We start from the raw sequence: 72089 nt of genomic DNA, 5'->3' as shown, positions 1-72089 counted from the left end.
CCTCATAAGTTCTCTCATCACTCAACATTTCTTTCACTTTCTCCTCATACTCTTTAGTGTCCATCACCACTATAGCTTTGCCCTTGTCTGCCGACACTATGGTGATCTCCTTATTTTTGGCCAGATTTTTCAATGCTAAACTCTCACCTTTCATAATATTCAGCCGATGAGGGGCTTTGCAGAGTGTAGCAAACCTGCCACCTTGGCACGGAGTTGGTGGGCTTCATCATCTGAGAGGTGTTTACATGCCTGCTCAGTGGCTACGATATACTCGTCCTTTGGAACCCGTTCTGGAGGGACAGCAAAATTCAAACCCCTACTTAAAACATTAATTTCATCTTTAGTCACTTTGTACTTAGAGATGTTCACCACCCATTTTTTCAATTGCTCATCTGAGAGTTCAATACTATCCCCTGAAAGGCTCTGTTTCTTTTTGATTAATCTGTTCAACTTGTCCTGTTGCTGCCATTTTGATTGTTTATATTCCCATTCTCGTTATTTCTCAATAAGGGCAATCACATCAAATCCAGCATCAAAAATTCCAAGTTTTCTTCAGCAATCTCACACTTAGATTTTAATTGTTTAACCTTCTGACTTAGTGTGCAAATTCTTTCTTTCACAAGAGCCCTTTCTGCTTGTTGAATTACTTTTCTTGCATTGTCCATTTTTATCGGGCAGCGGAGTTTCAGACTGGGAGGGGTGATCAATTCATCTCGGCACCATAATATAAACACAAGATGGTTCCAATACCATGCGAGTTTTCTAGCTGTTGATTCCGGGTCACATGGAATCCAGGTCACACTTGCGAGCCAGCTGAGAACCAGTTTGCTTTTCCATAGCTCAGGGTGCTAAGGGGAGCCACGTCATTACGTCACTGTATACGTCAGTTACGTCGCTGCGTTTGCATAAACCTTGGCGTGAACATCGAAGCAACAACAAAACGGAGAAGAAGAAGCAACAACAACAACAATGGATGACTTCGTGTTTGTACAGCTGCTGCTTCTGGCTTTAAGGTGCTTCACTGGGATCAGAAAACGGCAGATCCAATATGTTTGTGTTGATCGACAGGTTTTGAGTGGATGGCGATTACATTCTAGGAGACAGGTAATAACCTAATAACGTTTTGACTCTTACACTGAATATCTCATTGCTTAAAAATGGCAACCTTTCGCGGTCTTGCTATTGTTGTTGGTCTTAACAACTCCGCCCCCCTCTAACATAAGCGGTTCTTTCCTCTGGCCCAGCAAAGAGCTGGTGCTAGCCTGGAACCATTTTTTTCTGGCCCCAGAGCCAGTTCTTTGTCAGTGGAAACAGAAAACCCGGTTCCAAACTAAGCACTGGCCCCGAACCAGCCCTGGAACTGATTTGGTGGAAAAGGGGCAACAGTGGTGTGAAACAAGGCTGCATGCTGGCTCCCACACTCTCTGGAATCTTTTTCTCTCTGCTCCTGAAACACGTCTTTGGCATCACAATAGAGGAAATCTACATATGGACCAGATCGTTAACAGGCTTTTCAACCTCGCCTGTCAATGAGCTACGACCAAGAAAAACTAATCAGAGACATGCTATTTGCTGACAATACATCAGTAGTAGCTCACACCCAACAGGAACTACAGTAATTGATGGAACGCTTCTCCCAGACATGCAAGGACTTCAGACTTTTTATCAGTCTGAAGAAGACAAATGTCCTGGCTCAGGGTACTGTAGAGGCACCTTTTATCACCATTGACAAACACAGGCTTGAAGCTGTCCACGAGTTCACATACCTCGATTCTACTCTCACCAGCAATCTTTCTCTTGACCAGGAGATTGACAAGAGAACTGGGAAGGCTGCTACAACCCTTGCTCAATTCATGACCCGAGTTTGGACAAACCCGAAGCTAATGGTGAAAAACAAGATGTCAGTTTACAATGCCTGTGTCATCAGCATGCTACTGTACAGTAATGAGACATGGACCACCTATGCCAAACAGGAAGGAAGGCTAAATACAGATGGAGGCATCTGAGGTGCATGTGGAAACTCTTGGACATATTGTGGCAAGACAAAGTTTCAACGCCGAGGTCTTGTCCCGTGCTGAACTACAGTATGTACACCCTCCCCAGACAGCGTAGATTGCACTGGCTGGGTCATGCCTGCCAAATGACATTCTCTATGGTGAGCTGTCATCTGGAAAAAGGTCTGCAGTTCGCCCAAAGCTTTGCTACAAAGATGTCTGCAAAAGAGACTTAAAAGTGCTCAACATAGACATCATGTCCTAGGAAGATCTTGCCTCTGACCACTCATTGTGGAAGAACAACATATAAAGCACCATCTGAAAGGAGGGGAGACCAGGCTCCTAGATGAGGGTACGGCTAGGTGAGCACACCGTTGTGACTACAGTAACACCAACTGCACAAAATCCACTTATATTTACGACCACTGTGGCAAAGACTGCCACTCAAGAATTGGGCTCTTCAGCCACAAGCTGCTCAAGTAGACTGAGACAGGATGAATCATCCATAGTCGTTCTCGACTGATGGAGGCAAAGATATCATTAACGCGACCTTACTTTACTGTATGTGTATGCATGTGTCCAGCCGGTTTAACCACCCGAACATCCTGCGTCTGCTGGGAGTGTGTGTGCTGAATGAACCCCATTATCTAATCTTGGAGCTGATGGAGGGAGGAGATCTGCGCATGTACCTGAGAGGAGCTCGTGCCACTTATGTGAGTACTGGATGTGACTGTATTGTTCTTAAAACACCTAATACAATGTTTAAACCAGACAATTTTCCATATAAATGTTTCATTTTGTATGTATAGTCTACATTTTTTGCTAACACTGACTGAATTCATCACTGAGTACAATCACGTTTCTCAGTATGGCGAAACACAACTTGGTTAGCAATCAATGCTAAGTGCAATAACGGTGTTATTTTAGTTATACGATTTATTTTTCGAGTAATTTATCATCATATCAGAGGAATGTCAATATTTTAGACATTTTTCTCTTTTTCCATTCTCACTGTAACTTCACATTGTTTGTTGAACAAGAAATTTGACAGAACACAAGTGTCAATTAGGCTTCTAGCTGAACTATATATATACAGTATATATCGCGGGCAAGCTGGAGCCTATCCCAGCTGACTGGGTGAGAGGCGGGGTACACCCTGGACAAGTCACCAGGTCATCGCAGGGCTGGCACATAGGGACAAACAACCATTCTCACACACACTCACAGTCAATTTAGAGCCACCAATTAGCCTAACCTGCATGTTCTCCATGTGTCTACGTGGGTTTTCTCCGGGTGCGCAGGTGAGGAAATCAATGAATTGTTTTGATAAATTTGGGTACTTTTTGTTTGTTCATGTGTCAGTATAATAAAAAGAAAATCACACGCTGGCTTGAAGATATGAAGTTCATCTTCTCATGTTGAACAACTTGCATTTTTCATACGAAATACATTGCGGATCTGAGTGACATATTTCCTGATATTTCACTCCAGTGATGTCACTCCCAGTATTTTGCCGCTGATTAGATGCATGTTGTCAAAATAACGAACTGGTTCAAAATTAAAATTCTTCTGATTGACTTGCTTTTTTTTCATGGATGTGTTCATATAATATAAAGAACATTACATGGTGGCACGTAGAGATGAAATTCATCTTCTTGTGTTGAAAATATTTATATATATTTCTGCATAAATATGACCTAAAACATCATCAGATTTTCACACAAGTCCTAAAAGTAGATAAAGAGAACCCAGTTAAACAAATGAGACAAAAATATTACACTTGGTCATTTATTTATTAAGGAAAATGATCCAATGTTACATATCTGTGAGTGGCAAAAGTATGTGAACCTTTGCTTTCACTATCTGGTGTGACCCCCTTGTGCAGCAATAACTGCAACTAAATGTTTCTGATAACTGTTGATCAGTCCTGCACACTGTGTCTCTGTACAGAACAGCTTCAATTCTGGGATGGTGAGTTTCCTCACATGAACTGCTTGCTTCAGGTCCTTCCACAACATTTTGATTGAATTAAGATCAGGATTTTGACTTGGCCATTCTAAAACATTAACTTTATTCTTCTTTAACCATTCTTTGGTAGAACAACTTGTGTGCTTAGGGTTGTTGTCTTGCTGCATGACCCACCTTCTCTTGAGATTCAGTTCATGGACAGATGTCCTGACATTTTCCTTTAGAATTCACTGGAATAATTCAGAATTCATTGTTCCATCAGTGATGGCAAGCCATCCTGGCCCAGATGCAGCAAAACAGGCCCAAACCATGATACTACCACCACCATGTTTCACAGATGGGATAAGGTTCTTATGCTGGAATGCAGTGTTTTCCTTTCTCCAAACATAACGCTTCTCATTTAAACCAAAAAGTTCTATTTTGGTCTCATCCGTCCACAAAACATTTTTCCAATAGCCTTCTGGCTTGTCCACGTGATCTTTAGCAAACTGCAGATGAGCAGCAATGTTCTTTTTGGAGAGCAGTGGCTTTCTCCTTGCAACCCTGCCATGCACACCATTGTTGTTCAGTGTTCTCCTGATGGTGGACTCATGATCATTAACATTAGCCAATGTGAGAAAGGCCTTCAGTTGCTTAGAAGTTACTCCGGGGTCCTTTGTGGCCTCGCCAACTCTTACACGTCTTGCTCTTGGAGTGATCTTTGTTGGCTGACCACTCCTGGGGAGGGTAACAATGGTCTTGAATTTCCTCCATTTGTACACAATCTGTCTGACTGTGGATTGGTGGAGTCCAAACTCTTTAGAGATGGTTTTGTAACCTTTTCCAGCCTGATGAGCATCAACAGTGCTTTTTCTGAGGTCCTCAGAAATCTCCTTCGTTCATGCCATGATACACTTCCACAAACATGTGTTGTGAAGATCAGACACAACAATAAATCCCTGTTCTTTAAATAAAACAGGGTGCCCATTCATGCCTGATTTGTCATCCCATTGATTGAAAACACCTGACTCTAATTTCACCTTCAAATTAACTGCTAATCCTAGAAGTTCACATACTTTTGCCACACAGATATGTAATATTGGATCATTTTCCTCAATAAATAAATGACCAAGTATAATATTTTTGTCTCATTTGTTTAACTGGCAGGTGGCATGGTGGTGTAGTGGTTAGCACTGTCGTCTCACAGCAAGAAGGTCCTGGGTTCGAGCCCAGTGGCCGGCAAGGGCCTTTCTGTGTGGAGTTTGCATGTTCTCCCCGTGTCTGTATGGGTTTCCTCCGGGTGCTCCGGTTTCCCCCACAGTCCAAAGACATGCAGGTTAGGGTAATTGGTGGCTGTAAATTAACCATAGGTGTGAATGTGAGTGTGAATGGTTGTTTGTCTCTGTGTCAGTCCTGCGATAACCTGGCAACTTGTCCAGGGTGTACCCCGCCCAGGCTTTTAGGCAGGATTTTTTTTTAGGGAGTCTAACTTTTTAGACTCCGCGGCCAGAGATGCAATAACCGTTACACGAAGATTCCATCGTACTGAAGAGTACATCGGCCAGCAGGTGGAGGAGGGCCACAGGCAGGTAGCTTGTCAGCTGCTGGTGGAGCCCGATGGCAGTGGGGTCCCCTGCTGCTGCCTGCTCATCCGTGTAGACTGCCAGCGCCCGGTAGTTCTTCAGAACACTTTGGATGGCCTCCCCCATGCTCAGCCACCGGATCTCAAACACATGTTTGAGCTTGATATAGTCTTGTCACAATGTTATTTCAATGGGGCGGTACAGGAACCGAAAATACATACATATTTTTGAGAATTATGTAAAAATGTTAAAGAAAATGTATTCAAAATACATGTAGGTATAACAGATTGGTAATACAATATCAACTTTGGGAACACCAAAACAAAATACACTGCAAACTGCGTATATTTTTAATGAATATTATTATTAAAATGGGTATATTTCTGGGATTTTTTGAACTGGAGTTGCATATTAAGCATGACAAATTAGCTATAAAGCTTTCTGATCGCAGAATACTACATAAATAAAGCTTGTTGTAGCTGTGTTTGTCTCAGTCAGTAGTGCACCTATTGCAATTGCATTACATGTGACAACCAACCCCGAACACAGTGTGACAACCAACCCCGGCTGACCAGTTTTGCTTTCAAAGCCGCTAGCGTCCAAAGATTTAGTATAACAAAGAAAAAAACACACAGGAAATATGGCTAAGTCTTCAAACATTATAATGGTATTCGTTTTTTCAATAGAAACCCATTAATTACAAAGCTAGAAGGTAAAAACCAAGGTACTAAAAATTTACATTTAGGTATGAAAAACCTTCAAATTGTTCTCACCTTTGAAATGCATGCAACACACAATAACTTTTCAGGTAGAATGACCCCAGTACTAATTCTAAACATTTCTATCTTGGTGGAATTGAGCAGCGCCCTATGGTGGCTGAGATATGACGAATGTGATAACCATAACTTGTGACAACCAACCCCGGTCATCCCTATTTATTCATGCAAGAAACCTGGCTGTCTAGTTATGGGATTGTGATAGTTTTTTGACATTCCAAGCCTATCAACAGTTACAGAAGAAAAAAAAAAAACTTACATGAGTTCTCTTCTGAAAGAAGTTGGAAATCGTTGTTTGCCTTCCTCTTTTCTTCATTTTCTTCCTGTCATGCCCAAAAAACTCAGAAAAATCTATCTTCCTTACCAAATATCCCACGTGTTCGTCCTTTTCACGTGCGTTCTTTGGAATCCCAGCATCCTTTAGAACGTGTCGTATTTGATTATTGTTTAGCCTACTAGAAATACTACCCGCCGGCTCGACTACCACACTCTCCACTACGTAGCCTGTAATGTTGGGAAAATCTGCATGAAAATGTGTTATTTACTGTTAAAAGGATTTATTCGGGATAAATAACATGTCAGGTAAGGCCGGTTTTCTATAGACTACATTCCACATTTAGCTGCGGCAATATAGTCTACGGCTATATTGTCTGGATATTTATGCCAGTGTCTCCTAGGCATACATCTTTTCCCCCTCTGCTCTGGGAACGCATATTACAAGTGCTTTGTACACCAAATTTATTTAATAACCCATTTATTTATAACGAGGGCTCTCACAACTTTGAAATTAGTGCAGCCATAGAAACGCGTGTTTCTGTAGCTCTGCGGCGGGTGCCTATATTTTGTACTCTGGGCTCGTGCTGTTGCTATGGTAACCCTGGGCGTCTTCGGGAAAGACAGCTGTCAAAGCGAGACTTCTGAAATTTCCAAAATGGCGGTGTCAACAAAGCTTGTAGATCCTCGGAAAGCTCAGACTCGGCGATTTTTTAACATATTCAGCTAAGTTACCGGACATAACACGGGCGGAAATATTAGGGCGTCTTTAGGGCGTCGTACTAAAAAGTAGGGCGTCCAATTTCTTGTTTTTTTCAGTACAGGGCGTCGAAAAGACGCCCAGACGCCCCTCTATCTAAAAGCCTGACCCCGCCTCTTGCCCATAGTCAGCTGGGATAGGCTCCAGCTTGTCTGCGACCCTGTAGAACAGGATAAGCGGCTACAGATAATGGATGGATGTTTAACTGGGTTCTCTTTATCTACTTTTATGACTTGTGTGAAAATCTGATGATGTTTTAGGTCATATTTATGCAGAAATATAGAAAATTCTAAAGGGTTCACAAACTTTCAAGCACCACTATGTTTGTATGTGTGTGTACCGTATATGTATGCAGGGTGCGATTTGTCAAAAAACCAGAAGGGGGGATGTTTTTTTTTTAATCATGAAACGTCACAAAATTAAGGTAACAATAGGCTAACAGCTCAATAACATCCGATGATATCAAATGAATAACACTAAATGAAAACGAACACTAAACCAGAGATAGTAAATTCATCTTCCTATCTCTCTGACTAAATACACGAACACTAACACACAACAAAGTTCGCATTGCTTGTCGCGTTGCTGTGATGTTTCTCTCCCTCCAGATTAAATGGACAGTTACTCGAAAATCACTGAAATACATGAATACTAAATGAACAGTTTGCTCTGATGGCGCAGTTCATGTGGCCTTTTCTGCTTTCCCGTCGGTGCGCTATCCGCCGCGTTTCGCCCTTCTTTAATCCACATTTCTGCGAATTTCTCAGCAGGGAAGGAACGCACGTCATTGACAGCGAGGAAAAGAAGGCTGTTCAGTGTGGATACATTCATTCTGTTGCGCTCATCAGTAAGGATGTGATTCATGGCGCTAAATCCACGTTCACACTCTGATTATCTACAATGTATCTATTTGCTGGGGATGTTCGTAGGGTTGCCAACTTTCTCATATCCAAATGAGGGACACTTTGTTCCGGGTGCGGACAAGTACCGGTACAGGCCCTGTACACGCACCCCAGCGCCCCAAAATAATTACAGTACCGAATCGCCTTTAGGTGAGTGCTTCAAATGTAGGCCACTACAAATTAATTTCTAAAACAGAGCTTTTAAAAATGAATAGACCAATTAATGGATATTTTTAAGTAACTTAAAATAACAAAAGCAAAATAAGCAAAATAACAAACAATTCTAATATTATTGTCTCATTTTTCTCTTTTAAACTTTGGCCAAATAATTCATCAGGCCATATTTATGAAGGCAATGTCATAAACTGAAAAATGATTTACTGTAGCTGTAAAACCCTGATATTTGCTTATTTGTCCATTTGAAAACCCTAAGAACCTTCTGCAACGCTTCATAGCAGAAGAAGAAGAGAGAAAGACATCACAAAGGCAGGAGTGAGGCAGAAAAGCTCCCCTACTATAGGCTGAGGTCTATCCTGTTTCGGAAGTTTTTTTTTAAAGCTATCTGCTATCCTTATCGAACAGTTAGGCTGTATCCACTGGCTGCACCATCTGCTCTAGTTTAATTTGATGCCTATTTTGTCAGTATAGCTTAAAAATTCAGGATATGGCAACAGTGAATGGTTTTAAATCGCAGATGACCGCGACTCGCGGTAATAGCGCTTCTCACGGCAATTACGCGATTTACACCACAGCATTGGAGTGAGGGGCAGGATCTGTCCCTGACGGGACAAATTAAAATTACCCAAAAAACGGGATGTCCCGCCCAATACAGGACGGTTGGCAACCCTAGACGTTCGTGAACATCAAAGCTGCCACTTCGGGTCATTTTGAAAGTGAGTGCAATGTAGACCATAGAAAACTGTGTCACAACATGCCTGTCATGTCAACTTTTTTTTTGTTTGTTTGTTTGTTTTATTGACGGGGTTGTCCCCGAGGATTTTTTTTCAGCAGAGATAAAAACCAGAGGGGGGGATGATCCCCACCATCCCCCCCAGCAAATCGCACCCAGTATGTATGTATGTGTGTGTGTGTGTATATATATAATATATATGTATATGTATGTAGTGTTACAAGTGTATGAGGGGAAAAAATAGAAATCTGTCACACAGTTATCAATTATAAATGTTACAGAAAAACAAACAACTTTTGACCCTAACTGACCTCCTGGATATCAGTGTGGATGTTGCCAAAGGCTGTGCTTATTTGGAAGGGCTCCGTTTTGTTCACAGGTATTGATATGCACACAACTAACTGAAACACAATATTGCACATACTGTAGAATTCACATTGCAAAGTATGTACTTAATCATCTGTTTTAGAACACAGGTAGTACACTCATACATGAATTGCTGTTGATCCAAGAGACAATGTCAGTTCTGCAAGCAGGGGTCAGGACAGAAATTGGGTAACAACAGAACAAGTTAATCTAGAATCAAACAACCAGATAGACAGACCAGAGTCAAAATTGGAGAAAAACAAGACAAGGCACTGGAAGCAGCCATGTATTATTGTCTTCATTCTTAATGTATTACTCTAAGCAATTAAATCTGTAAAGACAGTCCTGTATGATAAATCTGGGTATTACATTAAAAACTAGAGATCATATTTTGTCCATGACAATGAACTGCTCAACTCTCACTCTGTTTGGATTGGATTCAGCCTCATCTGATTTTTTTTTTTTGTACACAGAGATCTTGCTGCCAGGAACTGTCTTGTTTCAGGAAAAGCATATACAGACCCTAATCGGGTGGTTAAAATTGGAGACTTTGGTTTGGCGAGGGATGTCTATCAGAATGATTACTACAGAAAGAGGGGAGAGGGCCTGCTTCCTGTTCGCTGGATGCCACCAGAAAGTCTGACAGATGGCATTTTTAATAAGTATTCTGATGTATGGTGAGCATTGACAGAATTTTTCTACCTCAACCTCAATGGAAATACTTTCGTTCATTCATTCATTTATTTGCTTTTTTACTGATTAAAACAACTGCCATGTTGTGTATATTGGTTCTACTTCCAGGGCATTTGGAGTGCTTCTGTGGGAAATTGTGACTTTCGGAAAGCAACCATTTCCTGCTTTTTCCAACCAGGAGGTTCTTCATCATGTTAATGCAGGAGGACGACTGGCAGCCCCTACTGGGTGTTCACAAAGCCTGTATGAGTCATGCTTTCGCTAAATTGTCTGAATGAACTGGAATTAGAAATCCATAAATTAGTCATATTTTGTTTCCATTTCCTTGTGTTTACAGTTGCATACTTGTGGGTGTGGCCTGATAAGTAAGAAATAGAACACGACAGGCTGTGTGGTTATAAGAAAATAATCAGGAACAGGGTGATGTGATGCCTGAAGCTGATTATTTGTCTGTAACAGCATGTCGCAAATTGTTTTATTCCTCTTATACTGAGGCAATTTACCAACAATTACAATTGTCATAGTTTATACTTTTTTTCTCCACGTACAGTTACATTTATTGTTGTTAAACATCTGTGAGGCAAGTTAGTTTCTGTTATCATTTACATTATATAAGTTAGAAACAGCCACTCCCTCTCTTTTTTTATCTCTATCTAAAAGTTCATCTCAAAACACACATACACACAATCATCTAACTGAGAAACCGCATGTGCAATGCCCTCTGTCCTGAATGTCAGAATACTTACAGAAACAGCTTTACCTCCAAGTGTTAGAAAGCACTGACACTGGAGACTCCTTCCAAAACGTCCATGTGAAATAAATGTCTCAGCAATTACACACATTTTTTTAAATCCATTTAATTCAAGCACGTACACTTTTTCTAATAATGTAATTTGTTACATGCCTGCTTCTCTATCTGTCTCTGTCTCCTCACCAACAGATATAACGTGATGCTGTCCTGTTGGAGAAAGGAGCCCATCGAGAGGCCAAGCTTCCCCTCCCTTCAGTGGACTTTAGAGCAGTTAAGAGAGACTGAAACCATAAGCCATGATAACAAAACTGGCCAAGTGAATCCTGCTTACCAGGACGACGAAGGTGAGATTCTACTAACATGTTGAATTTGTAAAACCTATTCATTTTAAACTTTTAGAAAAATGATTTTACTGACAGTCACTTCAGCACCAATTTTCCAATAACAGATGATTAATTGTAATGGTCTTGTGTGTTGTACTATGACCCTAGAGACTCGACACTTTTATTGTGCTTTTGCAGAGGATATTTCCCAAGGTGTGGATACAGATGAGAGTCCAGGGTCAGGACTTACTAATGTTGTTAGCAATGAAGGCCTGAACTACCTGATGTACCGAGCCGATGACTCAGGGGACACAAACTGCAGCAGTGGTCTGACAGAGTCTTCACTGTCTTCAGAAGATAGATGACAGACTGAAAATAAAGGACTTTTATTTCATGAACATTTTTAATATAATAATAATAATAATAATAATAATAATAATAATAATGTGTTGTGTAATAGTTTTGCTAGAGAAACTAGGATTTAATTTGTAATAGAGCTGTATATAAGCATGTGCAATATATTCAGTCATTTATTGAAATTCATTCCAGTACACTTTATTTTCTTGCTTTTTTCTGATGAACATCTGAACATACAGTATATAATGTATATTAGTCATAGTATACACCAATCAGCCATAAAATTAAAAACACTGACCGGTAAAGTGAATTACACTGATTATCTCATTTACAGTGGCACCTCTCAAGGGGCGGGATATATTAGGCAGCAAGAGAACAGTAAGTTCTTGAAGTTGATGTGTTGGAAGCAGGAAAAATTGGCAAGTGTAAGGACGTTGACAAGGGCCAAATTGTGATGGCTAGATGACTGGGTCTGAGCATCTCCAAAATGCCACATCTTCTGGGGTGTTCCCGGTATGCAGTGGTTAGTACCTACCAAAAGTGGTCCAAGGAAGGACAACCGGTGAACTGGCGACAGGGTCACGGGTGTCGAAGGCTCATTGATTCGCATGGGGCATGACAGCTAGCCCATATGGTCCAATCCCACAGAAGAGCTACTGTAGCACAAACTGATGAAAAAGTTAATGCTGACTAAAACAGAAAGGTGTCAGATCCTTATGCCTGCCCATTTTTCCTGCTTCCAACACATCAATTTTGAAAACTGACTGTTCACTTGCTGCCCAATATATCCCACCCCTTGACAGGTGCCACTGTAACAACATAATCAAACTTTACCTGTCAGTGTTTTTGATTTTATGGCTGATCGGTGTATATGCTTATATAGTCTTCCCATCAAATACTCATTTGTTTACTCATTCCAAAAATATTAATTTTATTATTCAAAAGCCCAAATACAGATACAACAGCACATTAAACAACCAGTGCACACAGGTTGTATGATAGGTTTTATGTCATTGCGGTTGACAAGATAATAACAAACGTCCTTGAAGTAGGGTTCATTCCACAGAATTAATGTCCATGATTCAAGAAATCATGGCAAAAGGCAAGACAAAAGCTGTCAAATGGTGAAATTCTATATATCAGACACTCCTGAAGAATCCAAAAATCAAGTTGAACATGTGTGATGGACCTGACACACCAAGCTGGTGGTGTGTCTCAGAACTGGGATCATGTGAGACTTACTCAATCGAGTCATGGGAATGGGCAATTTTTGGTTTGCAGGAATGGGCAAGCTTGCAGGACAAAGAAAGGTCATGTTCATTAACATGGGATATGGTGGGTTGCTTTATCCTGGGCAGGGTCACTGGGGTTTAAATTTCTAATATGTTTATACTTTGGGAAATAGAAACACCCAAGTTCATTAGAAACTATTGTGGGTGGGTATAAAGATAAATAAGAACCATGGGAGCAAGCAGGATTGGTATTTACATTTAATTTAACTATTATGTGCTAAGCTTTATATGAGCTTTTTTTTTTTGACAGATAAGCAAAGCATGCTAACTGTATTAGTTATGTAAACTCACCAGAGGTGCCAACGATCTCTGCCGATTCCTTCTGGTTTTTGTTGTTGTTGGGGTTTTTTGTTTGTTTGTTTTTGTTTTGGAATGTTTCTGTACACATTTACTGAGAGGTCATAAAAGTCATGTGAATTAATTTTTTTCTTTAATTTTTCTGCATCCAGTAGTAAATGGGAACTAATTGCAGGTGAGAGGAGAACTGAAGAAACATCTTATGATTGGTCCAGAGATTCATTCAAGCCAATTGTTTGGATTTGTTGCTTTACCGCATCATACACAAATTGTATAGAATTAAGAAAATCTGAATTTATTCACTTGTTGTAATTTTGCTTGGTTCTATTGCTGAAATCATGACTCAGTGACGCACAAATCCATGAGATGGAAATAAGATGTAGGAAAGTAGCTTCGTCACTTGTAGCTGCACTCACACCCATCAACCATCGACTTACTTCCATCTAATATTTATTTTTCTTTGTAATGTCTCTATACACATTTATCGAGAGGACATATGTGACAGGATACATGTTTCTTCCATTTTTGTACCTGAGACTATAAACTGGGAGCAGTATTGACAACTTTTTTCTGAAAGTTCAGAAAGTGCTTAAGGCTCTTTTGTACCTAAGAATCTAAAGGTTCAGAAAGTACATAACTTGCATGTTATTCATCATGCCTATTATGGTGATCAGTGATTAGTTGCAAGCACAACTCAGTCAGGCTTTACACACTGATAAGTCACACTGCTCTCTCAACTTGTATACTAAGCTCTGATGTGAGCTGGAGAGCTGTATCGAGTTCATGACCATCATTACATGTGTTTAAAAAATGCTAAACTCTGTGAATCGAAGTCGTTAAAGGGGTCTAAAAAGCCACCAAAATATAGCGACATTTACATGCACACTCTTTTACAGTCAGCAAGAATTCACTCTGATTGGTGATTCCGAATGTACCATTTATGTGAAAGCGATCAAATAGATGTGTCCCAAGCAATCTCATCTCATTATCTCTAGCTGCTTTATCCTGTTCTACAGGGTCGCAGGCAAGCTGGAGCCTATCCCAGCTGACTATGGGCAAAAGGGAGGGTACACCCTGGACAAGTCGCCAGGTCATCGCAGAGCTGACACATAGACACAGACAACCATTCACACTCACATTCACACCTACAGTCAATTTAGAGTCACCAGTTAACCTAACCTGCATGTCTTTGGACTGTGGGGGAAACCGGAGCACCTAGAGGAAACCCATGCGGACACAGGGAGAACATGCAACCTCCGCACAGAAAGGCCCTCGCTGGCCACGGGGCTTGAACCCGGACCTTCTTGCTGTGAGGCGACAGCGCTAACCACTACAGCACCGTGCCGCCCTGTCCCAAGCAATCGAACAATTGAAATAGAATTTCTGGGGGGCGTCGTGGCTCAGGTGCCATACCATAAATCCGGGGACCCTGGTTCGATTCCGACCCGAGGTCATTTCCCGATCCCTCCCCGTCTCTCTCTCCCGCTCATTTCCTGTCCTGTCTCTACACTGTCCTATCCAATAAAGGTGAAAAAAGCCCAAAAAATATCTTTAAAAAAAAAGAAATAGAATTTCTGACGTGCTCAAAATCAGAATCGATTTATTGTCATTGTACAACAAAATTAAAATCCTGCATAGCTGCCATCTTTCCACAATGTTTCTCCCATCCATAAAACACCACGACATCTAGAATACGCAAAAGCGTACTGAACACGCGTAGAAGGTTACAGGTGCAGAAGGCAATCTGGTTTACATGGTCATATTTAATCGGATTATCTTTCAATCCGATTAAATTCTCAAGCTGTTTATATGAAGAAATTTCATTTAGCTTGAATCGGAATCCAATTATTAACAGATTATTAGGACCCATGTAAACGTAGCTCATGTCTCTACTGTAACTATAGCTGGAAGCTGTGAGAGAGGAACTGAGGAAACGTCGGACCTGTAGATGCCTTAGAACTGGCCCGGTGAATTGTTTGGACTAGAAAATCTCAGTTGAAATGTCATGGTCGCTGGCTAGCGTGAACTGAATGAATGGAGGGTCAGAGGGCCAGAGTGCTGACGCTCGGAAGAGTTGCACGTGAGGCGCTCCCTGTCAAAAGAAGACCTGAACACGTCAGACGCTCCCTAAACCGTGTGTCACGTGATCAGTTTCTTAACGGCGAGCAAACATGGTGGAAACGCGTGCGGACCTCCGAGACTCGCTCCAGTGTCACTGCTAACGTTAGTTTAACGTCAGGCGTGTTTTTAACTCGCTTATTAGTCGAGGTCTGGATATCGGCACACTTCATAAAGCTGCAGTATGGATGAAGGGAATAAATTACAGTTTCCGTCCCTTCCTGTGTGCAAGGAGGACCAACTGGTATGCTAGCTATGCGAGCTAATGATAGTTTATGAAAGGAATAGAGTTTATATATGTATGTTTTTCCTTGTATGACAAGAGAGTTAGGTCTAAACAACTATTTCTAATTTCCTGAAATAAACTGAAGCGCCTCATTTCCTCACTACGGGTCTGTTTAGCCATGTTTCTTAGCTTGATAAGCAGTTAGCCGAATCCCAAACGCCTGCCTGCAGTATACTTGGGCACTACAGAGGATACATAAAGGCATTATAGTATGTTGTAAGAAGTGGCCCTATATAGGGAGTACTGAGTGGCTTGGGATTTAGCCAGTGTCAAAAAAAAAAAAAAAGAATGACAATAGTAGATGAAATTGGCAGATTTCCACTATATGTTTGTTTTTGTTACAGGACTGGTCATATCCCATGCGAAGAGAGATGCAGGTGATTTAAACAGTTTAAAAGCTTAGATCTCTTAATTTTAATCTCTGAATTATTATAACGTGTGTGAGAGAGACACACACACTGGTGGTGTCACTAAAACAACCTTTTATTTATTTATTTAGGAAATCCTCCCTGGACTGTTCTTAGGGCCCTACTCTGCCGCAATGAAGAGCAAGGTAAGACCAGTCTCAAAATGAACCATGACAGGAAAAGTGTGGATGAAGCGTAAAATAACACGCCTTATACCATAGTGCTGTTGCACCAAATCACAGGTTTATATTAATGCACGCAAAGTGATTATGGGATTATGAACTTGTCTCTCAGATGGTCCACCGTAACTAGAAATGGTTAAAAGCACAGGAAAGTAATCCGATTCTGATTCTGCTTCATCAGTGTGTTATTCCTGATGTCACATGCCTTGAGTCATTCAGTGCGTTTACATGCACATCCAAATCGAGCTACTGTCGGTAATCGAGCTAAGGGTCCCAGCAGGGGTGCCAGAGAAATCCAATCCTACATGCACACAAGGAAATCGAGCCATGTCATCACATTGTGCACCCGAGCCACAGGTGGCGCTACACGCCCCATCGTGTTGGTACACTTCCGGTTGTCGTCATGAAGAGCTATTCAAGAGTTATAAAAAAGTTATCAGTTCCGTGTTCACAAAGTTATCTGTTCCGTGTTCTCTTCTGCTGCTCGCTACTACTACTGTTGTCATGCCAACCAAGGCTGTTGTGTTTCCTGCTTGTGGTCTCGTCACTCGTCACTTCCGGAAGGGGCAGTGCTGAAGTAAGTAGCTCGACAGGGTTTACATGCACTAAGTAGCTCGGCTACAATCGCATAATCTAGGTCGCATAGCTCGATTACGAGAAATCCAGTTCAATTTCAGCCGAGCTAAGGTGTCTCCATGGCATTTAGAACTTCGATTTCAGTCGAGCTATGGCAGAAATTCGATTTTCTCTATGTGCATGTAAACGCACTGATTGTTGTGTTCAAGTCACTAACCCTTGAGTCAGAGGCCAATCTCGAGTCCCCAGTGTTCAAGTCCAAGTCATTAAAGAAAATTTCGAGTCCGAGAACAGGACTCCAACTGTACCATTTGACAGTGGCTGTTGCTGGCTTTATATGAAACCATCTCTGCTACTCTGTTGGACTAACGTTACTGCTTGACTGCCCAGTTTTAGTTAATAGGCTACAGATAAAAAGGTTGTTCATCGCTCAGCAAGCCCCACTTTCTACAGGGCAAATAACATGAGAGAGGGTTAACACTAGCTAGTTCATCGGTCAGCAAGCCCCGCTATCAACTGAGCAATGAACATACTGTAAGTAGCATGTCACGTACTTCTCTGGGCATAGTCTTGTCAAATGATGATTGAAATTCGAGGTTGTCCCTGTCGTCTCCTCCATAGTTCTTCTACATATGGAACACACAGTAGTGCATTTTTTTTCCCACTGCATGAGAAATATGTATAAGCAAAGTGGACAATCCTAGGGACTTCTCTCCAGGCATTTTAGCGCCATTAACGTTAGTTTGTTCCTGAACATGATGTATGAACAGGTGAATGTGCATTCTCTTGCATAAAATTAGCATAAAAATTAGTGTATATATAAATATCTTATGCCAAATTGTTACAAAAATTAAAGAAAAAATCTGAGTCCTCGTCTCCAATTTACGAGTCTGAATGCAGTTAATGCATGAGTTCAAGTGCTCAGGTCAAGTCACGAGTCCTTAAAATTAGGGCATGAGTCGGACTTGAGTCCTACGAGCCTGCCGGACTTGAGTCCTACGAGCCTGCCGGACTTGAGTCCTACGAGCCTGCCGGACTTGAGTCCTACGAGCCTGCCGGACTTGAGTCCTACGAGCCTGCCGGACTTGAGTCCTACGAGACTGCCGGACTTGAGTCCTACGAGACTGCCGGACTTGAGTCCTACGAGACTGCCGGACTTGAGTGGCCACTCTGAATAACACATCCCACTAAGTCCTTTAATAATAATGATTGACTAAGTTGATTTCTGTAAGATCCCGCATGCAGATGTTGTAATTTTTTTAAATGAGGTTCTCTAAAAGAACCAGATATTTTACATTGGATACATTTACATGGTTATGTTTATATCTCAGATGTTAATTAAAAGCAAGAATAAAATAAATAAATATTTTGTCCTGCTTTTATAATAAGTATCTACTTCAATAATTTCTGTAATATGGACTGGAATCTAATGTGTCATGAATCATGTAAGAGCGTGCATTTCCGTAAACACAGCATCATTTCATTTTATTTTATTTTTTAAAAGCTGTCTATACTGGAGAAGCAGGGGATAACTCACATTGTGTGTGTTCGACAAGACATCGAGGCCAACTTCATCAAACCTAACTTCCCCCTCAAATTTAGGTACTTAATTTACTTTATTTCTATGATACATATTTATCCATCAAATGTTAAAATGCTGTTGTACCATATAACAAAATGACTAAAATGAGGACAGTTTCAGTCCCATTCAAAGAGGTGTGGCCTGTGTTTAAGTTGCGCTGAAGAGGCGTGGCTTCTTTGCCCATCACTGTGACCTTTGTGCTTGCCACTCCTTGTGAAGGACATGTGGTCTCTGCACCAGTCACTCATAATGAAGGAGGTGCGACTTCTGTACCTCTTTCTCACAGTAAGAGGCGTGGCTTCTGTTCCTGCCTGTCTCGAAGTGTGGCCTCTATGCTGGTCACTCTTGGTGGAGGCATGGCTTCTCTGCCTGTTATGCGGATTTTATGGAAGATTCTCACAAGCTACAATGTGATTTTTATGCCAATTTCAGATATGTTTTTCATTGCATTTTATTTATTTCTCAAATTTTTCTCTTGATGTTTGCAGATACCTTGTTTTAGATATTGCGGATAACCCTGTGGAGAACATCATTAAATATTTCCAGATGGTATGTTACAGTTCAGTGGATCAGGTCAGATGTAGAATAACTTCTTTGTCTATTATGATGATTTTTCTTCATATCATCTTTCTGTCTCTCCTCTCAGACTAAAGAATTTATAGATGGATGTTTAGAGACTGGAGGTAAATGACTGATTGGTGAAACTGGTTCAGTTGTGTATATAATCTATGGGATTGTTTATAACCCTGATTTAGTGTATAATCATCTGTCTTGGTGGTGGTTAAATATTTAAATGGCTCCTTTTTTTCCTCCCATCCCCCAAAGGAAAGGTTCTTGTTCATGGGAATGCAGGAATTTCCAGAAGGTATGATGTAGGGTTGTCACTATAAATTTTGATAATCAATTAGTTCGCAATTTCCTTCTATTAACAATCAAGAAGTTAATATCGCCTTAAAACCTACCTGTACAGAAGACTGTTAACATGTTTTTTTTCTAGATTAATGCTACATATAAGTGATATGTAAATATGCCTTACTGTTTTATTCTAAAATTCTGATTACGTGTGTGTGTATACAGTGCCAGTCAAAAGTTTGGAAACACCTTCAAATTTGATGTTTTTATTTTTTAATTTTTTTTCCTACATTATAAATTAATACTGAAGTCATCCAGACTATGCAGCAACACGTAAGGAATCATTTAGTAAACTTTAAAATGTTAATCAAACCAAAATATGTTTTAGATTTTAGATTCTTCAAAGTAGGCACCTTTTGCTTTGATTACAGCTTTGCACACTCTTGACATTCTCTCAGTCAGCTTCATGAGGTAATCACTCAAAATGGTTTTCCAACAGTCTTGGAGTTCCCAGAGGTGCTGAGCACTCGTTGGCTGCTTTGCCTTCACTCTGCGGTCCAACTCATCCCAAACCATCTCAATTGGGTTTAGATCAGATGATTGTGGAGGCCACGTCATCTGACGAAGCACTCCATCACCCTCTTTCTTGGTCAAATAGCCCTTACATAACCTAGAGGTGTGTTTTGGGTCATTGTCCTGTTGAAAGACAAATGATGGGCCCACTAAGCGCAAACCAGATGGGATGGCATGTTGCTGCAGAATGCTGTGGTAGCCATGCTGGTTAAGTGTGCCTTCAATTTTGAATAAATCACCAACGGTGTCACCAGCAAAGCACCCCCATACCATCACACTTCCTCCTCCATACTTCACTGTGGGAGCCACACATGTAGGAACCATCCCAGGGTTTCCCATACATAGACCATTGTGTGGCGCAGCGCCACACAATGGATTCCTATCGCCACACAATCAGACTCGCGATTTTGAAAAAAAAATTCCGTTGCGTATTGTTCCGTTCATTCATAGTGCGCTTACTTCTCGTTCACGCGCACACACACAGAGAGACAGAGAGAGCGATGGAGAGGCGTGTACACAGGTCTGCCGTTGCGCATATAACCCAGTGTCACGGTCTGATCAGGCGCTGGTATAAATTTACCATGCACAGACTGATTTTTTTTTTTTTTTCCCCGGTCAACTTCCGGGAAGTCTAGACTGGTGGTAAATTCAGACCATGACACCGGCCTTATTGCATTATCCCGTTTATCCTGCTTCAGAATTCATGCAAGTTATTAATAATGGCTTGACATTCACAATAAATAAGGATTTCCCACTAGCCTAAATAAAAATGTTATACTCGCGGGGATGCCTAGTTGATGCTATCTGAAGCATAAAATCTGAATATTTTAAGAAACAATGCGGTAGTTGAGAGAGGCTACTGTAGGATGCCCATAGGCTAATAATAACTTCGTATTTATTTGACTATTATAATTTCATTGCGACTCAATGTTTGCTGCTTTAACTCAGATGAGTATTGAAAAGTTTTTTTCTGAATTGCGAGCGGGATTTCTCAGCTATGAATAGGGTAAGCACATAGAAATTCAGTATTCCTTTGTATATTTTTTTTGATGTAATGGAAATTTTTGGTGCTTTGATGATGAAGAAAATGTACTTTTTTATCAATAGATTAAAACAGACCTCAGGAATAGGCTCCACGGGGAACACCTGGCAGCCTGCTTACGAATCTCCATAAATGGTCCCGAACCCAATGACTTCCCTTACGATAGGGCACTTGAGTTTTTTTTTCAGGAAGCCACGCGGAATTAAATGTTCTGATAGGGCATGCAGGCTTTGCACCAATTAAGGTAATGCTTTTTCATTATTGTTAGTTGCCTTGGTGTTACCTTAAGTGGTTTAAGTATGGAGGTATGGAGTGAAGTATGGAGGAGGAAGTGTGATGGTATGGGGGTGCTTTGGTGGTGACACTGTTGGTGATTTATTCAAAATTCTGATATTTTGTTGTTACATTATACTATTTATTTCATTTTAGTATTGGTTGAGGTAAGTGTTGAGTTCAATATTTAAAATAAAAACCTCCAGCTTGTTTTTTGCAATTTATTCCTTGAATGTCAACTAAAGAATGATTGAAAGATTGCCACCAAAAAGGCAAAAAACTAAGGTAAAAACTACTTCAATTTTGGTGAGTAATTTTCATAAATTTAAAAGACAGGTTTTCCACCAACATCAAGCCCAGCAAACTAATGGCCTGCCCTGTAATGTAAAGTTGGGTCGAGGAATGAAACCAGGCAGGGTTCTGGTAAAAATTGTTTTAGCTGTCTTCTCTTAAAGAACTTAAAAGAATTTAGATTGAACTGAATAATCTCAAATGCTTCTTGTAGCTTTAAAATAGTCCCAGCAGGTGACTCTGAAGAAAAATACTGTGTGTTTGAACACCGCCCGCTGTAAACACTTTGCATACACCCCAATGACCAACTCCACCGACCGCCACGACACCACCGCGCACGATTCCCTCATCGGCACAGTGGAGCACCACAAATTGCTACCTGGTCTGTGGGAAACACTGCATCCGCTCACCTTTTCTGCGTCTTACAAAGACATGGCGATTGGAACCAAAAATCTCAAATTTGGACTCATCAGACCAAAGGACAGATTTCCACTGGTCTAATGTCCATTCCTTGTGTTCATTGGCCCAAGCTATTCTCTTCCTCTTGTTGTTCTTCCTTAGAAGTGGCTTCTTTGCAGCAATTTGACCATAAAGTCCAGATTCACGCAGTCTTCTCTGAACAGTTGATGTTGAGATGTGTATGCTACATGAACTCTGTGAAGCATTTAGGTGGGCTCTTATCTGGGGTGCTGTTAACTTGCAGTTTCTGAGGCTGGTAACTCTGAACTTATCCTGTGCAACAGAGGTAACCCTAGGTCTTCCTTTTCTGGGGCAGTCCTGATGAGAGCCAGTTTCACCATAACATTTGATGGTCTTTGTGACTGCACATGGGGATACTTTCAAAGTTCTTGAAATTTTTCGGACTGACTGACCATTTCTTAAAGTAATGATGGACTGTCGTTTTTCTTTACTTAGGTGGGGTTTACATTAGACCGTATCAGCGGATCATCAGATTAACGTTTTTAAAACGATTAGCGTGCACACAGCAACGCCAATACACGATTAGCGTGCACACAGCAACGCCAATACACGGATACGCTCGGCTCCGCAGGCATCCTGCGCTCCAAATCACTCCGCCCTGAACAGCGAGTGCCCTCTGGAGGGTGCGCACTCCGGCCCTGCGCAGCTCACAGAGCGCGCGAGTGAAGTGCACGAGCAGTGATTCGGGACTGAGCCGCTGTGTGTGTGCTCTCAGTGCATATCGGGTATGCGCGTCACTTACCACTTGAAGTGGAAGGATGGCAAGCCTAAAGACAATCATAACTACACAATGGGCAGTATTTGCATCAGTATTTGCAGTATTTTCATACTTTTATACTCTTTAATGAAAGGTGATACAAGGCGGAAGTCCGCACCGTTTTTCAGCAGTCGCGTCACATGACCAATGCCAGCGAATCAGGAAGGTGGATGTCACAGTGACGTTGTCCAATGACAACGCCAGCTAGAGCTCAGCACAGCGTATCCGTGTATTCTCAATGTTTACACAGCACCGGACCAGACACGATCTGGATTGAATACGTGGACCCTGGCGGATTCCCGTTTCCCGGTGTTTCCAGGCGTTTTAATGTAAACGGACAGTGCATCCGCGAAGAAAACGAGACAGATACGGTCTAATGTAAACTTGGCCTTAGTTGAGTAGTTCTTGGCATAATATGGATTAGAACAGTACTCAAATAGGGCCATTCACTGTATACCAACTCTACCTCTTCACAACACAACTGATGGTCTCAAACACATTAAGAGGTCAAGAAATTAACTCTTGACAAGGCACAGCTGTAAACTGAAAGCCATTCCAGGTGACTACCTCATAAAGCTGACTGAGAAAATGCCAAGATGTGCAAAGCTGTCATCTAAGCAAAAGGTGCCTACTTTGAAGAATCTAAAATATTAAACATTCTGGTTTGATTAACACTTTTTTTTTTTTTTTTTTTTGTTTACCAAATAATTCCATATATATTTCTTCATAATGTCGATGACTTTAGTATTAATCTACAATTCAGAAAATTTTAAAATAATGAAAAACCACTGAATTAGAGGGCGTTTCCAAACTTTTGACTGGTACTGTAGGTGTGTATGTGTGTGTGTGTGTGTGTGTGTATATATATATATATATATATATATATATATATATATATATATATATATATATACACGCGCGCACTTTTTTTTTTTATATCTGTACTTCTGTTACCGTAAGAGAGACAAGGAAGAGAAATTTAAAAAAAAAATGCTTAATTTTATTAAATCTTTATTAAATAATTTTATAGCAGAGCTCCCCGTGTGCAGCAGAGGCCCATACTTAAGAGAATTCAGTAATGCATTGACTTGATTTTTGCTGGCTTTTGACAGTACAGCATACGTGTACCACCCCAGGGAACCTGATCATAAGTTCAAGGCAACGTATCTCAAATGCTTGACCATCGGACAATTAAATTTCTATCTTCATTTACATTAGATGGATTTTATCCAGTGCGCATATATATCATTATCTCTAGCCGCTTTATCCTGTTCTACAGGGTTGCAGGCAAGCTGGAGCCTATCCCAGCTGACTACGGGCAAAAGGCGGGGTACACCCTGGACAAGTCGCCAGGTGTGTGTGTGTGTGTGTGTGTGTATATAATTTTTTTTTTTTTTTTTTTTTTTTTTTTTTAAATATGGGATTATTTACTAACACACGGAAAATATTCACAACAGTTTAATGTAAAACTAGTTAAAACAGATTTCTTAGTCCATTAGCTTGTACAATTGACAGTTTCTGTCATGTAAGCGTGGTAGACAGATGGAAGTACAGGAACAGTTTTATTATCCCCCGCAGGCCGATTATGTCGTGGCAATGTCTGTTCGTCCGTCCCGGGAAGGGTGCTCACCTTCTGAAATCAACTACTCCTTACAATTTTTGGAGGAATTTCAGGAAACTTGGCAAGATTTTTTGTTATATGTTGGTAATACGCATATTGCAATTTTGTTCAATTCAGTCACATTTTACCAGAGTTATAGCCCTTGATTAACAAAATTTATAATTTGACAATTTCATGAGTGTTTTTTCCTTCTGAAATCAACTCCTCTCACAATTTGTGGAGGAATTTCACCAAACCTGGTAAAAGGCTTTGTTGTATGTCGGTAATACACAGATTGTAATTTCGTTAAAATTTCGTTTGCTGTCAAAACAAAATTGTAATTTCATTTGCTGTCAAAAGCCAGCAAGAATCAAGTTGATGCATTACTGAAGTCTCTTAAGTATGGGCCTCTGCTGCATGTAGGGAGCTCTGCTATTTTACCGGAGTTACAACCCTTGATTAACAAAATTATACTTTGACAATTTCATGAGTGTGTTTTCCTTCTGAAATCAACTCTCACAATTTGTGTAGGAATTTCACTAAACTTGGCAAAAGGCATTGTTGTATGTCGATAGTACGCATAGTTTATTTTTTTCAGTTAGGTCGCATTTTACCAGAATTGTGGCCCTTGATTTAACAACCTTGTACTGTCACAATTTCATGACATCAGCTCCTCTCACAATTTTTGGACGAATTTCTCAAAGCTTGGCAAAAGGCCTTGTTCTATGACGGTAATATGCATATTGCGATTTAATTTCATTTATGAAAATTTTACCAGCGTTTTGACCCTTGATTATTTAACTTGTCCTTTGACAATTTCATAAGGGTGTACGTTCTTCTGAAATCAACTCCTCGCACAATTTGTGGAGCAGTTTCACCAGACTTGGCAAAAGGCTTTGTCATATAACAGTTATAAGCATATTGACATTTTGTTTAATTTGGGCAAATTTTACCAGAGTTATGGCCTTGATTATTAACAAATTTGTACTTTGGTAATTTCATCAAGGTGTCCTTGCTTTCTGAAATTAACTTCCCTCACAATTTTTATTATTCCCCACTGGCCCGAAGGGGGATTATGTCATGCCAATGCCTGTCCATCCTGGGAAGGGTACTCACCTTCTGAAATCAGCTCCTCTCACAATTTTAGGAGGAATTTCATGAAACTTGGCAGGATTCTTTGTTATATGTCGGTAATACGCATATTACAGTTTCGTTCAATTCAGTCGCGTTTTACCAGAGTTATGGCGTAGTTGCCAGCGGGGGATATTGTGCCCTCAGAGCACTCTTGTTGAAAACATGCTAGTAAACAAATCCAAAACATAGACAAAGGCAAAGTTGAAAAACGGGCAGTAAAGCGAGGCACAGACAGGATATCGGCGGTAATACAATACTCACGGTCCAAAAACACAAACAGGGTCAAAACCAGAAAAGCGATACAAAATACAAGCCTTGATAATATCAGATGCAGGTTACAGAGCATATACTGCACAAAGTCTGTGTGTTACTGAGAGTCTTTATATGTATATGCTGTGATTGTGCTCTAATCAGGAACAGGTGCGTGGTAATTAGTCCTAATGGCGCTGTGTCTGCACCAACATATGTGGACGTGACCGATGTAACCAGACAACTGTGACACATCACATTTGATATTTGATGGTAACTATATAGTAATGATGTGAAGTGAAAGTGCTGGTTTACTGCTGTCCACCAGGCACCCAGTAGAGTCACACCATAATAAATGTTGTGGTTGTTTCTAGCGCATGGCTTGCGGTGTCGGGGAAAGGAATAAATATGTATTTGTAACTGTGATGCATATCTCATTATTGGGATCACTGTCACAAGACAATGCAGCAATTACTGACGTGAAATACATGACACTACACAATTTGATGGTTCATCTGCTATAATCTGTTCAGGTTGTTTTCATGCCTTTGCAAATATTTTGCTCAAACTCATCAGGAGCTCCACTTTTAGGCAGTGCCTATATATCACCATTGATATAAATGGTGATATTTCTAGACGTACCGAGGTAAAGTTTGGTGTTCCACAAGGTTCTGTCTTGGGTCCACTGCTTTTTTCTCTATATATGTTACCTCTGGGCGATATTATTCGTAAACATTGTATTAGTTTCCACTGTTATGCTGATGACACACAGTTGTATGTCTCTGCAAAACCTGATGAGAGACACCAGCTTAATAGAATTGAGGAATGTGTGAAGGACATTAGACACTGGATGCTTATAAATTTCCTTCTGCTTAACTCTGACAAGACTGAAGTACTTGTGCTAGGACCACATACAGCTAGAAGTAAGTTTTCTGATTACACAGTAACTCTGGATGGCCTTTCTGTTTCTTCACGTGCAGCAGTAAAAGACCTCGGAGTGATTATTGACCCCAGTCTTTCATTCGAAACTCACATTGATAACATCACCCGGATAGCTTTCTTTCATCTCAGAAATATTGCAAAGATAAGAAATTTAATGTCATTGCATGATGCAGAAAAACTAGTCCATGCTTTCGTTACCTCCAGGTTGGATTATTGTAATGCCTTACTGTCTGGATGTTCCAATAAGTGCATAAACAAGCTCCAGTTAGTTCAAAATGCCGCAGCAAGAGTCCTTACTAGAACAAGAAAATATGACCACATCACGCCTGTCTTATCCACACTGCATTGGCTCCCAATCAAATTTCGTATTGATTATAAAATACTACTATTGACCTTTAAAGCACTAAATGGTCTCGCACCACAGTACCTGAGTGAACTTCTGCTCCTCTATGACCCGCCACGCCTACTTAGATCAAAAGGTGCAGGCTATCTGCTGGTACCTCGTATAGTGAAGGCTACATCAGGGGGCAGAGCCTTTTCTTACAAAGCCCCACTGTTATGGAACAGCCTTCCAAGTAATGTTCGGGAATCAGACACAGTCTCAGCATTTAAGTCTAGGCTGAAAACATATCTGTTTAGTCAAGCCTTTTATTAATGATGTTTATGAGGTAAAGGAGTAGATCTGGAGGGTCCTCAGACATAGAGTGTTTTGGTAAACTGGGATGTATGGATGCTGTCAGTCCCCACTCGCTTGCTCACTCGAGTTTGTTGACGGTGCAGTGGCTGGCTGCTTTATGTCCCGGGGCTCCCTCATGCCTGTGTTACCTTCTGGCTCTCTCCTTTTAGTTATGCTGTCATAGTTAGTTGCCGGAGTCCCTGCTTGTACTCGGTGCAATATGTATACTGTTCCTACTTATTCAGGTGACATCGGGCATACCTAACCACCTGTGTTTTCTTTCTCTCCCCCCCCACTCCAAATCTGTCCCTCTGAGTTACATGGAGTCAACAGGAAATCTTTTGGTGGAGACGGTGTGGACCTCGACTGGCTATCGTAGCCTGCAGGGAATCGGCCGTCAGACATTCTGTCGCATGTCCCAGACCCGGTGAAATGTAACTGAATTGTCTTGGCCAGCCCTAAGGGTCCCATCTGCATCTCATCATTGGTGAGGAGTGTGCTCCCATCACCCAATCAAGCATCCAGCCAGAGCAGGTCATGATATATTTTTTTTTACCATATTAACATGCCATTGTGTGTCATGCCTGATGTAAAGACTCTCGTCTCTGCGAGCCTACCACACAGATTTAATACTTGTCATTTTTAGGGCATACCTAACAACATGTTTTCTTTCTCTCTCTCTCCCCCCCCCCCCCCCCCCCCCCCCCCCTCTGTCCCTCTGAGTTACATGTTGATCCTGGGATTGAGATGCTGGCCTCTTCTGCCCCTCGGACCTGCTTGATCCATCCTGGTGCCCTGTGTCTGGTCGGAGTTTTATCGCCCCACTCCTGTGAAGGACGGCCCCATGAGGACAGTTGAGGGTTATACCTGTTAAAACTGTTAATATTATAGTCAGGCTGTCTGTTGTTGCCCAAATGAGGATGGGTTCCCTTTTGAGTCTGGTTCCTCTCGAGGTTTCTTCCTCATGTCGTCTGAGGGAGTTTTTCCTTGCCACCGTCGCCACAGGCTTGCTCATTGGGGATAGATTAGGGATAAAATTAGCTCATGTTTTAAGTCGTTCAAATTCTGTAAAGCTGCTTTGCGACAATGTTTATTGTTAAAAGCGCTGTACAAATAAACTTGATTTGATATCTATATCAGCAAAGTTAAAATCATTGATTAATGAAACAAATGTAGGCCTTAATGTTGCCTCGTTATAAAAATGTTCTCATTTTCATAAGAGGTAATTAGAACATCAAAAATACTGAAGTAAAAGTCATTACTAAAGAAAAATTACTCAAGTTCTCATCCAAATATCTAATTGACTGAGTCAGAAAGTATCTAGTTAAAATAATGGAAGTAGCGGTTATTCATTGTGCAGGAAGCGTCTCACAAAGCAGAATGAATGTAAGTGTAAAAAAGTCCATCCAATTTTCAATTCAAGTCGGGTATTAAGACACGTTTTATCAAGCAGACACAACTCTCCTGAGTGAAGTTTTCTATGTGCTGTGACATGTCTGTAGCCTTTAGCATTATCATACAGTAGAGTGAGATTCAAAATTTATTAACTTAAAAGTAGTTCAACACTGGTCTGACACACAGTGCTTAAATTGTAATTTAATCAAAAACCATAATGTTTCCATTTGTTCCATCAGCCTCCGTTATCATCCATCTTCTACACACCAGCATGCAGGAATATTTATAAACACCTGAATGTTATAGAACGCTGTAACAGTGTAAAAAAACACATTTCTCTTTAGCCAACTCATTAACTCTGCCTTGTGCCTTGCTTTCTGCCATGCTGAATGGTCATCCTTGCGGGATGTTGTAATATTGAGTAGTCAGTTGTAATCAGGTATTCGTGGCACAAATATGAGTAATCATACAGGACCTCTCATTTGATTGCTTTTTTCCAGCATACATGTCCAATACTGATGTCATGTCATATTTCCTTCCTTCAGCGCTGCCTTAGTTATTGCTTACCTTATGGAAACATTTGGCGTGAAGTACAGGTAATGCTGAAAATGTTAATACAACCCCAGTTCCAAAAAAGTTGGGAAGCTGTGTTAACTGTAAATAAAAATGGAATGTGACTGTTTTCAAATTCATTCATTCAGGGCGTTTAGCAGATGCTCTTATCCAGAGTGAGGTACAACATGCCCAGAACAGCCTGGGGAGCAGTTGGGGGTTAGGTGCCTTGCTCAAGCGCACTTCAGCCATTCCTGCTGATCCAGAGAATCAAACTGGTAACCTTTTGGTCCCAAAGCTGCTTCTCTAACCATTAGGCCATGGCTTCCCACAGATCATGGTAACCCCATATTTCATTGAAAATAGTACAAAGGCAACGTAGCAAGTGTTGAAACTAAGAAATTTTATTATTTTTTTTAAAAATATATGCTCAATTTAGAATTTTTTTAAAGATATTTTTTGGGCTTTATTTCACCTTTATTGGATAGGACAGTGTAGAGACAGGAAATGAGCGGGAGAGAGAGATGGGGAGGAATCAGGAAATGACCTCGGGTCGGAATCGAACCCGGGTCCCTGGATTTATGGTACGGCTACAGCAATTGGTCTCCCCAGTTCCCAAATGTTTACAGAGTGTTGTTAAAAGTAGAGGTGATGCAACAATGTGGTAAAATCCCCCTGTCCCAACATTTTTTAAAACATGTTTTACATCAAATCTCAAAATTGAGATGGGTGTCGTGGCTCAGGTGGATAAGGCGCCGGCCTTATCCACCTGAGCCACAACACCCATCTCAATTTTGAGATTTGATGTAAAACATGTTTTAAAAAATGTTGGGACAGGGGGATTTTACCACATTGTTGCATCACCTCTACTTTTAACAACACTCTGTAAACATTTGGGAACTGGGGAGACCAATTGCTGTAGTTTTGAAAGAGAAATGTCCCATTCTTGCCTGATATACAATTTCAGTTGCTCAACAGTTTGGGGTCTCCTTTGTCGTATTTTGCGCTTCATAATGTGCCAAATGTTTTAAATGAGAGACAAGTCTGGACTGCAGGCAGGCCAGTTTAGCACCGGGACACACTTACCATGCAGTTTTAATATGTGCAGAAAGTGGTTTGGCGTTGTCTTGCTTAAAGAAGGAAGGCCTTCCCTGAAAAAGATTTTGTCTGGATGGCAGCATATTGCTCTGAAACGTGTATATATCATTCAGCATTAATGATGCCTTCCCAGATGACAAGCTACCCATGTAATGTGCACTAATGCACCCTCATACCATCACAGATGTTGGCTTTTGAACTGTGCACTGATGATAAGCCGGGTGGTCCCGCTCCTTTTTAGCCAGGAGAATGTGATGTCTGTGATTTTTCCAAAAAGAATTTCTACTTTTGATTCGTCAGACCTCGGGACAATTTTCCACTTTGCCTCAGTCCATCGTAAAAGAGCTCAGACCCAGAGAAGGTGTTGGTGTTTCTGGATATTCTTTATATCTGGTTTTAACTTGCAGTTGTGGATGCAGTAATGAACTGTTTTCACAGATGATGGTTTTCTGAAGTGTTCCTGAGCCCATACAGTGACTTCCACTACAGACACGTATCTGCTTTTAATGCCTGAGGGCCTGAAGATCACAGGCATCCAATGTCAGTCTTCAGCCTTGTCTCTTGCATAGACATTTCTCCAGATTCTCTGAATCTATTAATCATGTGTACCATAGATGATGTGACCCCCAAATTCTTTGCAATTTTACATTGAGGAACGTTATTCTTAAATTGTTGCACTGGTTACCCACACAGTATTTCACAGAGCAGTGAACCCCTCCCCATCTTTACTTCTGAGAGACTTTGCCTCTCTGAGATGCTCTTTTTTTTTTTTTTTAAATCTCCAATCATGTTACTGACCTGTTGCCAATTAACCAAATTAGTGTTTTAGCATTACACAACTTTTTCAGTCTCTCGTTGTCCCTGTCCCAACATTTCAGAAGCATGTTGCTGAGAAATTCAAAATGAGTGCAAATTTTTTCAAAAATCAATTTCAGTTCCAACATTTGATATGTTGTCTTTGTACTCTTCAGTGAAATATAGGGTTTCCATGATTTTGCAAATCTACACATTCTGGGTCATTTCTCCCCCTCCCCGGTGTGTGGGGGTGTTTTTTTTTTTTTAAAACAGTGTCCCAACTGTTTTGGAACTGAGGTTGTATATTAAGACATTGTATTTGTGTTGCATTTCAGTATTTAGTGCTTTGTATGAACTGGATAAATGACTGGTGTTTCTTCACAGGGACGCTTTCAGCCACGTCCAGGAGCGGAGATTCTGCATCAACCCTAATGTAGGCTTTGTGCATCAACTACAGGTATGATTTAATCCTCAAATTCATGAATGTCATTTTCTTGCAATGAAGTATGGTTGAATTCATTTTTGAGTAGAATGATGCTGTGAAGACTTTTTTTTCATAATTGTGTGATTTTAGGCGAGTCTGAAACAATCATCTTCCTGTGGCGTGAGGAGTAAAATCCAATCTTCTGAACCTCTCCCATTGTTTGATACTCAAGGATGTTGAATTGTGTGCATGAAATTTCTAGTCATGCATGAAAAGCCAGTCACCAATCATAGCCAAGAAGAACCCAGGGTTTGCAAATTAGTTGCCCGGGATTACAAAAGATTACCTCTCCAGGTTATTGTTTTTGCTGCCTTTTTTTTTTAAATTTAATATTCATAGTTGTCTGGTGAACAAATTTTATTCTCAGTAGGGTCATATTCGGTCACATCTTGAGAGAATTCCTAAAATCCTCACAATATTCTTACAGAATTTAATCATGACAGCTGCCCATCATGTAACTTTATTATGCCACTGTAAGGTGCAGGAGGCATTATATTTTCGGGTTGTCCGTCTGTCCGTGCGTCCGTCCGTCCCGAAACCTTGTGAACGCGATGTCTCAAAGGCTAATGAAAGGAATTTCACCAAACTTTCACCATTTGTGCACTTTAGGACAAACATGAACTGATTAGATTTTGAGATCGAAAGGTCTCAGGTCAAGGTAACTGTGAGGTCAAATGTCTGTCCGAAAACCTTGTGAACACAATATCTCCAAGGCAGATGAAAGGAATTTCACCAAGCTTTCACCATTTGTGCATTTGGGGACAAAGATAAACTGATTTAGATTTTGAGATCAAAAGGTCTCAGGCCAAGGTCACTGTGAGGTCAAATGTCTGTCCGAAAACCTTGTGAACACAATATCTCCAAGGCCAATACAAGTAATTTCACCAGGTCATGGTTACTGTGAGGTCAAATGTCCATCCCCAAATGTCCATCCCCAAATGACAACTTAATAAGGCGTGTAGTCTACCAGGCGGAGGCATCCCGATCGACGCCGTTGGCGTCAAGTTCTATCTAGTTTTATTTATTTATTTTTTTAAAAGAAATTAGATGATTTTGGTTTTGGAGACCCAGGCAGCAAGGATTATCTGTTCTGCAAAGAGAACTGGAGGTGGAGTAAGAACCATAGCTGTGTTTTTACCGTCACCAGGAATCGTATTGCATTTTTGTTATATTGTAAGCATTATTACATTGTGCTTACATGTTTCCCTCCACCTCCCACACAAATAAATGCATGATCAGCTGGATCCAGGAATATGCTGCACGTGGCATTTGGTTGCCTTGTTGACTTTCATTCACCGTTTATTAGCTCACATGGCCATAGGCATGTGAGCTAATAATCTAATCAGTCTGCACAAAAGTTATTACCTGGTTTTGTGATTTCTCATTAACAAGTTGTTAATTAGGCTAGTTAATTAACTTTGAGGAAAATCGTTACTCCTCCCTCAGTTTTCAATGGATTTTGATTTTGTTCGGAAGCTCATTGTTTTCATGAAGAACAACTTAGCTAATTATAAGAGTCTGGTTTCTCATGTTACGGCCGTGTGAGCTACTGCATCGCTGACGCTCTGGTTGATCTTGTTGCGGAGAGGTTCAAGCCTGCGTGATCCATTGCTCAAGCCTGAGCAGTCACTCGGAGTAAGAAAATCACGTTGATTGTGTTCATGTTACACAAGCAGCCGTCACAGGAATACACGAGCCACAAAGTTGGTGCGACTGGGAAATTGGTGCTAAAATCATGTAATGTGCACTTGGATAAATAAAGTCCTAATGTTTGTGTGTGTTCTGTATCTGTAGGAATATGAAGCAATCTATCTTGCCAGACTAACCATCAAGATGATGTCACCCATTCAGCTGGGTCGATCTTTCTCCATTCAAGCAGGAACAACAGGTCTGTTTCCATCAAAAAGTATTTCTAACTGATCAGGTTGAAGTTTCTATGGTTGTATAAATAAGATACATTTCAGTTATCGGATTTATCCTGGTTTTTGTTATATCTGAACCCAACCAGTATAGCATCAAGCCCCGTTTTGTGCTTTTTACATCTTGGGTTATAACTTTGTCTACAGTAACTACAGGCAATATAGTTGGTTTTTCTTCAGTTTAATTCCAAGAGTTCAGTAAATATTTCACTAAATATGTGTCTGCTCAAAAATTAAATGTTGGAAACAAAACATGAGTCTTATTCCCGTTAATGACGTTACATTTGTTTCCCCACAGGGAGCCGGAAACGAACACTAGAAGATGACGATGATTTTGGGAATATGCAGGTTCAGGCAGCACAGAATGGATAGATTGTACTTCAGTGCTTGGATGTTTTTTGTTTTACATTTTTATGGAATTTAAAATTGTAAATATCGTGGGGGTTTTTTTGGTTGTTTTTTTTTTTTTAATAAAAGAAAAAAAAACGGTGGGGAGGGAGAGGCTGCTCCTGGAACCTGGGGACATTTTTGAGCCGTATGCACTGATGTTTTTTGCAGTTTTATAATATTTAACACATTTTTGCATTTGCAGTGGGACAGTATTGCAATAATGCTCTTTTGATACTTGAACTACTCTTATTTTCGCTAGATGATCGCATTTGCTTAAGGGAAAGTGAAAGGAATAAAGAACAGTGCTTCAGTGGGGAAAGACTTCGGCTGGAAAAAGATCAATGCTTACGAGAGAATTAACAACCTACTTAATAAAAAGATGACTGAATTGTTGAAGAGCTTCTGTCATGTCAGATGTCTTGAGTTTGCCAGTAAACTAGTGTGGTGTGACATTGTGACCAACATATTCCACAGCCCTTTGAGTTCTCACGTCTGGATTGGTCAGAATTAGTTTTCAATAACAGTAGCTGTGACAGGAGATCCTACTGCAAGGTTTATGTTAATACATGGGTGATAAATGTTGAATGTTTGCATATAACCGTCACTGATACAGTGGTGTGAGGAAAGTGCTTTAATTGAACTTCAAAAATAACTTTCCCCCCTTTCAGAGCAGTTACTATAAGTTATATGCTGCATTATACAGTAAACTGATCAGTTTTTACATTTGATATAAAAGTTGGTCAACTGCTACACTAACAATGAATCAGTTTATTTTCCACTTTCTACTAATAAATAAAAATTCCCCTTTGGACTGGACAGGTGCTGATACTCATTAGATATTCAGCATGCATGGTAAAAGTATCAAAAAATTGCACAATTTTTTTTTTTTTTAAATACTGTGATCTTGTAAACCAGGATTAAGATTGCCAAGAGTTTACCATGATGGGAAGGGATATCAGCACATGTCCAGTGGTACAGTCAGACAAACACATTTAACATTCATTCCAATCAGTTTCCAGTTCTGCATGTGACAATGTGTGGAATCTGTAATCCAGGCTTTTTTTTTTGGACTAGAATTTATAATGCCAGGATCAGATGAGACAAATTCAGCCCCATTTAAAAAATTTTGTGCCAGACAAATTTTCAGTGTCATACCCAAAGAACAGCCATGTAGCATCTGGATATGAACTTGCAGGGGAGCCAGTCTCCTGACCAAGACACGGCAAGACTTTTTGGCACTATGATTTCCAAATGTGACAGTAACCATCATAATGGACAAAAACATTGTGCAGTCTGATCCCAGTACAGGAGCAGAAATTAAGCCCAAGCCTGTGTAGTGTTCAACATTTTTAGCTGTGCACTGCTGTGACAAGGCTAATATAGCTAACAGGTAATGGTAGTTCACAGGAGCACCATCTGTACATAAAGTGAAATATGTGCAATGTGTTAACTACATTTACTTCATGGCTCACATGCAAAACTAAACTTGGTTGATCAACCACATAGGTGATAATGTAGTGTGAGAATTGTTTTTTTTGTGTGTGTGAAAACATGGAACGCACTCAAGTCGTTGCTGCAACAATTTGCCAAACTGGCCTTTCTCCCTCAGAGAATATTTTGGTGCTATTTATTATACATAAAATATAAATTACCATGTAGATTCAAATAGAAAAGTATACCTCTGTTTTTAGAAAATATTCAAGTACCTTCTTTTTAAAAGATAACTTCCAGCATAAATGACTAATAATTGCAGAAGATCCCGTCATTTGTTAGAGACTGCAACTTCATATTTCTCAACACGAAATCCATCATGCTATAGAGATGATTTTTTCTTTTTTGTCCCCCCCGACTACCTCTGCTCGTTCTTGAGGAAAATGCTACAGAAGCAAAGTAAACCGAGCATACAGTCGCTGTGAGCTGATGTACATCCGGAGCTGCATGCTCTGTAACACCCCTCGAGGACTCAGTCAAAGAAGCGACACTGCATGTACGTCTCCTCTGTGGGCATGTAACCCAGCTTCTTGTAGAATTCCACGTTTTTCTGTGCACACTCCAGTGTGATCTTGTAGCACTGCAGTTTTTTGCTAAGCAGAGTCAACGTCACGACGAGCCTGTGCACAAAACATCAGATAGATTAGATGCTTTTAAACAATCATTTTGTCAAATTAAAAACATTCCTTTGTTAAAATTCTGCATTCGTATACAAGCGCACAGGCTCAGTGAAGGTGTGGCCCCTCAGCCTGTCAGGCTCTGTGAAGGTGTGGCGGTTTGTGCACCTGTCTCCATAAAAGAGGCGTGGCCTTTGTGCCGGTCAGGCTCAATGAAGGTGTTGTGTACTAGTGGAATAGGCATGGCCTCCATGCCTGTCAGACTCCATGAAAGTATGGACTAGGGAAAGAGGAGTGGTATCTGAGAGTCAGATTTAGTGAAGGTGTGGCCTCAGTAGCTGTTAAGCCCCATAAGTGTGTATTAGTGGAGGAGGCTTAGCCTCTGTGAAAGTCACTCAGTGAAGGAGGTGTGGCATCCAGTCTCAATGAAAAAGGGTGTGGCCTCAATGCCTGTTAGTCCTAATGAAGATGTGGCCTTTGTACAGATCAGTCCCTGTGCTTCGAAGGATATTTTTTTTTTTTAAACAATATATTTGACTTTTTTTTTTTTACATAAAACAAAATTACAAATGAGCAATACACATCAAACGTACATTCCTCAGCCACAAAACATTTGTACATAATTTAATGGCTTTATACAATCACAGGAATTTGAACTCATTAATTCTGTTATGAGGTTTACATATCTGACTACTTATTCCTCTTCATTGTCAGTTGCCAGATTAATACCATTAACATACATATTAAACTGTTCCCATATCTTGCCTTCCTTTTCGTATATATATATATATATATATATATATATATATATATATAAATAAAAACTCTCTCCAAAGGCAAAGTTGTGAGCATTTGCTTCACCCAATATGTAACATTTGGTCTGCTGGTCTTCTTCCAAAACATTGCAATGGATCTTTTGGCGTGCAACAAACACACATCTATTAATATTCATTCACTTTTGTTGTATTTGTGACCTTTTGGGTAAAGTCCTAAGACAAAAAGTGCAGGATCCATTGGAATATTTTTTGAAATAATTTTTTCTATTGCCTTTTTAACCTCCTCCCAAAAAGATTTTATCTTACTGCATTGCCATACACAATGTAATAATGTCCCCTTCACCTCAGTACATTTTGTACACACATCTGGGATATTCTTATTGTATTTATTTAACTGGTGTAATATAAACTCTCATCAACCATTTATACTGCAGTAGTCTAAATCGAGTGTTGATTGATTGGGTGTGAGCCTTAGTACATATAGATTGCCAGTCTTCTAATGATATATCTGTGCCTAGATCGTCCTTCCACGCTTCTCGTTTATGATCTGCATTTTCAACCGAATTTGATAAATAGTTATATAGCTCGGCTATAGCACCTTTACTTAAGCTGTCCTTAAACACAATTTTTTCCAAGTCAGAAATTGGAGGTCTGGTTAAAAGACTGTTTTGGCTCGTCCTAATGTAATTTCTAAGCTGGAGGAATTTAAAGAAATGTTTATCATATTTATGCCCAATTTGTTCAAATGATAACGTCATCTGAGTTGGGCAAATACAAATCTTGAATTTTTTCTAGTCCCTTTGATGCCCACTTTCTAAATACAGCATCTGCTCTTCCTGGTATAAAATGCTGATTTCCCCAAATAGGAGTGTACTGAGATATTCGACTAGTTTCTTTAGTAAATTTTTGTACTTCAAACCATACTCATCATATTCTTGACAATCGGATTAGTGGTTTGTTTTATCAAGTTTGGCACTGTATCAGAGTAAAAATACAGGGGTAACGGCAAATGCAAACATTCATCTTCCATTTCTTTCCATTGTGGAACATCCCTTGTTGCAAAATAAAATTTAATAGTCCTTAAATTGTACTGCCCAATAATACCATGTTATATTTGGACATTTTAAACCTCCATTACTATGTGGTAGGTATAACAGGGATAGTCGAATTCTAGCTTTGTTGTTTTGCCAAATGAAACCAGAAAATAACTTATTAATTTCCTTTAAAAAACCATCAGGTGGAGACAGCGGAATATTCCGAAATAGATACAGTATCTTAGGGAGTATGTTCATTTTTATAATGTTGATTCTACCAATCAAGGACAAGGGCAGGGATGTCCATCTATTAATTGACTCTTATTTCCTCAGTCAATGATTCATAATTGGATTTTACAACTGGAGCTAATATGGACCTAATTTTTATTCCCAAATATGTAAACTGATCTACCACTTTAAATTGGGATGCTTCTCTAAGTGGATTTTCTTTCTCTCTCTCGTCAAGTAATAAAATTGAAGACTTGGAGTTGTTAATTGTGTATCCTGAGATGCCACCAAATGTTTTTATTAATTCCAGGAACACAGGAATAGATCTACAGAGTTGTGAGACAAACAAAATAACGTCATCTGCATACAATGCTAATTTATGCTCTGTTTGACCAATTGTTATTCCAACTATTTCAGTATGTGCTCGTACAGCTATTGCTAAAGGCTTGATCGCTACAGTGAATAACAGCGGAGACAGGGAGACAGCGGAGACAGTGGATGCCCTTGATGGCATCCACTTTTAATTGTGATTGGTTCTGATATATTTTTATTTGTTAATATTTCTGCTGTAGGGTTTACATACAACTGAACCCCTTTTAGAAATGTATTGCCACATCCAAATCTTTCCAAGATATTAAAAAGAGATCAGGCCATTCCACCTTATCAAAAGCTTTCTCAGAGTCTAAAGATAGGAGGGCCTTATCAGAGGGGTCCCTCAATCCTTGAATAACATTAAGGACTCTTCTGACGTTATGGAATCCTTGGCGTCCTTGAATGAACCCATTTTGATCCCTATGTATTATACTAGGTAATGTTTCTTGAAGCCGTCTTGCTAAAATTTTGAGGTCAGAATTTAATAAGCTTATTGGTCTCATATTTTCACATCTGTTGTTGGGCTTCCCTGGTTTTGGCAATAATGTTATTACCGCACCAGTCATTGATTTTGGTAGACTGCCACTTTGGAATGCTTCCAAAAACACTTCTAGTAATGGCTTCAGTAATTTGGACTTAAATTTTTTATACAGATCAATTGGTAATCCATCTGGGCCAGCTGTTTTTCCTGCTTTCATACCATCAATAGCTATACCCATTTCCTCTTCTTTTAGGTCTGCTTCTAGTTCTTCTACAAGTTCAGTAGAAATAGTTGGAAATTTCAATTTATCCAAGAATGAATTTTGGGACTGCGGGTCATATTCTACTTGAGATTCGTATAAATTTTCATAATATTTTCTAAATTCATTATTTCAATAGGGTCTACTATCGTATCCCCATTATTATTTTTAATTGAAGCAATAGTTTTCCTTGTTTCTAACTGTTTTATTTGCCAAGCCAACAGTTTACCGGGCTTTTCCCCTTGTTCATAAAATGTTTGATTAAGCCTGAGCATATCTGAGGCTGCCCTATCTGCAGATAGTTTATTATACTCTGCTCTTGAGAGCAGTAATTCTTTTTCTACAGCAGGGGTTCTGTTCTTAAAGACCTGTTCTTGGAGAGTTTGTATTTTAGATTCTAACTGCTGTCTCTTTTGCCGCGATTCTCTAGTTTTGAATGAGGTACAACTAATTATGTGTCCTCTTAAAAAGGCTTTGAAAGCATCCCACTTAATACCTGCTGTTGTTTCATTTGTGTTATCCTTAAAATAATTACCGTATCTATCTCGTTCCCGACATACTTAATAAAGTTTTCATCTAGTAGCCATTTCTTATTTAGGCTCCATCTAGGTGGATCTTTTACCAGCTTCTTATCCACATAGATCAGACAACATGGACCATGATCTGATATTCGTATGCTACTGTAATAACAGTCCTGTATTCTAGAAGCCAATGTTGCAGATACCAAAAAATAGTCTATACGTGAGTATGTCTTAAATGTACTCGAGTAGCAGGAGTAAGCAATATCATTGGGTTTAAAAGTATCTCCATATGTCCAACAGATTCAACTCTTTAATAAGATGATTAATAATTACTCTACTTCTCTTATGAGTTTGGTCAACACCTGTGGATCTGTCCTTTATTGGGTCCAGTGTGCAGTTCCAGTCCCCTGCTATTATCCTGGGAGCGATGCCAGCGTGAGAAGTAGATTTGTAAAAAAAAAAAGCTGGGTTCATCTGCATTTGGCCAGTAAATATTTACTAGATTCAAGTTTACTGAGAGCAAAGATCCCTGGATAATTAAATATCTTCCATATTTATCTTTAATTATATCAGAGACTTGAAAGGGTATTGATTTGTGAATGAGAGTCATAACTCCTCTAGCTTGTGATGTGAATGACGCTGCATAGATGTTTCCCTGCCATCTCCTACTTATCTTTATATTGTCTTCCTTTAAAGTGTGAGTCTCCTGTAAAAAGACGATTTTTGAATCCATGTCTCTTAGCTTATTCATTACTTGTTTGATTTTCTTAGTTTTTTGTAAACCTCTACAATTCCAGGATATACATTCAAGTTCTACCCTTTGAGACATTCAGAATGTTACACCACAATGGTCCCTTCGTAAAAGTAACATGACTGAGAAGTTCAACACATTTAACCATTAAAACATACACTGAACTTACTAAACCATGAGAAAAAATGAACCCCGTTTCCCCAACTGAATGAGAAGCCCCCCTTAGCTTCCTCCGTCGGCGTATTGAAGGTGTGTGTTTGATCTCTGTAAGTCACCACCGGCTTAGCTAGGGGCATTATGCCGTGCCTGAGTCCCAGGCTCCGCAGCTGCTGTCGCACTGTGTCATTTTTTCCGTTGTCTGTGCACTTCAGTTGCCAGGTCGTTGTAAAATCCGACGTGATTGTTCTTGTAAAGGATGCCTTTCTTCGACTTGGCTGCTTTCATCACAAGTATTTTCTGCTTGTAGTTCTGAAACTTCATTATTAAAGTTCTCGGTGGCTCTTCAGTGTCCCGTCTCGGTCCGACTCAGTGCGCCCTTTCCAACACTATTGGGCCTCACAGAGGGGCCAGATCTAGCGCCTCTGGTAGCCAGCTCTCCAGAAATGAGCAGGGATCCAGGACCTCCGCTCCCTCGGGCAGATTTACTAACCTCAGATTATTCAGCCGCAATCTCGTTTCCATGTCGATTTTATCTTCCAGAGTTTTATTCCTTTTTTCCAGCGTCTGAACCGTCTCTTTTAACTCAGTCTGCTCGTCCTCCACTGTGGACAGCCGTATCTCCGCTTCTGTTACTCTTTCAGTACAATCAACCAGTTCTTTCTTCGTTTCTTCAACTGCGGTCAGAATTCCATCCAATCTGGTCGAAAAGTCAGACCTTAGGTTGTTTACTGCCATTAGTATTTCTTCTTTAGCCCCACAGAGCTCACTTCCACATTGCTCTGCAGCTGCTGTGTCGGAGTTAGCTTCTTTGCTAGCGCCGCGCTCCATGCTTTGCATCCCGAAGCTAATTAACTTCACCTGCGTTGTTTTCCCTCTGTCCCTGCTCGTTTTCCCAGTGTTCGGAATCACCTCGTCTTATTCAACGTTTGCCTGTACTCTTTCAAGGTCTAATTTGCAATTTACATCAGGATTTGTTCAAGTTTGTAGCGGAGTGGAGTTGAATGTGACTCTAGCTCGCGGCCATAACTGGAAACCTTATTTTATTAAAATTTACTCTAAAATGTTGAATTGAGGGATTGCCTTCATGAAACTCAGTTTCAAAACTCGATTTGAGATTTTACTGAGCTACAAATTCAAAACCCCAATATTCACACTAAGGCCGAATCCCATTTCACCCCTTGGCCCTACCCCTTGGCCCTTCCCCTCCATTTTGCGCATTCACGTGAAGGGGTAGGGGTATCCCAATCCCAGTTAACGCGGAGGGGTAGGGGAAGGGGTAGGGCTTCTGTACCCCTCCAAACGGAGATTTTCCTGGAGCTGACTCCAAACGAAGGGGTTTGAGTGATTTCCCACAATGCCATGCGGATTTCAGCGAGATTTCATGCGGATTTCAGAAAGATGGCGGTTCCCGCGGCGAAAGATTGTCATAAATGTATTTTCGCCATTATTTACGTGTTTTAAGTTGTTATCCAGAGGAAACACGCCGCTTGATTCGCTTTCGAGCTGAGAATGAGCAGCGATTTCTGAAATCCAAGCTGCTGCTAAAAAGCTTTGGGAGTGAGTATTGTTTTCGGTTGCTTGACTGCGTACGTTTTGTTCTGTTATTCTCGCTTTTATTGTTTACATGAGTGTTCTGACACCTCATTCTGTCGGATGTGGTGCACGAAGCGCCAAAGATATCCCATTCAGTGGTGTTAGTTAACAAATCACACCCTGCCAGCAGAGATTTCTGGTTCTGCCTCTGGCTCTGACTGTAGCGGCTGGTCGCAGCCAATGACGCATTTGGTCGCGTTTTGCTAACGTAAACGCTGACGGAGGTACGCGATGACGTATGCGATCGTTGAAGGGCTATCCCAATACGTAGGGGTTGAATTTCAAGCCCTATCCCTTGTAGCTCAGTTTCAAGGGGAAGGGCCAAGGGGAAGGGGTAGAAATTAGAATTGGGATTGGGCCTAAGTTTTCTGAATGCAATATAAACTCAAATTATGTGATTCTAGCTGCAAAGTATTGAGGAGTTAATAAAAGCACAAAAGGACAAGTGTTTTGATGTGAACTTACAGTTTTCCTAGCTGTTTCCCTCGGCAGACGTCGCTGACCACCACCTCCTCAACACGCCCTCGCTAACAAGAAAAACAGCAGGTCATAAAAATGCATTTCCTCATTGTCAAGCGAGTAAAGTTCAAAAAGGTAAGGAAAAATGAAAGGAGACTCAACACAGAAGGCAAACAGTTTAAATTAGAACATGGTAGAAAATGTGCCTTACCTTTGCACATGAATGGATGAATTTGTGCTCTATGATGAGGGTTGCCGTGGCAACAATCTGTCCCAAGTTTGTGTCCTCAACCACAATGGCGAAATAATCGCCCGTTTTCTTCATGTGTTCAAAATTTGCTGTAAGGGCAGAGCATTCCAGATAGACTTATATAATATGTATGTATTACCCATAATGCATTGCAATGTTATTAATGTTTACCCCTGGCTTTAAAAGTCAGTTTACAAATACTGACATTCAAATAAATGTGGAATAAGTGTGTAAAATGTGAAAAGGTATGATTGGTCACCAATTATCTGGTTAGCTAAATGTGCTACTAAATAAGCATGACTACCTCTGAACTGCTCTTTTGTGACGTCTCCTGCCACTGTGAGCTGCGACAGAACCTTATACAGTCCTACAATGTGGGACAGACACAAAATCCCTTGCATTAGACAGATGCATATCTATGGACAGAGGACAGAGTGAAAGATGAATAAGCGCGTACCTTTGTCCAAGTCAGCGGGGCGGAGAGGACGGAGGACGAGGCCATCTCCAGGCTCCAAGGGTGAGATGGGGGGCGAGAAGGATACCTTGCTGCTGCTCCAGTCCAGCTCCTGGAGCAGAGAGGGGTCAAACAGTGGCGTCTCTTCCAGTAACATCCTACAGGGCCTGAATGAAAATACAAGAAATGCTGGACATGAGGAGTGGGTGTGGCTTGAACCCTAAGGGACAACAGCACCAAAAAAAAAAAAAACCACACAACAACAGTACTCTGAGTGGACCAAGTATAAATTCATCCGTAGACAAGGCTTCAGTGTGCAATTGTGACATTTTGGTTTGTCCAGAAATCTAATGACTAGGCTAAAAAACGTCATGTGATGTAATAATGCATACTGACAGCCAAGTTTCTAATGTAGTGCATCTAATGTTTTCATGTCAGCAAGTCATTGGTCAATGTTTTAGCTATGAGACCTCATTCTGTCCTCGCATCACCCATAGAGGCTGTTATTCAAGTTTGGCTAATGTGTGTAGTGCAGCACAGCAAGCAGTGCAACTCAGAACAAGCTACAGCATTGAGATGTTTCACCTCATCATGAAGCATTATGTTGACATTCCAAATAAAAGCACACTTTCAAACAATTCAATAAGGAGGAGAGTTAATTTTCTTCTTCTGATTGTTAAACCTCAACCTTTCTGCCAGGCAACTGTGAATAAACAATGTGCTACATAGTAGTACTGTATTTGTCCACTCCTAGAATGTATTAAGAGAGGTATTGCTTGCCAAAAAATGCGAACCTCCTTGAGAAGTCCCTGAGAACTAGGCAGGGAAACACTGACTGATTATTCCTCACACAGCCACAAATCTTACACGAGTCAGGCAGTGTGTTCTTTTGCACAGATGCGGGTCTGTTCAGTGTACTATAACCCTCAAACGTTTCCAACTCTGGAAAGACGTCAGATATTTTGATCTTTGTTGCCAAACAAATGTAAAATATGAACGTTCTCTATCACACCCTATGCTTCTTAAGTTTTAGTGTTTTTTTTAAACACACACATTAGTATTTAGATATACACATACTAATTTTTATTTATATATTGTGTGCGTGTATTTTATATTATATATCACACACATATATACACGATATATCACACACTTTTTTATTTATATATATATATATATATATATATATATATATATATATATATATATATAAAATGGCCTGGAGAGGCACAACCAAGTGGCTGGGATAGTATACAGGAACATCTGCAACCAGTATGGAATAGAAGTACCCAAGTCCCAATGGGCCATACCACAGAAGGTGGCTGAGAACAACAGGGCCAAGGTTCTGTGGGACTTCAGTTTCCAGACTGACAAACAGATCCTGGCTAACCAACCGGACATAGTGGTGGTGGACAAAGAGCAGAAGAGGGTGGTGGTGATAGATGTGGCGATCCCAGCTGACGCCAACATCAGGAAGAAGGAACATGAGAAACTTGAGAAGTATCAAGGGTTGAAAGAGCAGCTGGAACGGATGTGGAAGGTCAAGGGTTGCGTGGTCCCTGTGGTAGTGGGGGCACTTGGGGCAGTAACCCCCAAACTGGGAGAGTGGCTCCAGCAAATCCCAGGAACAACATCTGAAGCCTCAGTCCAGAAGAGCGCAGTCCTAGGAACATCGAAGATACTGCGCAGAACCCTCAAACTCCCAGGCCTCTGGTAGAGGACCCGAGCTTGAGGATGGATACCACCCCCCCGCCAGGGGTGAGAAGGAGATATATATATGTATGTGTGTGTGTATGTGTGTGTGAGAGAGATTATATATCACACACACAACAAATCCTCTGTTGTGTGTACAACAGAGGATTTCTCAGAGAAACAGCTTCAAAAGTCTAGATATGTTAACCAAACTAAATGTCTCTATGTATTATAACCAGACCTATTATATAACCAAACTGTGGGAAATGTAGTTGACAAAGATCAAATAAAATACCAAACAAGCAAAAAAATTAAGTTAGTGTACTTTTTTAATTAACTCGAGCTCCTTCAGCTTTCTATCATGTGTAATTAACATGAATGAAGTAGCTCCCATGTTGCCCGCCCCCTGTGTGTCTGCTCTGTATTTCACTAAATGTAATACTGTAGTGTAATTCAGGCGGTTACTTACTCAAACATACGTCGAATAGAAGCGAGGTTGTGGTTTAATGAACCAAATGTTGTAAAAGTAACGTGTATTCAGATGCAGTGTGTAAGTAAGTAGAGTTCCGTCGCGCCGCACTTCCGCCTCCGTCACTCTGGGCGATGGACAATGACGTGGCACACGGGCGCGCAAAAGGGCGGAGCCCGAACGTCAACAGGATAAACACTGGGCTGTGTTCCAATCGGCGAGCGTGAGCACTGCACACGTGCGCACTAACTTTTACGTTCTAGAAAGCAGGCTAGAGGATAAACCAACAGTTGTGGTAGCTGCATTTGGAACGCGGCTACACGTCTTCCGGTTTAAATATTAACGTAAAATTCCTCCCTCGTTCAGTTTCAGTAAACTGGAAAAATGTGTCACTGGTTTCCTCATTATGCTGGCTAGGAGTCAGTTCGTTATTATATTAGCAGAGTACAAAATAAAATGCTTGTATGACTGGTTGAGTGGCCTTTTCCTCAATACATCTCCTCCATGTTGGTCCATGTAGTATTGGCTTGCATAATCATTAACCTCTGTTGTTGTGGAAACTCCTCTAATAGTTCTGGTACATCCTGATAATTTAGGATTGGAGTGGTCAATACTTATACAATCACAACTTTAAATTTTTTTTCGATATATATTTGAAATCCCCCCTGACTCAGTACAATGTACATAGCTTTTTTTTTGGGGGGGGGGGGGGGGGGGGTGTTTCTACGCTTTTTATCTGTTTGTACTAAGAGAGCTAAGTGAACCTGGAGTCAAATTCCTCGTGTGTGTTCACATACCTGGCAAATAAAGTTTATTAATAATAATAATAATAATAATACAATGGGCTATTCTGTGTAGATTTATGCCATATACTTACTTACTTAGGCCCTTAGCTCCTGGAGCATAGGCCATCAACGATCTCCCTCCTCCACCTGGTCCTGTCCTGGGCTAGCCTCTCAAGCGTGTTCCAGGTATGGCTCCAGCTCTTCATCACAGCCTCAACGTCATGCCTCCAGGTCTTCTTTTCTGCTTGCCCTGGGGATTCCATTTTAAAGCTTGCTTTGTAACATTGTCTGGATGTTTCCTCAAGGTGTGGCCAATCCATCTCCATTTACGCCGACTGATTTGTATTTGAATGGGTTCCTGATCATTCCCAGGGAACCTAATCGTTCCCAAAGATCATGACATATAATCCCAATTAAATCCATTTCACATTCAGACTGTAACACACACACAAATGGAAACAATCAAGGGGGTGAATACTTATGCAAGGCACCATATAGCTCCCTTATTTCTAAGTTCTTCCTCAATTTTTGAGGTGAAACAGTCAAGCACAACATAGATATCAAGACTCTGTTATAGGGGTGTGAAAAATTATATGCAGGGCCGCCGACAGCTTTGGCTGGGCCCGGGACAAAATGCTCTGAATGGGCCCCCCCTGAACGCCATTAAATGTATTCCGTTACGCCCCAAGCCTGCATGCGACAGCCCCCGCAATGCCTTCCTAAACTCGTGGATAGTCTACTATAATCACGCGATTGGGGTGCTCTTGAAGGAGCAGCGATGGACGGGGGATTTCGGGCAGGGCTGGGGGCGAACATAGTATACTGTGCGTGCGTACTGTCCAGTGTGAAAAGCAGAGAACAACACACCACTCGAGAAACGGCGGGATATCTCATCTCATTATCTCTAGCCGCTTCATCCTTCTACAGGGTCGCAGGCAAGCTGGAGCCTATCCCAGCTGACTACGGGCGAAAGGCGGGGTACACCCTGGACAAGTCGCCAGGCCATCACAGGGCTGACACACAGACACAGACAACCATTCACACTCACATTCACACCTACGGTCAATTTAGAGTCACCAGTTAACCTAACCTGCATGTCTTTGGACTGTGGGGGAAACCGGAGCACCCGGAGGAAACCCACGCGGACACGGGGAGAACATGCAAACTCCGCACAGAGAGGCCCTCGCCGGCCACAGGGCTCGAACCCGGACCTTCTTGCTGTGAGGCGACAGCGCTAACCACTACACCACCGTGCCGCCCACGGCGGGATATGATTGCGGGCTAATGTGAATATTCTTAGCTTCAATCAGATATATGAAACAATGTTATTAAGCCGTTGTGGTTATGAAATGATTCAGTGCCCTGTGCGTTTGATATGGTGTTCAGTGTGACTTGCTCTCCCCTCGTTTGTAACATGAATTGCGTACCGCGCGTGCCTTGGTTGGGGTTACTTTACGGGACTGGAAAAAGTTGGCTGTCTTACCTGGCTCAGCTGCCCCACTGCCTTTGCTAGTACCCGCTGCATCATCCGAATCTTTTTTAAAATATTTATGCAGTGAGCCCCTGAGTCTCTTGGTTTCTTCCTCTCTTTTCTTTTCTGTGCTCCTGACTTGCGCATGTTGGCAAATGGCACGCACGCTGATTGTCGAAGCGCTATGATCGAACGATATCGTTTTTTTCCCCCTTAATCAAAGAGTCAGACCAAACCATTTTTGCATTAGGTGTGGTAGGGGGTTCTTGACGCCTTTTTCAAAGACAATAAAGGCAAAAGATCAAGAAATCATTTATTGAATGCAAATATACCACATTTCTCCCCCAAATCAACACATTTTGAAATAGGGCTGCACGATTATGGAAAAAATGATAATCACGATTATTCTTGATGTTAGGGAAATCACTTAAATTTTATTTCACTATATTCAAACAAACAATATGAACAGCTTTCAGTGCAGAATGAAATTTAAAAGAGAAATTCTGATTTCCAAATGACAAATAAATGAAATTTATCCAAGAAATTACCAAAGAATGAAGGAACTGAAAACTCAATTGCAACAATTACATAGCATTATACTGAGGCCTACAAGTTTTTAGCTAGAAAGACCAGCCTATCAACATGCTCTGGCTTTAAACATGAGCGAAGGCAGGTCACAACATTACCTCCAGTGCTAAATACGCTCAATCTGTTACCTACTCTCACGCTATCACCCCTTGAAGAAGATACCGCTGCACTAAAGCTCTGCGCACTTGGCTTGCTTGCTTATTTAGGCGGAGTAATAAAACCTTACATGCGTCGGTTCGCCCCCTAATGGTTTGGCGGAGTACTGGTCAAAAAGTGCTTGATCAGATATGCAGCAGAGCTCGCATTTTAAATAGAAATAAATCGCTATTTTCATTTAATTTAATCGTGGCAGCCAAAATCGCGATTTTCGATTAAATTCGATTAATTGTGCAGCCTTATTTTGAAATGAAATAAAATAATCGCAACTTCATGAGAGCCCAGTTCTGGGCCCTCCCCATTCCTGGGCCCGGGACAACATACCCGTTTGTCCCCCCCCCCTGTCGGCGGGCCTGATTATATGCATCAATTCCTAAATACTTAGAGGTTTTCGTATAGTATGTGACATTTCATCATTGCAAACTTGATCATGAATTACATTCAAAGTGGCATTTAAAATGTTTAACTTGACAATTCCTTAGAAGACCCTCTCTTTTATATGCTACAGTGGTCCAAGAAAGACCATGCAGCCACAGGGTTGGTTCATATCCATGGACCTGCTGTGAAATGTTTTTATATTGATCATCTCATTTTCTGAGAGCACAGAACCTTCCTAAGGTTTGCCTTCCAAGGGCACGCACTCCAATTTAAAGTCATTCTCTTTGGTCTCTCCTTTGCACTATGGGTGTTTTGAAAATGTATACAGATGGCCTTGTCTACTATGATATCCACTGATAACAGGACACTGCTATATTTACATACCAGAGAGAGTAAAGGTGTTGTGTCCAAATTCATACGTCCAATACGCTCCCATGTTACTCAGCATGGTCTTTATTTTGTTAATTGACTGCATTTGACCACCTCCCACCTGTATGGGAGTAAAAACTGCCTGCTCCAATGATGTTTTTATAGGTCCAGTTGCACACCTACTCTGGCTTCACGACTTCTTAAAAACGCTTGTCAGCATCTATTTGGAAACTAAGCCACAGAGTCTTAATTTGTGATCCCAAGATGGTCAACAATACCTTGGTTATGTGACCCAGAAGTTATTTTACTAAGTAATTCAACTGTGAGACACTGAGACAGAGGACATTACAATTCACACAACCAACCATCCATCCATTATCAAAACCACCTATCCGTCGGGGTTGCAGGGAAGCTGGAGCCAGTCCCAGCTGACTTCAGGCAAGAGGTGAGATACACCCTGGGCAGATCATCAAGCAGGGCTAACAAAGAGAGGAACAACCATTCACACTCACGGGTAATTTAGAGAAGCCGGTTGACCTCATCCACATGTCCTTGGACTGTTGGAGTAAACCCATGCAGGCATGAGGAAAACATGCAAACTCCACACAGGAAGACCTCAGTCGGCCTACAGGTTCGAACCTAGAACTTTCTTGTTGTGAGGCTTGACAGTGCTAACCATTGCCCCAGCATGCCACCCAATTCAGACATCTCAGTATCAAAGTACTGACTAGCCTAGGGTTAGTTTTTGCCTTTAATGTTTTGATAAATACAATTATATAGTAAGTGAGAAACTGTTTCTAAATTAGGCCTCTTCCTCACATACACACACCCACAGTTACTGGAAGTATCTTTTAAGCTATTGATTTTTGTCAAGCACCTAAATGTAAAGATTATTAAACATGTTTTGAATGCATTACCCACTCGCGGTGAGTGGAAAGGAGGTGCAAAAAGAACCAAAGAAAGGAAGAGATGGAAAAAGATGTAACACCAAGGCCAGATTGACAGCTTCAGAAGATGTGCATCATGTACAGCACAACTAATGGGAGTTTCAATAATCCAATTAGTTTATCTGTCAAAATATATCAAAGTTTTTTTTTTATTCAAAATGCTGGGTTTAAAATTATTTTATATATTTTATATATAAAATTATACCCACAATTAATTTGGTGACAAGATTGGACATTTCTCCATGCAGAACATCCATATTCTATACATTCCTAGATCCCATTTACACTTGGTCATTTCATCAGGAATATATCTGGAAAGGGTCTAGGAATGTACATAAAAAGGAAAGTATCCAAGATACACATTATTCAAATCCAAATCACATGTCTTCAGGAGGTCTAAGATGCATTTTTGATGCGTTATACAAGTAGAATAAATGTCTCTTTTTTTCCAAGCCATTATGTAAGCCATTTTATTACAACTTTGAAGATATGCTTAGTATCTTTGTCCTGCCTGAGGCACCAGTTTTGACCAAGTTTTAATTTTCTGGCTGATGTCTTGAGCTTTTGCTTCAGTATTTCTAGACAATGCTCCTTCCTCATAATACCATCTATTTTCCAGAAAAACAACCCCACAACATGATGCTGCCACTCCCATGCTTCACAGTTGGGATGGCATTCTTCTGATTAAAAACCTCATTCTTTACCTATCATTCATAGCACTGATCATTATGGCCAAATCAGAGAGAACACCTCCCAAAGGCTTATTTTATCCTGGTCTTGAAATAGTTTTTTTTTTTTACACCCTAGACTTTTATCACTGTTTTTTTTTTCTACGTACATGTTGTTTATTTATTTTAAACAAATTATTTTTAAACTATTATATTTACTTTTGATAAAGTCTTGTGTCTAAGGGTTTTATGTCTTTGATGTTTTTATTTAAATTTTATACCTTCTAATTTTAGAAGGTATAAAATTTCTAATTTTCTAATTTCTAATTCTAATTTTTGTTGCTATTTTAATTCTTTTTATTCTGTTAAGCACATTGAATTGCTTTCTAAGTATGAAATGCACTATAAAAATAAACTTTGCCTTGCCTTGCCTTTGTATGAAAGCCTTTCAGGCCTCGGACATATAAGACTCTCTTAATGGTGGACGTACATACTTTGGTACCTGATGCCAGATGCTGGAGGTTTGTTCATCCTTGGGAGCTAATTTGTGCCTTCTTCTTGAAGGATGCAGTGTCTGTGTGATCCTAAGATTTTTGTTTTTCCATAGAATTGTTTGTACAGATGCTCGTGGTTCATGCAGTTGTTTGGAAATTGCTCATAAGGGGGAACAGGACTTGTGGAGGTCCACAATATCAAGAGCAAAAAGACACCAACCTGCAAATATAGCCACAGGTTCTCTTAGTTAACTCCAAATCAGAAGCTTCTGTAAATCTTTCTCTAATCGACGGTTTTAAAATGGTCTCTGATGCAAACAAAGTACAGTTGGTGCCCCAGTTGATTTGGTAACATGAAATGAATGGAGTTTGACTACCTTTAGCCTAGGTGTATGTAAACTTTTGGCCTTAACTGTAATTCAGCAATCATATTTGAGTCTGTCTGACCGAGGACACATTTACCTACAAGTGTCAATTGAAGTGGTTAAAATCTTATCAGGATACAATAGTGTTGTAGTATTTGAGTCTCAAGTACTTGCAGTCTTGGTCTCAAGACTACTTTTTGAATGTCTCAATGTCGTCTTAGAATCAACTGCATTTTTACTCGGGTTTGTCTCGGTCTCAAACATAGAGGACTTGGGATTTTATTTCAAGACCCCACAGTCTTGAAATAAAATTTCACTAAATTGCCTGTGTATTGCTGGATTTATTTGTTAACATCATTACTGTGATTGGATGTAAAACTTCCTGCTTCAAATGCAACCAATAACATGACTCATTGGGAATTCAAAAATTTCCTTGCTGTTAATGGCCATCACCCCTCCCCGCCCCTTCACACACATTGGTCTGGTCCTGGTCTTGACTCAGTCTCACCCTGCCAGGTCTTGGTCTTGACTTGGTCTCTACCCCTCAAAGTCTTGATCTTGTCTTGGTTACATCGAGATACACTCTGGTGTTGGTCATGAATTGATCTCGGTTTAGGTGGTCCTGACTACAACATTAGGATACAATGCAGATACCAGACATATGAAATAACCAGGTGTAAACTGGGTGTTAGGTTAAGATTTGAATTATGGATGAACCCTCTGCATACACAGTGTACCAGTGACTAATAATAAATCAATTATAATAACAACTTTATACAGTGTCTTTCTCAAATCCTAAGTCACTTTATGAAAGAAACAGACAAGAGGCCATTAACAGAAACATTCACAACCATTCCCAATCTAACAAATTTACAAAAAAAGGTGAAAAAAGGAGAAAGGTGAAAGTATCAAAAGAACAGGAAAGTTTCCAATTTAGCTTTCAGCTTTAAAAAAAGGAAATGGAAGATTGGTTCTGGAGAACTAAAAGTCAGGACATCAAAACTAGCAATAGGGCATATGGCAATAACACTTATTCCATAATTTATCTTCAGTGTTCGGTCAGTTACAGGCCAACAGACAGTAGGTATTGAATGAACCGGGAAACGGCTCAGCTCACAGCAGGGGGGGGAAACTGCCTGGCAGAAAGCTGATATAGTAGTTCACATGACTCCGGTATGGATCGTTGCATTGAATGGAAGATATAACTTGAGGAGATGCAGCGAGTCTGTTCCTAATGGCCAGACTCTGAAACTGAATCTGTACGTCTAGTCATACCACATCCGTAGTTTTCTGTTGCCTTTATTGGAACAATGGTAAAGTCTTAAAAATAGAACATGGGCTTTTATATAGTGTTGGCATAAAGTTTTTGAACACTATAATATGGTCATTGTTATAAAATGACCATATTATAGTGTTCAAATATATGTACCGTATACTACACAGTACATATTGTATATACAACATACAATATGTACTGTATGTTTAAATCATTGACTCTAAAATCTGAAAATTGAACAAAGGAATAAGTATACAGGAGCCAAGAAATTATATTAAATGTTTAATAAAGTGAGAAATATCAGAAATTTATTTATTTACTGGAACAATCCACAGCTAATCTAACAAGAAAAGACTAAAACTCTTCACACCCCAAAGTTGTTTATTCACATTTTTTAAATCCCAAAGTGTTCTTTTCCTCTTCTATCACAGCAATTCGCTAAAAATTATAATTTTTATTTATTAGTGACATTGAACATCTGAGAAACAAGTTTGTTCCTGTTATATTATAGGCCTATAAACAGCTAATGACCACCATCTTTTTTTCCCTCTCTCTTAAAGTTAATAAGACACAAGAAACCTGTAACAAAACTGTAAGCTCCTCTGTCTTAATAACGTCCCTCTTTCTGAAAATATAATGGTTACAGATTTACCTCTGACTGTTATAAAGCGCTGACAGTTGAGACTCCTTCCAAAAAATTTTAGATATAAACATCTCCTCACTCCAAGAAACTTCACGATAATTACACACATCACTTGTTACTACAGAAAACACTAACATATTAGAATAAGCACATAAAAATAAAACTCTTAGAGTATATTTCTTGCCAGACTGTTGCTCACTCATTGTTGTTGTTTTTTCTGACTTTGGCACCATTCTCTGTAAACTCTAGAGACTGTTGTTGTGTGTGAAAACCTCATGAGATCACTAGTTTCTGAAATACTCAAACCAGTCCATCTGGCACCAACATCCATGCCACAGTGAAAGTCACACTTTGAGATCAAAAATTTTCCCATTCTGATATTTGAAGTGAACATTAACTGAAGCTCTTGATTTGTATCTGCATGATTTTATGCATTGTGCTGCTGTCAAGGGATTGGCTGATTAGAGAACTGCATAAAACAGCAAGTGTATGGGTGTTCCTAATAAAGTGGCCAGTGAGTATTATAAAATTATGAAAATAGGCCACATGATTTTTTCTTTCTGTCCTAAGAAGTATTCAAAAATTGTACTTGGAATATATTAATATGATTTCAGTAAATTCAGTGCCTTGCATACCTATCTACAATTCCCTAACCAACCAACCAAACCCCACCACCACCCTGTTCATTTGGAATGATGAATCTACACAAAATAGCCCATAATAGGAAAGTGTCATTGTGTAAGTATTCACCCCCCATTGCTGTGAAATCACTAAATTAGTTCTGATACAACCACTCGCCATCAGAAGTCACATAATTAGTTGAATGGAGTCCATTTGTGTGCAATTAAAGTGTCACAAGATCTCAATAGCAAAGATACAACACATAACATCAACAAAAAGACCATGTAACTATCAAAATGTGGAATCGCTCAAGGGGGCGAATACTTATGCAAAGCACTGTATTCAGAAAAATATATTAAATTTACCATAATTTTACATTTAAATTTTAAAGGCCAACAAGGTTAATGTTGTTAAGTCCTGGAAATCTATATTTTGAGCAACCACTTGGTCCTGGTCCTGGTCCTGATCATCTTGGATTTTGGGAAAACTGGATCCAAGGCAAAAATGTAACCTGGTTAGTTATAGGTGGGAAATCACAGTTCAGTTTTATTGTATTAAAAAGTTATTATATTTATTATTGAGGTCTAATAACTATTAGTTATCTAATACTTATTAATAACTCAGATACAAGTAAGACCAACAAAAAAAGCCCATCAAGTGGGACCCTAATGTGTTCAGTTTGTGGAAAGTTCTCTATGGCTCTCCACAAATAGACAAAATATTATTGTATATATTTAAATAATGTTCATAAAATAAATCTGTGTTGAATGGGTTCCCGGAATTTATTTGACAGTTAAAGGGGTCCCTGGCTGCAAAAGGTTTGAGAACCTGTGTGCTGGGGGAACTACATCATCATTTGCATCACTTCCAGCTTCCTGGGGCCTGAGGGAGCAATGATACCAGATTGCACTCAAGGAAAAAATGATTCTGGTTGTCACCATGGCCATCCCTCTAAAGTTCCAGTGTTCAGCTACACTGTGGAATTTTTTCTCATGTTAATACAGTAGTTTACAGTAAATCATACTGAGCTACATCAGCATGTCCATGTGGCATCACTGAAGAACTGGGTATGGTTTGCATGTTTGAATGTATTTTCAGATCAATGGGTGAGATTGTCTTCTATTGCTTGTTCCTGTTAGCTTTGTAGCTTTAGTGCAAAACTAAAGTTAACACCAGAATCCAAATACATATTTGCTTGTCAACTACACTGCATTCAGATTTCTGTACCATGGAGTCTTACAATTAAAAATCTGTGTTTCATTGTTGAAAATTTTTTTTACCATAAATCTAAAATTTCCAGTAAAAAAAAACAAACAAAACATGGATTTACCTTCATGTAAACCAATGTTTATGACTAATTATTGAAGCCCAAGGTGAAGGTCACATGACTGACTTCCCTGACTTCCAGTGGTTAAAATTTATGTTGATAATTTTTCAAGAAATTATGAGTAAAATGTGCTTTAACTTGCATATAAAAATTGCAATGTCATTGGGTTAATCAAAGGGGAGAAATACTAAACTAGACTGCATTTCCGCAGAGAAAATGCAGTGTGCTTGCAGAACAGCTATCATGCTAGCATGCTAAAAGCTAGCATGCTAACATACTAATGCCAACATGCTAACAACTAGCATGCTAACAGTTAGCATACTAACATGCTAACAGCATACTAACATGCTAAAAGCTAGCATGTTAACATGTTAATGCTAACATGCTAATAGATAACATGCTAATAACTAGCATTCTAACATGCTAATGATTAACATGCTATTTGTTAAAATTCTAACACTTTAAGGCTAATATGCTGACAGCTATCATGCTAACAGCTAACAGGCTAACATGCTAATGGATAGTATGTTAACTTTTAGCATGCTAACATGCTAAGGGTGACATGCTAACAGCTAACATGCTAACAGTTAGTATGCTAACATGCTCAGGCGAACTCGCCAACAGCAAACATGCGAACTCTGCATGCTACCATGCTAATCCTAACATGTTAACAGCTCTCATGATAACATGCTAATGGTGAACATGCTAACAACTCGCGAGCTAACAGCAGGCATGATATCTAATGGGTAACATGCTAACAGCTAGCATGGTAACACGTGAATGCTTATATGCTAATTGCTATCATGTGTGCATGTAAGTATTCCTAATAAAGTGGCCATTGAGTTGAAGTTGATTTGCTGTCAAAGTCTCAAATGAGCAGATCCTTGCCAAATGCATCATCGCCTATGGGGGAAGGGAGGAATGACTCAGTCAAGCTTCCATTGATTAGCGGCAAAATGGAGAAAAAATGGACGGATGAATGGCAAGACAAAGACGAGTGCAGGTCAGAACCGATATCATGTGTGTGATGGGTGATTTGGCCTGAGGTGCTGTATGAAGTTTGGTGGATGTGTGGTGAAATGTTACTGAGCAAAACTCCATTCATTTGAATGGGGCCAAAAATCAATGGAAGCCTATGGAGGTAAAAAGAGATACGTGAAAACCAAGGAAAAGATGAGTGCAGGTCTCAGATGAGGGGATGGATCTGTGCAGGGACTTGGCCTGAGGCATCAGGTGAAGTTTCTTGAAGTTTGGTCACTTGGTTAAAAAAATTGATGGAGAGTGAAAGTTTTTCTCCTGAAACACCATTCATTTTCAATGGGGCCAAAAATCAATGCAAGCCTATGGAGGAAAAAGGGATGAGCAAAAAGAAAGGAAAAATATGAGTGCGGGTCAGAACTGATTGCATGTATGTGTCGGGGGAGTTGGCCTGAAGTATCACATGAAGTTTGGTGCATCTGCGATGGAGCGTGTCCGAGTAGGACGATTTGATTCATGAGCCCTATTCATTCTCTATGGGAAAAAACCAAAAGAAAAACTACAAGAACAAGAGAATGGGCGCGTTGATCCAAAAGCTGTATATAAGCACACTACACCACTTCGGGCCAGACGTCTCAGAGATGGAACAGTGTCTCTATCTCGAACGCCGTAGGAGGAGTAGTGGATCCAAAAAACATGTCGGAATAAGGCAGAATAAGTAGCCTGGCAAGCCAGACTAAATGTGAATATTTAGTCTGGCCTCGCTCGTAGACATTTCCGAAGGGTGTGGGAGGAACAACCCGCTGTCTTTCAAACTGTCTCTGTGCGTATAGGCCAACGCTCTGACCAATCAGCGCAACAGTGACTGTGACGTAGTCAGAGCGACAGAAAGCAGTGGGGGAGGCCTTGAAATAAATAATTTTTCAAAATGCGTATTAATTAACAGGTTCTAGATATTAAGAAGTTTGGAGATAATGACCACAAGTTTGTAGCCTAGTAAACTAGACCCACCCGCCTAGCGGCCAAAAATATTTTTGCCTACGAGTGGGTCTAGCCTCGCACCATATCAACAAAACACCCCGGGCATCAAATCGTGCCTGCCAATCACAACGCAAGGTTTTTGTTTGGATTCTTTGGGCGGGCTTTTGCAGGAGTGACGATAAGGCTGCGCGACGCTGGAGAAAGCACAACAGGAAAGATGGCTACGGCTAGTGAACAGCACTAGTTTGACTCCGCTTTGGAATCAGTTTTAGAAGAATTAGACTTGGAGTTTTCATTAAAACATGAGCAGGAAGAGGCTCTCCGCTCATTCCTTTTCAAGAAGGACGTTTTCGCTGTTTTGCCGACCGGCTATGGCAAAAGTCTGATCTACCAGCTGGCTCCGCTGGTAGCCAAAAGGATGGGGCTAGTTTGTGCAGTACGAAGAATTAATAAACAGCTTTGAAACATTACTTTTTGATTGTTTCTTATTTTCCCGTTATTTTAAATTTAAGGGAAATTATTTCACCAAACACCACTAAATAAAAATAAAAACTCTCAGTTTAAGCAAACCCTTGAAAAAAAAAGTGTATGTTAAGTATGTGGTACAGACTCCAAACTTGTGGTCATTATCTCCAAACTTCTTAATATCTAGAACCTGTTAATTAATACATATTTTGAAAAATTATTTATTTCAAGGCCTCCCCCACTGCTTTCTGTCGCTCTGACTACGTCACAGTCACTGTTGCGTTGATTGGTCAGAGTGTTGGCCTATATGCACAGAGACAGTTTGAAAGACAGCGGGTTGTTCCTCCCACACCCTTCAGAAATGTCTACGAGCGAGGCCAGACTAAATATTCACATTTAGTCTGGCTTGCCAGGCTAACAAGTTTGGAGTTTGTACCACATACTTAACATACACTTTTTTTTTCAAGTGTTTTCAAGGGTTTGCTTAAACTGTTTGAGAGTTTTTATTTTTATTTAGTGGTGTTTGGTGAAATAATTTCCTTTAAATTTAAAATAACGGGAAAATAAGAAACAATCAAAAAGTAATGTTTCAAAGCTGTTTATTAATTCTTCATACTGCACAAACTAGCCCCATCCTTTTGGCTACCAGCGGAGCCAGCTGGTAGATCAGACTTTTACCATAGCCGGTCGGCAAAACAGCGAAAACTTCCTTCTTGAAAAGGAATGAGCGGAGGCCTCTTCCTGCTCATGTTTCAACGAAAAGTCCAAGTCTAATTCTTCTAAAACTGATTCCAAAGCGGAATCAAACTAGCGCTGTTCACTAGCCGTAGCCATCTTTCCTGTTGTGCTTTCTCCAGCGTCGCGCAGCCTTGTCGTCACTCCTGCAAAAGCCCGCCCAAAGAATCCAAACAAAAACCTTGCGTTGTGATTGGCAGGCACAATTTGATGCCCGGGGTGTTTTGTTGATATGGTGCGAGGCTAGACCCACTCATAGGCAAAAATATTTTTGGCCGCTAGGCGGGTGGGTCTAGTTTCTAGGCTACAGAATACAGTAAGTAAACTTAAGAAGAACAATAGTGTGCTTGCCTTTGGCAAGCACACAGCAGCCTTTGGCTACTGTGTGCTTGAGCAACCACACTAATTAATTGTACTTCATTACTATAAATAAGATACTTAGATAAAGTCACCATCAACTCTAAAGAAGTAGACTATGTTGAGTTACATTAACTTTAATTTTGGTTAATTAGTTAGTTATATAAATTGGGTAGCTAGTAATATTTTGCAAATTAGCTTGTTCAAGTATCTAGCCAGAGTGACACAGTGGTGTAGTGGTTAGCACTGTCACCTCACAGCAAGAAGGTCTTGGGTTTGAGCCCAGCGGCCGACGGGGGCCTTTCTGTGTGGAGTTTGTGCATTCTCCCCGTGTCTGCGTGGGTTTCCTCCAGGTGCTCCGGTCTCCCACACAGTCCACAGACATGCAGGTTAGGTTAATTGGTGGCTCTAAATTGACCGTAGGTATGAGTGTGAATGGTTGTTTGTCTCTATGTGCCAGCCCTGCGATGACCTGGTGACTTGTCCAGGGTGTACCCCACCTCTCACCCATAGTCAGCTGGGATAGGCTCCAGCTTGTACAGGATAAGTGGCTACAGATAATGGATGGATGGAAGTATCTAACCAGTTTTGAAGTTTTGGAAGTTGACTTGTTAAATTATTGCAAATTAATGACAATATTTCTTACCAATAATTACTAGTGCATCTCAAACAATTAGAATATCATGAAAAAGTTCATTTTCCATCAATTATTTAAGAAAGTGAAAATGTAATATATTCTAGTAATATTAGTTACACATGAACTAAAAGGTTTCAAGCATTTTTCTGTTTTAATGTTAAGTACGGTCTACAGCACAAAAAATCTGAAAAAAATCTCAAAATATGAGAATATTTCATTTCAAGTTTAAGTAAAACAGCATAAATACCATGTATCGTTACCATGTACCATGTTACCATGTGTAGTTCAGTACACGCAATGACAATCATGGGGAAGACTGCTGATGTGACAGTTGTCCAGAAGATGACCATCAGCACCCTCCACAAGGAGGGTAAGCCACAGAAGGTCATTGCTGAAAAGGCTGGCTGGAAAAGGTGCACAAGCAACAGGGATGACTGCAGCCTTGAGAGGATTGTCAAGAAAAGTCGATTCAAGAACTTGGGAGAGCTTCACAAGGAGTGGACTGAGGCTGGTGTCAGTGCATCAAGAGCCACCATACACAGACATCTTCAGGAAAGGGGCTACAACTGTCACATTCCTAATATCAAGCCCCTCTTGAACCAGAGAAAACGTCAGAAGCATCTTACCTGGGCTAAGGAGAGAAAGAACTGGACTGCTGCTCAGTGATCCAAAGTCCTCTTTTCAGATGAAAGTAAATTTTACATTTCATTTAGAAAGCAAGATCCTAGAGTCTGGAGGAAGAGTGGAGAGGCACATAATCCAAGGTGTTTTAAGTCCAGTGTGAAGTTTCCGCAGTATGTCATCTGCTGGTGTTGGTCCACTGTGTTTTATCAAGTCCAAAGTCAATGCAGCCATCTACCAGGAGATTTTAGAGCACTTCATGCTTCCGTCTGCTGTCAAGCTTTATGGAGATGCCGATTTCCTTTTCGAGCAGGACTTAGTACCTGTCCATAGTGCCAAAATGATGACGAAATGGTTCCCTAACCATGATATTACTGTGCTTGATTGGCCAGCCAATTCACCTGACCTGAACCTCAGAGAGAATCTATGGGCTACTGTCAAGAGGAAGATGAGAAACGCCTGACCCCAAAATACAGACAAGCCGAAGGTAGCTATCAAAGCAACCTGGGCTTCAATAACACCTCAGCAGTGCCACAGGCTGATCGCCTCCATGCCACATGGCATTGATGCAGTAATTTGTGGGAAAGGAGCCACAACCAAGTACTGAGTGTATAAATGAACATACTTTTCAGAAGTTGGACATTTCTGGATTGTAAATCCTTTTTTAATTGATCATAGGAAATATTCAAATGATTTGAGATACTGCATTTCTGATTTTCATGAGCTATAAGCCATAATCAACAATATAAAACAACAAAGGCTCAACATGTAATAAATATAATATATAGATTTAGGCACTGCCTAAAAGCAGAGTTCCCATCTGTTTCTGGGTTGTAGAATTTTCTTATATCATAGCCAGCCTCTTTTGTTTTATTTCTTTACTGTTATAATTACTATACTGTTTCCTTATGTTGTACAAAATGTCAGGCAACAACAGCGACAAGTTACTCACGACTATACTGTCCCGACTACTACTCTACTTCACTACTCACTTCACTAGTTCTTGGGTTTCCTGTGGTGGCAGGCACGCATGCACAGCACCAAAACTACCAGAAAACAACTCGATGGGGTTACGTACTATTCAGCTGTTGGGCTTCCTATGGTGATAGGCAGGCACGCACAGGACCGAAACCATCAGAAAACAACTCGATGGGTGTAACGGTTTGTATGAGTGGGTGGAGCACAGAGGACGGCAGGACAGAGATCAGGTTCGGAAATAGGGCTTTTATTGCCACACTTTTCAGTGAACAACTCTTAAACCAAACAGACACACACACACGACCGGCGTCTGGTTCGGGGATGAGCTCCTCTGCTCTACGCTCTCCCTCCTTAAGTAGGGCGCGGTCACTGGGAAGACACACACAAACACAGGTTAATTGACATCAGGTGTAGTGATTCTGCCACTTACCTTCCCTGACTCCGCCCTCCTGTCACAGACAGGCGCTTGACCACGCCCCCGCTGCCACATACCCCCACCGCCCGACTCAGGCCGGGCGGCCGTCCGGCCTGCAGCCGACTGCCCCCCCCCTTGACGGGAGAGGAAGTCCGCCACGACCATCTGCGCCCCCGGCCTGTGGACCACCTTGAAATTAAAGGGTTGGAGTGCCAGATACCAACGGGTGATCCGCGCGTTGGCATCCTTCATGCGGTGGAGCCACTGGAGGGGCGCGTGGTCCAAACAGAGGGTGAAAGGGTGCCCCAGCAGGTAGTAACAGAGGGCGAGGACCGCCCACTTGATTGCCAGACACTCTTTTTCTATTGTGCTGTAGCGCCCCTCACGCACCGACAGCTTCCTACTGATGTATAGGACTGGGCGGTCCTCCCCCTCCACCTCCTCGGACAAAACAGCCCCCAGCCCTCTGTCCGACGCATCCGTCTGTAACATAAAGGGGAGAGAAAACTCAGGGGAGTGTAAAAGTGGCCCCCCACACAGTGCAGCCTTTACCTCAGAAAAAGCCCGCTGGCATTGCTCTGTCCACTGAACCGGATCTGGTGCCCCCTTTTTAGTGAGATCAGTCAGCGGGCTGGTGACGTCCGAATAATTAGGTATAAACCTCCGATAATAGCCAGCCAGCCCCAGGAACTGTCTCACCCCCTTTTTGGTCTTGGGCCTCGGGCAGGCCGCAATTGCTGCGGTCTTGTTAATTTGGGGACGCACCTGCCCGTTGCCCAAGTGGAAGCCCAGATACCATACTTCCACCCGCCCAATCGCACACTTCTTCAGGTTGGCTGTGAGACCCGCTCGCCTCAGCGACCTAAGGACGGCCCTCAGATGTTCGAGGTGCCTCGGCCAGTCATTACTATAGACGATGATGTTGTTGAGGTAGGCGGCCACATAGGTGGCGTGGAGGCGAAGGACCCTGTCCATCAGCCGCTGAAACGTAGCGGGCACCCCAAACAGCCCAAACGGAAGTGTGATGAATTGGTGTAAACCAAACAGTGTGGAAAAGGCCGTTTTTTCTCGGGATAGTGGAGTCAAGGGGATCTGCCAATATCCCTTCGTCAAATCCAGTGTCGAATAAAAGTGAGCAGTGCCTAGTCGATTGAGCAACTCAATACGAGGCACTGGGTACGCGTCGAATTTAGACACCGCGTTGACTTTTCTATAGTCCACACAGAACCGGACCGACCCATCGGCCTTGGGTACCAAGACCACCGGGCTGCTCCAGTCACTGTGGGACTCCTCGACGATGCCCATTTCGAGCATGGCCTCGAGTTCTTCCCGAACCACTTTTTTTTGTGTTCGGGTAGCCTGTAAGGGCGGCTACGCACTACCACCCCCGGGGGCATCTCAACATGGTGCTCTATGAGGTTGGTGTGGCCGGGCAGGGGCGAGAACACGTCCGAAAACTCGGTCTGCAACTGGGCAACCTCCGCGAGTTGGGTCGGGGAGAGGTGGTCTCCACAGGGGACCGGAGGGGTATGCAATGTCAATGCGCCCTTTTGAACCTCCGGCCCCAGCTCCGCCTTCTCCGGAACCACCGACACCAACGCTACAGGGACCTCCTCGTTCCAGAGTTTGAGTAGATTGAGGTGGTAAATCTGTAGCGCCTCACCCCTGTCCGTTCGCCTCACCTCATAGTCGACGTCCCCGACTCGCTGTGTGACCTCAAAGGGTCCTTGCCACTTGGCGACTAATTTAGAGCTCGATGTGGGCAACAGTACGAGTACTTTATCTCCCGGTGCGAACTCTCTAAGGCGCGTACCCTTGTCGTACAGGTGGGTTTGCTGTTCTTGGGCCTGCCGCAAATTCTCCTGGGTTAGGTGCGTGAGGGTGTGGAGTTTTGCGCGCAGGTCAATAACGTATTGAATTTCATTTTTACTTGGTGAAGGTCCCTCCTCACAATTTTCTCGCAGCACATCTAGAATGCCGCGTGGCTTACGCCCATATAAGAATTCAAATGGAGAAAACCCCGTGGAGGCTTGGGGGACCTCTCGCACTGCAAATAACAAGGGTTCGAGCCATTTATCCAGTTACGTGCGTCCTCACTTACGAATTTTTTAATTATGTTCTTGAGGGTGCGATTAAACCGTTCAACTAAACTGTCCGTTTGTGGGTGATACACGCTGGCGCGGATCGGCTTAATACCTAATAACCCATACAGTTCGTTCAGTGTTCATGACATAAACGAGGTGCCTTGATCAGTCAGAATCTCTTTCAGGATTCCAACTCGGGAGATGACGCGGAAGAGTGCCTCCGCAATATCAAATCAAATCAAAATCAAATCAAGTTTATTTGTACAGCGCTTTTAACAATAAACATTGTCGCAAAGCAGCTTTACAGAATTTGAACGACTTAAAACATGAGCTAATTTTATCCCTAATCTATCCCCAATGAGCAAGCCTGTGGCGACGGTGGCAAGGAAAAACTCCCTCAGACGACATGAGGAAGAAACCTCGAGAGGAACCAGACTCAAAAGGGAACCCATCCTCATTTGGGCAACAACAGACAGCCTGACTATAATATTAACAGTTTTAACAGGTATAACCCTCAACTGTCCTCATGGGGCCGTCCTTCACAGGAGTGGGGCGATAAAACTCCGACCAGACACAGGGCACCAGGATGGATCAAGCAGGTCCGAGGAGCAGAAGAGGCCAGCATCTCAATCCCAGGATCAACATGTAACTCAGAAGGACAGATGGGGGGGGGGAGAGAGAGAGAGAAAGAAAACACGTTGTTAGGTATGCCCTAAGAATGACAAGTATTAAATCTGTGTGGTAGGCTCGCAGAGACGAGAGTCTTTACATCAGGCATAACACACAATGGCATGTTAATATGGTAAAAAATATATCATGACCTGCTCTGGCTGGATGCTTGATTGGGTGATGGGAGCACACTCCTCAGCAATGATGAGATGCAGATGGGACCCTTAGGCCTGGCCAAGACAATTCAGTTACATTTCACCGGGTCTGGGACATGCGACAGAATGTCTGACGGCCGATTCCCTGCAGGCTACGATAGCCAGTCGAGGTCCCCACCGTCTCCACCAAAAGATTTCCTGTTGACTCCATGTAACTCAGAGGGACAGATTTGGGGTGAGGGGGAGAGAAAGAAAACACAGGTGGTTAGGTATGCCCAATGTCACCTGAATAAGTAGGAACAGTATACATATTGCACCGAGTACAAGCAGGGACTCCGGCAACTAACTATGACAGCATAACTAAAAGGAGAGAGCCAGAAGGTAACACAGGCATGAGGGAGCCCCGGGACATAAAGCAGCCAGCCACTACACCGTCAACAAACTCGAGTGAGCAAGCGAGTGGGGACTGACAGCATCCATACATCCCAGTTTACCAAAACACTCTATGTCTGAGGACCCTCCAGATCTACTCCTTTACCTCATAAACACCATTAACAAAAGGCTTGACTAAACAGATATGTTTTCAGCCTAGACTTAAATGCTGAGACTGTGTCTGATTCCCGAACAATACTGCGTGCTGAGATATTGCGAAGAGGCACGGCTTCCGGGTATCGCGTTGCATAGTCCACCAGAACTAATATAAAGCCGTACCCTCGTGTTGACCGATCTAATGGCCTGACAAGATCCATCCCAATTCTTTCGAACGGGGTCTCGATTAATGGTAGAGGGCGCAAAGGCGCTTTTGGAATGGCCGCTGGATTTACTAACTGGCATTCGCGGCACGCCGTGCACCACCTACGGACATCGCCGTGAATCCCCGGCCAATAGAATAGGGCCATTATTCAGGCTAGCGTCTTATCCTGCCCTAGGTGTCCAGCCATGGGATTAAAGTGAGCCGCCTGGAATACCAATTCCCGGTGGCTCTTCGGAATTAAAAGCTGTGACTCGCTCTTTAGTTTGAGTGTCCTGCGTCACTCGGTATAATCTATCCTTCATAATCACGAAGTACGGGAAGGACGGGGTGATGTTCGGCTGGAGCATTTGACCATTGATTACTCTCACTTGGTCAAACGCATGCCGCAGAGTCGAGTCTCGCATTTGCTCTAATGGGAAATCCGCAAGGGATTCCCCAACAGAGAGAGGAGGAGCCGCCGGCTCCTCACTCTGACGCGGAGATGACGTAGACGGCTCTGTGACAGCTGCTCCCGCCAAAGCCACACCGGGACCTCCCCCTGTTAAATGGCAGGACCCACTCTTCACTAAGTGTGTCATTAAATCCTGAAATCCTGACCAATCAGTCCCCAAAATTATAGAGTGGGTAAGGCGAGGATTAACCGCCGGCTTCACTATAAATTTTTCCCCACGGAAAAAAATGTGGACCGACACCAAAGGGTAGCTGTGAACGTCCCCGTGCACACACAACACCTTCACCCACTGTGCTCCCCAATGCCTCGTTTTGCACCAGGCTTTGGTGAATTGAGGTCTGATTACAACCAGAATCCACCAATGCCTGATATGTATCCCCTTGTATACTCACCGGTATGCGATACGCTCCGGCCCGATCGAGGGCGGCTCCTGGCGCGTCAGGGATCCGAACCACCGTGTCCACCTCCATTACCGTGCACTGTCGTCACTCAGGGCCCACTACATCGAGACTGTGTCTGTTCCCCGAGCTCAACAAAAAGGTAGAAATTTTCAGAGAGTTTGTTCCAGTAACCTAATCAATATAAAATTAGATCAGACTGACTGTACAGCTGCTGCCAGCACCTTTGATCTAAAGGTGGGGCTATTAAATATTAGATCTCTTACATCTAAAGCGCTAATGGTTAATGAACTCATTACTGATCAGGAGTTTAATGTACTGTGTTTAACAGAAACATGGATTAAGCCAAATGAATATATAGCATTAAATGAAGCGAGTCCTCCTGGATACAGTTATATACACCAGCCTCGTCTAACTGGCAGAGGAGGAGGCGTCGCGGTTATTTATAACGATTATCTAGGTGTAACACACAAACCTGGTTATAAATTTAATACATTTGAAGTTCTTCATACTCATATAATGTATGTAGCCTCGAAAAATAAGTCTACCCAGTTAATTCCATTGCTTATTATTTACAGGCCCCCGGGGCCATATTCTGAGTTTCTTTCTGAATTTGCAGATTTTATCTCAGATTTGGTTATTTCCTTAGACAAAGCTTTAGTTGTCGGAGATTTTAATATTCACTTCGATAACCCAGAAGAGCCTTTAAAAACAGCGTTTGTGTCCATCTTAGATTCAGTCGGGATTAAGCAGAATGTCATAGGACCGACCCATAATGGTGGTCACACCCTTGATCTAATACTAACATTCAGATTAAACGTAGACAATATAGTCATACTTCCACAGTCTGAAGTTATCTCAGATCATTGTCTCATCTCATTCAAAATATGTCTGAGTAATAATATATGCACCTCACCACGTTACTGTATTAAACGTACTTTCACATCAACTACTGCACAGAGCTTTATAAATGATCTCCCAGAGCTGTCAACTTTGATTGGGTCACTGTCAGCCCCTGCAGAACTTGATCAGGCAACTGAATGCTTAGAGTCAACATTCCGCCATACTTTAGATAATGTAGCTCCTCTAAAAAGGAAAATGGTCAGAGACAAAAAATTAGCACCCTGGTATAATGATGACACTCGCACATTAAAACAGAGCACTCGAAAATTGGAACGTAAATGGCGTCAAACAAAATTGGTAGTGTTCAAATTAGCTTGGAAGGAGAGCTTCCTGAAGTATAGAAAAGCTCTTAGTGCTGCGAGATCAACATATGTCTCCTCCCTAATAGAAGATAACAAAAATAATCCTAGATTCCTATTTAATACTGTAGCAAAATTAACCAGGAATAAGTCCACTATCAACACATGCACACCTGCAGTATGTAGTAGCAACGACTTCATGAATTTTTTTAATGACAAAATTGAGAATATCCGACAAAAAATTCAAACTACTAATTTAAGGTTAGACAATGAAAGTGACCTTGTAGTTAACAATATAACTGTATCAGATCATCAGTTAGAATGTTTTACTCCCCTAAAAGAAACTGAATTACTTTCATTAATCTCTACATCAAAAGCCTCAACTTGCGTACTAGATCCCTTACCGACACATCTATTCAAACAGATAATGCCTGGAGTAATTGAACCGCTTCTAAAAATAATAAATTCTTCTCTTATGATTGGCTATGTACCCAAATCCTTTAAACTAGCAGTTATCAAACCCCTGATTAAAAAACCTGACCTTGATCCCTGTCAGCTGTCCAATTATCGGCCAATATCAAACCTCCCCTTTATCTCCAAGATCCTTGAAAAAGCTGTGGCACAGCAGTTATGCTCATATGTACATAGGAATAACATCCATGAAATGTATCAGTCAGGATTTAGACCTCATCATAGCACAGAGACAGCACTGGTTAAAGTAGTAAACGACCTACTGTTGGCGTCTGATCAGGGCTGTGTCTCGCTACTTGTGTTGCTTGACCTTAGTGCAGCATTTGATACCATTGATCATTCCATTCTTCTGGATAGACTAGAAAATGTTGTGGGAGTTAAGGGAATGGCCCTCTCCTGGCTCAGGTCTTATCTAACTGATAGTTATCAGTATGTTGATATAAATGGTGATATTTCTAGACGTACCGAGGTAAAGTTTGGTGTTCCACAAGGTTCTGTCTTGGGTCCACTGCTTTTTTCTCTATATATGTTACCTCTGGGCGATATTATTCGTAAACATTGTATTAGTTTCCACTGTTATGCTGATGACACACAGTTGTGTGTCTCTGCAAAACCTGATGAGAGACACCAGCTTAATAAAATTGAGGAATGTGTTAAGGACATTAGACACTGGATGCTTATAAATTTCCTTCTGCTTAACTCTGACAAGACTGAAGTACTTGTGCTAGGACCACATACAGCTAGAAGTAAGTTTTCTGATTACACAGTAACTCTGGATGGCCTTTCTGTTTCTTCACGTGCAGCAGTAAAAGACCTCGGAGTGATTATTGACCCCAGTCTTTCATTCGAAACTCACATTGATAACATCACCCGGATAGCTTTCTTTCATCTCAGAAATATTGCAAAGATAAGAAATTTAATGTCATTGCATGATGCAGAAAAACTAGTCCATGCTTTCGTTACCTCCAGGTTGGATTATTGTAATGCCTTACTGTCTGGATGTTCCAATAAGTGCATAAACAAGCTCCAGTTAGTTCAAAATGACGCAGCAAGAGTCCTTACTAGAACTAGAAAATATGACCACATCACGCCTGTCTTATCCACACTGCATTGGCTCCCAATCAAATTTCGTATTGATTATAAAATACTACTATTGACCTTTAAAGCACTAAATGGTCTCACACCACAGTACCTGAGTGAACTTCTGCTCCTCTATGACCCGCCACGCCTACTTAGATCAAAAGGTGCAAGCTATCTGCTGGTACCTCGTATAGTGAAGGCTACATCAGGGGGCAGAGCCTTTTCTTACAAAGCCCCACTGTTATGGAACAGCCTTCCAAGTAATGTTCGGGAATCAGACACAGTCTCAGCATTTAAGTCTAGGCTGAAAACATATCTGTTTAGTCAAGCCTTTTGTTAATGGTGTTTATGAGGTAAAGGAGTAGATCTGGAGGGTCCTCAGACATAGAGTGTTTTGGTAAACTGGGATGTATGGATGCTGTCAGTCCCCACTCGCTTGCTCACTCGAGTTTGTTGACGGTGTAGTGGCTGGCTGCTTTATGTCCCGGGGCTCCCTCATGCCTGTGTTACCTTCTGGCTCTCTCCTTTTAGTTATGCTGTCATAGTTAGTTGCCGGAGTCCCTGCTTGTACTCGGTGCAATATGTATACTGTTCCTACTTATTCAGGTGACATTGGGCATACCTAACCACCTGTGTTTTCTTTCTCTCCCCCCCACCCCAAATCTGTCCCTCTGAGTTACATGGAGTCAACAGGAAATCTTTTGGTGGAGACGGTGGGGACCTCGACTGGCTATCGTAGCCTGCAGGGAATCGGCCGTCAGACATTCTGTCGCATGTCCCAGACCCGGTGAAATGTAACTGAATTGTCTTGGCCAGGCCTAAGGGTCCCATCTGCATCTCATCATTGCTGAGGAGTGTGCTCCCATCACCCAGTCAAGCATCCAGCCAGAGCAGGTCATGATATATTTTTTACCATATTAACATGCCATTGTGTGTTATGCCTGATGTAAAGACTCTCGTCTCTGCGAGCCTACCACACAGATTTAATACTTGTCATTTTTAGGGCATACCTAACAACGTGTTTTCTTTCTCTCTCTCTCTCTCCCCCCCCCCCCCCATCTGTCCCTCTGAGTTACATGTTGATCCTGGGATTGAGATGCTGGCCTCTTCTGCCCCTCGGACCTGCTTGATCCATCCTGGTGCCCTGTGTCTGGTCGGAGTTTTATCACCCCACTCCTGTGAAGGACGGCCCCATGAGGACAGTTGAGGGTTATACCTGTTAAAACTGTTAATATTATAGTCAGGCTGTCTGTTGTTGCCCAAATGAGGATGGGTTCCCTTTTGAGTCTGGTTCCTCTCGAGGTTTCTTCCTCATGTCGTCTGAGGGAGTTTTTCCTTGCCACCGTCGCCACAGCCTTGCTCATTGGGGATAGATTAGGGATAAAATTAGCTCATGTTTTAAGTCGTTCAAATTCTGTAAAGCTGCTTTGCGACAATGTTTATTGTTAAAAGCGCTGTACAAATAAACTTGATTTGATTTGATTTGATTTGTTGGAGGTGGCCTGGCTCCCCGCAGCACCAGCAAACCGGCCTGGGCTTCCTCTCCGCACCTGTGCTCTGGGGCTCACTCACCTGAGGGGGGGGGAGAGACAGACACAGAAGGGAGAAACGGGAGGGCACCGCAGGTGCGGCAGGCCGGCACAGGTGGCGCCGGCCCCCGCCTCCGCGGTGGGGGAATAGGGCGAGGACGAGACACAGGAGGAGAGAGAGAGAGAGAGAGAGAGAGAGAGAGAGAGAAGAGGCTGTCTGCTGTCCTGCAGCCGGGACAGACGCCATATGGTCCTCCGCCAGCTCGATTGCCTGATCCAGCGACGCCGGGCGGTGACACTGGACCCACTCCGCGGTTCCTGCTGGCAAGCGAGCGACGAATTGGTCCAGTACCACCTGGTCGATGATCTCCTCGGCGTCGCGGTTGTCGGCCCTCAACCACCGCCAGCAGGCGTCCCGGAGTTGCTGGCCAAACGCGAATGGCCGGCCGACTTCCTCCAAGCGCAAAGCGCGGAAGCGCTGACGCTGCTGCTCAGGGGTGCGCCCCACACGCTGGAGGACGGCCCGGCAGAGGTCCGCGTAGGCCAGCTGGCGGTCGGCGGGGAGCTGTAGCGCGGCCAGCTGCGCCTCTCCCATTAGCAGGGGGAGGAGGCGCGCCGCGCGCTGCTCCATCGGCCACCCTGAGGTCTCTGTGACTTGCTCGAAGAGCGTGATAAATGCCTCGGGGTCGTCCCGTGGGCCCATCTTGGTTAGGGTGAGGGGGGACGGGCCCGTGGTGGGAGCGCTGGTGGACCCCGCTGATGCGAGGAGGTGCTGGAACGCCTCACGATCTTCTTGCTGGGCCAGCACCAGGGCCTCGAACCGCTGTTCCTGCTCCTTTTGGAGGGTGACTAGCGCCTGGTGCTGGCTTTGCTGGGCTGTGGCGAGGGCGTGGACCAGTTCGGCAAACGGGGAGGACTCCATGGGGTTGATCGGCTGCTGCGCTCCAGATCCCAGGTTTTGGCACCACTGTAACAGTTTGTATAGGTGGGTGGAGCACAGAGGACGGCAGGACAGAGATCAGGTTCGGAAATAGGGCTTTTATTGCCACACTTTTCAGTGAACAACTCTTAAACCAAACAGACACACACACACGACCGGCGTCTGGTTCGGGGATGAGCTCCTCTGCTCTATGCTCTCCCTCCTTAAGTAGGGCACGGTCACTGGGAAGACACACACAAACACAGGTTAATTGACATCAGGTGTAGTGATTCTGCCACCTACCTTCCCTGACTCCGCTCTCCTGTCACAGACCGGCACTTGACCACGCCCCCGCTGCCACAATGGGTTTCTTTATGTATCCACACTCTATGCCTATGGGGCTCCACTTGAATAAATGAAAGTTTACCTTTTTTGAATTAAATTATGAAAAAATGAACTTTTTCATGATATTCTAGGGCGGCACGGTGGTGTAGTGGTTAGCACTGTCGCCTCACAGCAAGAAGGTCCGGGTTCAAGCCCCGTGGCCGGCGAGGGCCTTTATGTGTGGAGTTTGCATGTTCTCCCCGTGTCCACGTGGGTTTCCTCTGGGTGCCCGGTTTCCCCCACAGTCCAAAGACA

General features: G+C 41.7%; 2 protein-coding genes across 3 annotated transcripts; one reads left to right on the top strand and one right to left on the bottom strand.

Annotated features, from left to right (window-relative positions):
* Positions 1-15371: 15371 nt before the first annotated feature.
* styx (serine/threonine/tyrosine interacting protein) lies at positions 15372-34273 on the top strand. 2 transcript variants are annotated; one of them, XM_060933671.1, is made up of 12 exons: positions 15372-15586; positions 15973-16005; positions 16128-16181; positions 18298-18395; positions 18864-18924; positions 19022-19058; positions 19201-19240; positions 29185-29235; positions 31469-31541; positions 33363-33456; positions 33786-33835; positions 34137-34273. In XM_060933671.1, the coding sequence occupies exons 1-12, from the start codon at positions 15527-15529 to the stop codon at positions 34152-34154; spliced, it is 669 nt and encodes a 222-aa protein (XP_060789654.1). In that variant the 5' UTR covers positions 15372-15526; the 3' UTR covers positions 34155-34273. The 2 variants fall into 2 exon arrangements, with proteins under 2 accessions (XP_060789654.1, XP_060789653.1); XM_060933670.1 differs by having other exon boundaries at positions 33786-34273.
* A 220-nt stretch (positions 34274-34493) lies between these two features.
* gnpnat1 (glucosamine-phosphate N-acetyltransferase 1) lies at positions 34494-45609 on the bottom strand. Its single transcript, XM_060933672.1, has 6 exons — positions 45484-45609; positions 43326-43489; positions 43173-43235; positions 42830-42957; positions 42625-42686; positions 34494-35988 (listed from the first exon to the last, which is right to left on the bottom strand). The coding sequence occupies exons 1-6, from the start codon at positions 45489-45491 to the stop codon at positions 35841-35843; spliced, it is 573 nt and encodes a 190-aa protein (XP_060789655.1). The 5' UTR covers positions 45492-45609; the 3' UTR covers positions 34494-35840.
* Between the last annotated feature and the right edge of the window lie 26480 nt (positions 45610-72089).

The sequence above is a fragment of the Neoarius graeffei genome, chromosome 11, assembly GCF_027579695.1.
Source record: "Neoarius graeffei isolate fNeoGra1 chromosome 11, fNeoGra1.pri, whole genome shotgun sequence".
In the NCBI taxonomy this organism is placed as follows: Eukaryota; Metazoa; Chordata; class Actinopteri; order Siluriformes; family Ariidae; genus Neoarius; species Neoarius graeffei.
This window is presented reverse-complemented; position numbering and strand designations above follow the sequence as displayed.

Excerpts from the sequence above, each read along its gene's own strand:
- styx (XM_060933670.1), top strand. The coding sequence starts at position 15,527 with ATGGATGAAGGGAATAAATTACAGTTTCCGTCCCTTCCTGTGTGCAAG. Across the intron at positions 19,059-19,200 it reads TGGATGTTTAGAGACTGGAG|GAAAGGTTCTTGTTCATGGG; the intron begins GTAAATGACTGA and ends CATCCCCCAAAG. Across the intron at positions 19,241-29,184 it reads AATGCAGGAATTTCCAGAAG|CGCTGCCTTAGTTATTGCTT; the intron begins GTATGATGTAGG and ends TCCTTCCTTCAG.
- gnpnat1 (XM_060933672.1), bottom strand. Across the intron at positions 42,958-43,172 it reads CACAAAAGAGCAGTTCAGAG|CAAATTTTGAACACATGAAG; the intron begins GTAGTCATGCTT and ends CTGCCCTTACAG. Across the intron at positions 35,989-42,624 it reads GGGAAACAGCTAGGAAAACT|GCTCGTCGTGACGTTGACTC; the intron begins GTAAGTTCACAT and ends TTTTGTGCACAG.